Source organism: Pinus tabuliformis, chromosome 8 (assembly GCF_031772625.1).
Source record: "Pinus tabuliformis cultivar Carrire ecotype Pingquan chromosome 8, CPIR1, whole genome shotgun sequence".
Taxonomy (NCBI): Eukaryota; Viridiplantae; Streptophyta; class Pinopsida; order Pinales; family Pinaceae; genus Pinus; species Pinus tabuliformis.
The window spans coordinates 1433338484-1433410572 of record NC_142294.1 but is presented as its reverse complement, the minus strand read 5'-3'; the positions used below and the strand labels follow the sequence as shown (position 1 = coordinate 1433410572).

The following is a 72089-nucleotide window of genomic DNA, read 5'->3' as shown; positions in this document are numbered from 1 at the left end:
GACTCCCAGGATCCAAATACTTTGGGCAGATGACTTGCCCCAACATAAGATCAGACAGTTGTCCTATGACATTGATGGTTGAAGCGTCTCTTTTTCGCCTGCCTGGGTGTCTGAAACACTTTTCCTTAACCAGTTTGTTGTATATCGGTACATCTTTGATGGCTTGGAGAAGTGGTATTCTCACACACAACTGTTTGAGTTCTCCCAGAAGCTCATCCTCCTCTGGGTTGGGTTGTGTGGTGGCCGTTAGTCTCTCAGGAAAGGGTGGAATGGCTTTTGGTTCACTTTCCTGTTTATCTTCCTCGTCCTCTGGGGGAGGAGGTTGGCGATCCGGAAGAGTCTTTCCAGATCGCAGGTTGATCTCCTGGATCTCCACAGCATAGGTAGGGCATGATGTTTCCCCAGTATATACCTGTTGGGCCTGTCGGTTGTTGGGGTTCGGGTTCGGTTGAGCAGGCATTTAGGGTTGCCTTAGAGGAGCAGGAGGTAATGGTTGTGGTTGAGCTGGTGGTGGAGGCAAAATGGCGGGAGGAGTATTGTACTGGGGCCTCCACCCCGGTTGAGGTGCATTCCATTGAGGCTGTGGCTGGGCATGTGAGTGAAACGAATGAGTAGTGGGATGAGTATGGTACTAAGTCGGGTAAGACCATGGAGGAGGCACAGACCAGGAAGGATGAGCAGGGGGACCCCAGGAAGGCATAGGAGCCGATTGGTTGAGGCTATAATAAGCTTGGGGTGCCCCTTGCATCCCCTGTTGGTAAGGTCTAGGTCCATGTGGCCTCCTTTGGTTGAGGAAATAGAGAGGTTTAGTGGCCGCTTCTGTCCCTTGGTACATGGCTTTCAACCCAGGTAAGGTTGGACATTGGTTTGTGGGGTGGTCCTCCTCACAAACAAAACATACCTCAACCGAATGTAATGGGCACTCGTTCTTAGGGTGCTTCCTTGTACACCTAGGGTAGAAGATAGCCAAAGCCCTCTCAGCTTCCTCTTTCTTCTACTGGATTCGGAATGTATCAAGTTGCATGGCAATGGTCTGTCTCACCTCACTCTTGAGGTCCTCTAATTGATTTGCAAACTCATGTTTGGAGAAAGGAATACTAGCTGAGAGGAGGTTTCCTCTACCTCTTTTCCGGGCTGCCCTAGAGTGGTTTCTAAACACAGTCTTTATATCCTCATAAGGTAGTTGGTAAATATCCCCTCCAACTAGCATGTGAAGGGTATCTAAGAGGTCTTCAGGGACTCCTCGGAGCAGGACCAACTTGAGAGATTCAGGGTCAAGAGTGCACCTGGCCCGTTTATAGCTAAGTTGGAACCTTTCCTCGTAATCTTCTAAGGACTCATCATTCCCCATGGTCATCCGAAAGATTTCTCCCTTGGCTTCCTTGGACCTACAGTAGTCCCGGTATTTGGTATTGAAAGCTTGCTGCATCTGGGCCCAAGTGGTGATACTGTTCCCAGGTAAGCCCATGAACCAGCGTAATGCTACATCCTTAAGGGTAGAGGGGAAGAGTTTCAGTTTTTGCTCATCTTCGGTATAGTCATAAGTTCGACAAAGGACGACAAACTCAAACAGGAAGGTATCAGGGTCTTCAGTAGTCAGTCCATGGAAGTGAGGTAAAGCGGAGGGGCTTATGTTCTTCATTTTCATGTCTCCATTGGTCTCTCGGAGGGGGAAGACACCTTCAATTCTCTCATCTTCTCCCCTATTGTCAGCCATAGCTTCAGATGGAGTGTTCTCTAACTCTTCTTCTGTTATAGGATCTTTGTATATCTCAGGAGGTTCGCCTATAGGTTCTTCTGGATCACTGTCACCAAAGAAGAGAGAAGGGTGACTTAGTGACGTGGTGGGGGTGTTGGGTAAGAATTTGCCTGTTTTATCTCGATTTCTACGAGGCATGAAATGGAAAGACTTTTAATTGCTTTTGTTCTTTTTCTGGTACCTGCAAAACTAAAACAGATTGAACTACAACTAACTATTTTGTTGAAATGGAAATGCGGAATTGAAATGAAAACATGAAAGAACTAATCTATTTTGCTCAAATGAAATTGCAGGAATGAAATGCTAGGCTACGCTTGCGGAATTGAAATGCTAATCTACGCTTGCAGAAATGAAATTGCGGAATTGAAATGTTAATCTATGAAAGCAGGAAATGTCTATGCTACTTTTGCGGAATGGAAATGAAATAAACTACTTAGCAGAAGGCGAGAGTAGGAAAATAGAAGAAAAGCAACAATCACCAATACTCTGACGCTTCCCCGGCAACGGCGCCAAAAAGATGGTGGGCTCCAGTATTGTAGCAATAATGCTACAACTCCTGGAGCTTCCTTCTTTAATTTTATCAACCCGGTTGTTCGTAACAAACTTGGAAGCGACGGTGCTGTATGCACAAGTACTAGCTCTTGCCGCAGCTGTCACTTGGTCAGCTGGCACAAGTCCGCTAGGGGCTCAAGCCAACTTCTATGAGCTCTTAGAAGAAGCTTTTTAACTGATGGATGAAAGCTAACTCAAAGGAAGCTAATCTACTTGCAGAAAGGAACTGAAAGCCAACAAGAAACGCAAACCCTAGCAAACCCTAATTCTACCAGCTAGTCCTACTGATGCAAAGATGGGAATGCAAACTACTGAAAGAGATGCCATTACTTCTATGAAGGTAAGATGCATGTGTCTAGACTACTTCTACCTGAAGAAAACATCTTTTTGTATTTTTGAATAAGTTATTTAGAATTATCATGCATGTGCTTGTAACTGGATTTTTACTGTGCAGAGGCAGATCATGGAGGAGAAATGCTTGGAAGAGGTCGGGAAGGTTCAGAGACGGTTTAAGGAGAGTTTCCAGGAAGTCTGCAGGGGTTCTATAGGATGTTTCAGAATTTCTACAGGATGTTCAGCAATTCCTACAGGATGTTCTACGATCGGATTTTGGATGATGGGTGAGTGGAAGAGGCTGCATGGATGGATAGGGAGGTAGGAGAGGGGTTTGTAATGACTTAGTGACAGAGAGATGAGGTGATGAGAGGGTGTGTAAAGCTAGTTTGTCTCAAGGAGGGCAGAGGAAATGGAAGGCCAAAAAGATAGGATGACGTGGGCAGTAGAGTAGTTGTGAGACGAGGGGTCTAATTGGGAGATGTGCAGTTGGCCTGGACGAAGCTTAGATGGACGAGAGAAGGATGGAGATGCACTACACAACATAAACTGAACCAAATCATCCACGTCCTGCACATAATCAAAATATTACTAATCTATCCTAACTGTTTAATGAAACCAATGAACAACAACGTTATTTCTAAAGAGAACCATGTATAGTACTGAAGCAAAGAAACATTCCAAGAGGTTTGAGCGCATGGATAACTTCTACAAATGAAAATATTGCACCAAAGATTGCATGAGTTCGTAAACTAATGTTTTTGGTGGGTAGCACTGTCTGCAATTCCAGCCCCTAGAAAGAGGTGAAAATGAGAGTGCAGGCAACCCTTTTCTGGAACTTTTATCAATTCTAATCTCTTCACTCTATTCTAAACGTCTGAAGCAATTCTATCTACTAACAATGACCTACTTGACCACACCACGAAATCTAACTCAACAAACTGCGTTTCAAATGCATGTAAAGAAAACCATATTGCTGAAAGAAAAGATATCAATACAAAAGGAGGCCCTAGGCTCTCAGGTTGGGCCCAACCCTGAGAGCTATGGCTCCTTTAGAAACTCAGAGCTGAGATCAAATCTGACTGCTTCCCATTAAAAAATAATAATCATAAGTCAAAAGGAATGCCAATGATGGCTACAAAAGAGCAAAAACAGAGCTAGCAGATCGTAGTGCAGAATGTGCAACAGTTTTCCAAAAGTCCTTTTCGAAGGCTGAAGCCTTATCATTTATACATCACGAGGCCCCAAGCTGGCCTCCTAAATCTATGGGACTTGGCTGACCAAACTGGGAGAGAACAGCTGCTTCCTCAAAATCCGTTTGGCTGTCTTCTAGATCCGGTTGTGGTGGCTGTTGGAGCTTGGAGTTGCGGGTGAAGATCTCGAGGAAGGCCATTTAATGCCGTGGACAACCCTCCTACGAATCCTCAACCCCATCTTGGCTGTCTCCTAGCCCTTATCTGCTCGGTTTTGCTCCAACATGTGTCAAAAAACCTGAAATGAGCACGTGTTAGCCACCTAGGAATAGTGACTGCCCTTATTCGTACAAATGACATAAACATACTAAAAAAATGATGGATAAGTTATGAAAAATGAAGGATTGAGCAAGGGTAGTTAGGCCAAATGAGCCCAAAATGTTACCAAATTTGGGGCTCATCAGTATCGACAGTGCCTTCGATTGCATTCTGGAAAGTTTCATGTAATTCTGCGTAGTGGTCTGGAAGCTAGCCTGAAAAGGTAGCATAAATCCTAGGATCGCATGCTCACAACTGGAGATTTTAGGCCATAACCGCATTGAGGCAAACCTGCGAGTACAATTATAGCCTCGTAACCACACATAAGCGGTTTCAAGGGTGCAGTTGTGGGTCTAGGTAAGTGAAACAAGGTTCCAACTCAAGGATTGACCACTTGGGGTGTTCTTCAGATCCTGGGTAATTTGTAGTCTGTGTAGAATGTCATTTTGTGGTCAGTTGGTAGGCCCTGCTTCCTTAACCAGAACTGGGAGGTCAGGTCATGACATAGTGACACTCGTCTCATGTTTACCTAGAGAGATTGTGAATCTGGGTAAATGTGGGAGGGGTGGTTACAATCTTATTCTTTGGATATGTTATATGTGATAACATATTTCAAATATAAGGTTAATAAGGTTAATAACAAGTGGTATAAAAGCTCTTTCTAGGGCCAAAAATAAGTGTTTTCCCTTATTTTGTAGCTTTTCAAAGGAAAAAAAGGGCCACAACACTTAAAACAATTCTTGTATATTTCTAAGTAGAATTTGAAAAACCCAATTGTAGATTTGAGATCCTCTCACAAAAACAATCGATTAAAAAAAAAAAACTAGGGTTCAAGAAGTGAAGATATCACTAATTTAAAAATCAATTATTTTAGGGTTTTTCCATGACAGCCATGTGAACTATAGAGCTAGTATCTTTGGCAGGGTGCTCAAATTTCCTCTAAACTAATGCCACTCGATATAGGATTTTTGGTTGTCTGATTTGACATATTGTATGTTCTGTTTCCAATCAATATCAAGTGCCTTATGATCCTTGCAAATTCCAGTCTTAAACCTTAATGAACATGAAGAATGACACTCAGATGGAACATTTCATGGCGGGCATGAATTTTGTTGGAAAAAGTTATCTAATATATTTCTAAGGAATACCAAGGGATAAAAGATATCAAAGTTATACTTGCTAAATCTAAGAAGACCTATATTATGGAGATCACATACCATTGCATTAAGGGAGAGTATAATTGAGAAAGATATGCCTTGTAGGATTTAGAGGATGATTGTATTGATTAGTATATGGATAGTTGTCACTTATGTGATGACAAATACTTTCGTATTCTATATCATGAATTATACTCCGCCTTATGTAGAAAATATCATTGAGGACAGTCAAGAGGTACATAAAATAATTGCACATATTCTTTTTGAAGGTGGCAAAACCTATAATATCTTAGTTGTTAATTGGCAATAATTAACTCGTTACAATTATTGTACCGAGAGGCGCTCTATAGCCTAATATGAGGGAGATATAGTTGTGAGATAAATGAAAACAACAACAATAATAAAACATAAATGTTGGCTCAATTAAAAAGTAATAAAAAATAAAAATAATAATCGATTCAATTCAAGTTGTTATATTGTAATTATGTTTTTATTAATAAAATTACAAAGAATTTATATGATAGAAAATTCATCATATAGCCTATGGGGTAGCTTAATTGGCAACCGCCATGTTATGAAGTATTATGTAAACCATAAAATCAAGGTTCAAATACCCCGTGGGTCAAACCAACAAAAAAAATTGTCATATGCATATCACATTAAAATAAATTTAAATACTAATGTTTCATATTCGCAACCATAATATTTTAGGACATATAATCAATAAACTTATAAAAATATATAATTAATTAATAAACATATAAATATATATATATAATGTGAAATATAGCTCCTTGGGGGAGCTCATTTGGCAAGCTCGTGAAAATGTAAATTAAATGTGAGTGCAAAGGTCCCATATTCAAATCCCTAATTGCTTACCTATGTGGCAGAGGTGACACAATTCACCTAGGAGTTATTCTTACCCATATCATGCAAATACAAGACCGTCCCACAATTCTTTGGGCGCCATATATGTTATAGCATTTTCTATCCAAACCTTCCTTTTATGGGCCATATTCATACCCTTACAACATATTTTGTAACTATTATATTACCAATTTTCACTAAATGCATTTATTTTGCCTTGTGGCTAATTATTAATGAGTTCTTGTATTTTTAATGATTAAATTAGCTTTTAATATGGTTTTATCAATGGCGGTTTACTAATGTGGTTATGTGGCAAAGGATCATGTTCCACTATGAATATTTCTATCTCTGTATCAGTTTAGCAGTTCGACACTTCATTTTGCACTTGCATGAATGGAGGAAAAAAAGTCAAAATTATCAAATATATTTTTCTTTCTCAAAGAGTGACATATTAGGTGCCACATGGGCTTAATATGATGGTACAAGACTTGGAATATACCTATCTCACACATGTGGGATCCTAGCACATGATTTAAGCTAGAGCCAAAAATAGGTAACAATTTTGAAACTGCCATGTTCTTCCTCAATTTTCGTGCATATGGTGGCGCATCTCAAGAATCCATAAAATGGGTTTTTGAAAAACATAGCAATTTACTTAGATCTCAAACCGTTTCCAAAATTCCATATGGTTTAAAAGTTATAGTTGGTTCTTCGAAGCAGATTTGTACAAAATTTATGAAAAACCCAAACTGCAAAAGTATCTAAACAACCAACTTCAGGCTTGATTTACGAGGCCATGAAATCGAATATGGAAATTACAAGAGCGGTTTTTGTTGATAATATAATAAATTAGGCTCCACAAAGACAACTCCCAAAAATACATCATGGTCGAGAAGATATGGTTGGTTCTTTAACACCAATTTGTATAAAATTACACAAAAATAAGATTTTTGAGATTTTCCTCTAAAGTTGTAAATTCGTTTTCTGAGTTTAGGGGATTGGATCTTATCCTTTCTCAATGGATTTTATGTATAAATAAAGCCTCAAAGGGTAGAGGAAGGAGGTTGTTCATTATTGTAATAGAGGAGATCAATGATTAGTTTTTGAGAGATTTAAAGAGCTGATTTGTAACAGAGTTTTTGATGTGAATAAATAATTGATGGTTGTTGAATTGTGGTACATATTCTTAGCTTGATTCGATCTTTCCTAGCAACACTGGCCACCTAAGAAAGGCCCCTTCGTGTGGGTAAGTGTTGCTATATTTTATTTATTCAATGGTTAGTATTATATTGTGGATTTTAATTTGATTTCCTCTCTCCTTCATTTGTGTGGTTGTATAGTTTTACATTTGCTAGTGTTTATATGTGTGATAAGATACATAATTTATATGACTGATATTGTTTTGTCTCTCATTGTTTCCATTTATTATACATAGGTCTGTTTGTGTTCACACACAATAAACCTAAGATTTTCATTGTGGTTTGAGATCTAATTCCATTCAACCTCTTCATCATAACTCTATTGTTGTTAGTAATTTCAATCTTGAATTTGTGTTTACTTGAAAATTGAAATATTTCGTTTTGGGTTTGATACAAAGCTGGTTTGAGCAAATTATCTACGTTGCCATACTCAACATTTTATACTTTGAATATGATATGGTCTTTCAGGACCATACAAGAATAATGTTGCTATCGTTGACAACATATTAAAGCTTATAACAAGACCTTGATTTGACCTTTGATAATACATACTTGTGAACAAGCCTTAGATCTCATTTGTGAAGGTCTTTTTCTTTTGAACAAAGATTTGATATCTTGGTATGATAGTACAAGGGGTGAGTTACTAATTGAAGATATTACTTTGAATCCTGTGATATATCTTAAATATAATATGAATGGATAATGATACTTGGAATGTTATGGCTATGTAATGATTTGTTTGCAAGCATTTTAATATCACTAATTGGTGTGAATCTCATTTGGTTGCATATATGTAAAGAAGTTATGGATTAAAAACAATGTTTAGACTTAGGCTAGTTTCCTTGCTCGAGCATTTAGCAATTAGTCTCTATCAATCTGTACTTAATTGCTTAGTATAGTTTTTGAATGAAATTTCCTTTTAAGCATTTACTTTACATCCTTGTTTTTCCTTTCAACATTTGGTTTTAACAAGTTTTGGGACTAGAACTAGAACCTCTTTACTAGTTGATCCAACCTACATTGAACACTTGAACACCTTCCATGAACAATGAAAGATGGTAGTTTCGGAGCCAAACCAGGGGATCAAGGGTAGAGGCTAGATTAACCAGGCCTAAAACTCATGCACAATTCCTTTCAAGCTTTCAAAGTTTGTTGTGTATTCTCAACAAGATTAACTTAGGCTCTAATCCTGAATTTCCTGTGGTTGCATCTCTAAGTCTTACGATCCCAAATTTGCTAATTAAATGTTGGAATTAGAATACATGTAATTCCACCAACATTTTTGGCATTGTTGCCGGGGAGGTGCTAAAGGGATTAGAGCATAGTTTCTTTCACAAGTTTTCTACATGATTTTAGTTACAGGGACAACTTGGGGGCAGAGATAAAACAGTAAGATGAGAAGTAAGAACCTGGGCATCCACTTTGGTGGGGTTGCTCCAAAGCCTCATCGTTTCCTTTTTTCCTTGCAATTGTGTTTTTCTTTATATTAATTCATGAAAATAAGAGAAGCCTAACTTGTGTGAATAGAAAACTTGGTGACAGCAGGGTCTTAGTAGCATGGTGGCGCTTTGAGTACATGACTGGGTTGCTTTTATTTGTTTTCAACGTGTTTCCTTTTTATTTCTTTAGGCTTTTAATTTTTTTTTTGGTACTTTAAGAACTCCATACACTAATCCATGTGCAGGACAGGGATTAACAACCAGCAAAGTAGTATTCAAGGATGATCAAGAGTTTGGAAGAACTCTCTCAAATCCTAGCAGTAGCTGGGATCTCTATATCTCAGGAAGAACAAATCTTGATAATAGCCAAGAAATTATCTTCCTTCCCAAAAGCGATAGAAGAACAACAACTCCATGAATCACATCCACATGAAGATCTTTACTCTTGCAAACTTGTTGAGGAAACTGAAGAATCATGGACTGCATTCGATGGAGAGAAAACATTAGAACCTGAGATTAAAGAATTTTTGACATGTCTATCTACAAATCCTCTAAGCACACAAGAGGATAATCATCTAATAATAGAAGATCTGCATGACACGATAAAGGAGGATATGCTAAATGAGCCAAATAACGAGGTAAACCAAGAACATTTTGATTTTGTTGAAAGTTGGTTTCAAGCAATTGTAAGGCCATACCACTCCTTCATTCTTCCTTACTTCTTGACATCATCATTAAAACAACCGGTTCTTCATACTCAGGTATGCATTGAATATTATATTTTAAACTTGAGTATGAATGCATTTTTACACCTATTACACACATGGTTACATTGGAAATACTCCTATACTTGAGGAGAGGAATTTCTTTTTCTCAAGTAGAGTAGGATAATAAATAAATAAATAAATGTTGCATATAGTAGTTACTTTAGTGATAAAATATAGTGCAACATCTTTCTCATTTGTTTTGAATAAGTGGGGATTTAACAGCTAAAAAGCAACTAGTTGAAAATGAGAGGTTTATTTTCCCATAGCAAATTTTTGTTGGGGTCTCTTTCAGTTGCATATTGTTTTAATGAAGATTTCCACCCATTCTTATTTCCAACATCAACATGGTTCAACTATTACTTTGCTTTCCCACTTATTATTTCTTTTTGATAGTTAGGTTTGTTTCTAGTTTTTTTTTTCTTTTCAATAAAGTAGGCTATGACCATTATGTTTGGAACCTTATGTGAATTTGGAAATGATTACATTGCAACATCATCTAGTATTGCATACCAATTGTCTAGTACCTTGTTTCAACTAATCGGTACCCATAATTTTGGTACCAATTTGCTATTTTGCAAGACAAAGCAAGATTCAAGGATATTGTTCATTTGGGATGTTTAAATACTGGAAGAATATTTTCAAAAGTGGAAAATACATCTTCATCATGGAATATTTTCAAATAATGGAATATTTGATGATATCTTTATTTTTCTTTTAAGTTGTTAAAAATGTTGCATTCGTGCTTTATCATTAATACCACTATTTCATGAAGATGATCGAATAATCAGTCGTTTCCATAAAAGTTGAATTGAATGATAATTCCAAACTATTCATAACTATCATTTCTATTTTAGAATTTTCATTTTCTTATACATATAGATTTTTGATTATCAATACGAAACAATTGCTCAAAATATAGTTACCAAAGCATATTAAGGGGGTTAAAACAAAATTAAAAGGTCCATACAGTGATACCAATGAGAAAAGAAACTTGAATACTATAACCAAAACACCAAAGCATGATATCCGAGCATCTTTATTAAGACTTGCAAAAGAGTTGATGAAGTCTCTACTCATAGTGGACCACTACTTTAAAAATAAAAAACATACATGAAAACTATGATTGGTAGGAATTTAGGTGTCTTTTGGTTATTCTTTGGCAGCCTCATCCATCTCACATTAAAAATGGCTCATTCATGCTATGTACTTTGAGTACCTATAAGTACCTTATGCGTCCAAGACATTATGCAGGTAATCTAAGTCACTCTGAAAGGTGTCATCCTATGCCTTTAAGGGGCTTTCTAAAGCCGCTCCCCCATCTACCAATTGCAAAAGCAATATCCATAATATAAAACTAAAATGGTAGGAAACATGGGACTAGAGCCTTCAATGTAAAATAAGTTTAAGAGGTTAACATGTCGAGGCTATGGACACCTGCTGGCAGTGGGTATTGACCTGTGATATCACTAGGCAAACCCATCGGGGCTATGGATGCTCACGGGCAATGGGGCATTCTGCCTAAAGAAGTGTCAACCAAACCAAGGCTTTTGTCTACACGTATGATGGTTACTCTATAGTGTTACAATCAAAAGGAAGCATGTGTGGATGAAGTCAAGGGAAAAATGAACTCCATAAATTTGTTGCTAAAGAATGGCCTTAAGGTAACCTTGAGACCTCTATCATTGGTTTTTCATACTATATCTAAGATTTAATTATCTTAGAAGTGGGACCTATGATCATAGAGAATTAATAAAACTCAACTGCAAAGCTTATCTGTAATACTTGGATAACTATAAGACTTTGGGATTTGGTTAGTAATAACTAATTTTTCATTGGTTCATCATTTGTTGTGATCATAAAAATCCACCTTTTCTACTAAGAAGGAAAGCCCCTTTAATTTATAAATGGTTTCTTTTTCTTGAGTATAAAAATGTTAAGGATTGATGAAATTATATTTAATGAGTGATTTGGAATTTATTTTATGCTTGGTGTTAGTTTAGCATCATTTTAATAAACCTGCGATGACTTATTTTTGTTCAGTATTCATCTCATTAACTCCATTTTTTTTTGTTTTTCATGTTCCTTTGTACTAGAGCCATCTCAGCAGTCCTCCTCACTTCTTCAGTACCTCCCCATGCTTGCGTGAGGACATGCAAAACCTTAGGCATGGGGGAGTGGTTGTTGGGAACTTTTCAACATCTTCAATTCATTCTCTTTAGTAGATCAAATCGACATTCATCATTTCATACTCTCAGCCTTACTTTGCCTCATCTTCAGCTCCATACAACTTCCATTGCAGCCTGTAGTACATATCAAAATTCAAAAGGTATACTTGAGGTAAAACATGTTTAAAGGCTCTTTAACTCATTAAAATTTAAGGAATATTGATGATTAACCACTTCCATATATCTTCACCTTTCTTAAACCACCATTAAACCCCCATTTCCAAATCCATTAATGCATATTCTAGTAAGACCATAAGAATGATTGTGGTACATGAATATATATAGTGTCTTCTCCTTGTACATCATAAATCATTCACAAAATCATCATATGAATCTCCCAATAAGAGGGTGAAGTCATTGTTTCTTATATGAGAAAAGAAGCACAAAATAAGTAATGGTCTTACAAGTTTCCAAGTCCACATTTATTTAGCCATTATCTTCATTATCACCTTATATCATCCACCATCCTTTCCTAGTCCATATTTTGTTTACAAGAGGGCATGAAAAATCTTAGGCATGGGGGAATGTTGGGCCCCATATATGTTATAACATTTTCTATCCAAACCTTCCATTTATAAGCCATATTCATACACTTACAACTTATTCCATAGCTATTATATTACCAATTTTCACTAAATGCATTCATTTTACCTTGTGGTTAATTATTAATGATTTTTTGTATTTTTAATGATTAAATGCAGTTCTAATATGGTTTTATCAATAGCGATTTACTAATGTTATGTGGCCAAGGAGCATGTTCCACTATGAAAATTTGTATCTCGGTATAAGTTCAACAATTTGGTACTTAATTTTGCACTTACATGAATGGAGGAAAAAAAGTCAAAATTATAAAATATGTTTTTTTCTCAAAACATGAAATATTAGGTGCCACATGGGCTTAATATGTTGGTACATGACTTGGAATATACCCATATCACATGTGTGGGATCCTAGCACATGATTTAAGCTAGAGCCAAAAATAGGTAACAATTTTGAAACTGCCATGTTCTTCCTCGATTTCTGTGCATATGGTGGCGAATCTCAAGAATCTGGAAAATGGGTTTTTGAAATAGAAATTTACTTATATATCAAACCATTTCCAAAAATTCCATACAATTTAAAAGTTACAGCTAGTTCTTTGAAGCAGATTTGTACAAAATTTCTGAAAAACCCAGATTGGCAAAAGTATCTAAACAACCAACTTCAGGCACGATTTCTGAGGCCATGGAATTGAATCAGGAAATTCCAAGAGAGGTTTTTGTTGATAATATAATAAATTACGCTCCATAGAAATAGATCTCCAAAATACATCATGGTCGAGAAGATATGGTTAGTTATTTAACACTAATTTATATAAAATTACACAAACATTAGATTTATGAGATTTTCCTCTAAAGTTGTAAATTCATTTTCTGAGTTTAGGGGATTGGATCTTATTCTTCCTCAATGGATTTTATGTATAAATAAATCCTCAAAGGGAAGAGGAAGGAGGTTGTTCATTATTGTAATAGAGGAGATCAATGATTAGTTTTTGAGAGATTTAGAGAGCTTATTTGTAACAGAGTTTTTGATGTGAATTAAGAATTGATGGTTGCTGAATTGTGGTACATCTTCTTAACTTGATCTGATCTTTCCTGGCAACACTGGCCACTTGAGAAGGGCCCCTTATTGTGGGTAAGTGTTTCTATATTTCATTTGTTCAATGGTTAGTATTGTATTGTGGATTTTAATTTGATTTCCTCTCTCCTTCATTTGTGTGGTTGTATAGTTTCAGATTTGCTATTGTTTATATGTGTGATAAGATACATCATTTATATGACTGATAGTGTTTTGTCTCTCATTGTTTCCATTTGTTATACATAGGTATGTTTATGTTCACACACAATAAACCTAAGATTTGCATTGGGGTTTGGGGTCTAATTCCATTCAACCTCTTCATCATAACCCTATTGTTGTTAGTAATTTCAATCTTGAATTTGTGTTTACTTGAAAATTGAAATATTTCGTTTTGGGTTTGATATAGAGCATGTTTGAGACAAATTATCTACTCTTCCATTCTCAACCTTTTATACTTTGAATCTGATATGGTCTTTTAGGACCATACAAGAATAATGTTGCTATCATTGACAACGTATTAAAGCTTATAACAATACCTTCATTTGACCTTTAATAATACGTAATTATGAACAAGCCTCAGATCTCATTTGTGAAAGTATTTTTCTTTTGAACAAAACTTTGATATATTGGTATGATAGTACAAGATGCGAGTTACTCATTGAAGATATTGCTTTGAATCCTATGATATATCTTGAATATAATATGAATGGATAATGATACTTGGAATGTTATGGCTATGCAATGATTTGTTTTCATGTATTTTGATCTCACTAATTGGTGTGAATATCATTTGGTTGCATATATGTAAAGAAGTCATGGATTAAAAACAATGTTTAGACTCAGGCTAGTTTCCTTGCTCGAGCATTTAGCAATTAGTCGCTAGCAATATGTACTTAATTGCTTAGTATACTTTTTGAACGAAATTTCCTTTCAAGCATTTACTTTACATGCCTTGTTTTTCCTTTCAACATTTGGTTTTAACAAGTTTTGGGACTAGAACTAGAACCTCTTTACTAGTTGATCCAACCTGCATTGATCACTTGAACACCTACCATGAACAATGAAATATAGTAGTTCCAGAGCCAAACCAGAGGATCAACAGTAGAGGCTAGATTAGATTGGCCTAAAACTCATTCACAATTCCTTTCAATCTTTCAAAATTTGTTTTGTATTCTCAACTAGATTAACTTAGGCTTTAATCCTGCATTTCTTGTGCTTGCATCTCTAAGTCCTACGATCGCAAATTTGATAATTAAATGTTGGAATTAGAATACATATAATTCCACCAATAGATTAACCTAGGAGTATTCTGACTCATGTCACGTGAATACAAGATCGACCCACCCATGCGGCGGGGACGATACGATTCACCTAAGAGTTATTTTGACTCGTGCCATGCAAATACAAGGTCGACTCACCCATGTGATGGGGGTGGCACGATTCACCTGGGAGTTATTTTGACTTGTGTCAAGCAAATACAAGACTAGCCTTGTTGTTGATTCCACTAAACATAAAAGATATGATATGATATATATATATATATATATAGATAGGTAAAATTTGTATTGCATTCTAAATAAGAGTGTACATGAAAATTCTAAGTATCTTAGGTTGATCATTCACTAGGAAGACCAGACCATAACCAAAGGTTTACTCTTTGTAGAGATGCATATGATATCAAAGTACTTACAAAACAAAAAGTAACCATGCAAGGAATGAAAGCGGGTATGTACAGCCTTGAAGCTTTCAGAGTACCATTTTTCATTGAGAAGCCTCTATTTGTTGTTGCAGTTGAGGCCTCTAATATTCCATGAGATGATTTTCATGTTAGGGGAATGTTGGATCTAGGGAAGACATCTGTGATCACCCTGATACATCCTGAGTTAATCAACATACCCCCAAATTCGTCCAAGATTTACTGGTTGCTTTTCCTACCTTTTTTCTTTGCCTCCCTATGAGGCTTTACTGTATCCTTTAATGATTGGGATTGAACTCTAAGAGGCCCTATGTTGGATAGTCCTGATGTCGATTTTAAGGCGTAGTAAAATTTAAAATATGCATAACCTAACACTTTAACTTGATGTTTTGGAAGAGAAAATGGACCTTTTCCCTTCCGGGATTTAGCCAACTCTAGAAAATCGAGTGAGTCTAGCTCTATATCCTCATTTTGGTTTAAGGATTGATTTGGGTCTTCTTGCGGGGAAGATAAGAGCACTGGTAGGGGAGCGGGGGAACAAAAGAGGATGGTGGAAACACGATTGAGGATGATGTGAAATATGACTAAGGAGGATGGAGGTAGAATGGGGTCATGCATGCCAATTTCAAGAGATGGTGAAGTCAAGGGGGTTGGGAGATTATAGGGGGGGAGTGGTTTAAAATGATTCATGGAAGAGGATTTCTCCCTCGAGGGATTGGGTTGTGAGGTAGGGGTTTTAGGGTTCTTACGATTGCCTCCAACTTTTGTAAAACCCTCATCATCCTGAGTGGATTACTGCTTAGGGTTGGCATTTTCAACCAACAAAGGGCAATTACGATAAAGATGGCCATATTCGTGGCATCTTTGACATCGAAATGGGTGTGCTCAGAATCCAGGGGTTGCTTTTAAAGCTCATCTTGATAATAAATACCAATGGATTCTAGAAAGCAACTAAGAAATATTCATGTATACATAAAAGATGGCATAAGAAATGTACCTCGCTTGCTTGGTTTCATAGCTTTAATGAAATGGATGAGGGCATTTCCTATGTCGGCTAGAGATTCCTCATCCCATAATTCTTGCGGTGGTGAATATGTTATGATCCAAACTGGTGTTGTAGTAAAATCTTTCTTATCATGCACAATTTGCTTTGTCCATAAGCAAATAAACAACCTTCCCGAGTTAAAAAATTATGAGCCGTTTTTAAATACCCAAGTTTTGTCTTCAATGTTGGCGAATACTATGGTAAAAGGTCAGATGCTAAGAAGTAAAAGGCCATATGACAAGAAATGTTGTGGTTAGTGCATGATCCCACATGTATTGGATATATTCCCCGATGTGGCTAGATTGAACTACAAAATTAAGGTCTATTGCAACTTTAGGAAGACAAATTCACGCCCTTCATTTTCTTGATTGGATGATGGGTTGTTGGGGATTATGCTCATCCCCAATAGGGTTTTGCCCATATATCTTGGGGCTAGAAGCAGAAGGTTACCTCCAATAATTGAGTCCTGCTGCAATCCTACTATAGGAAGGAAATCTACTCCCTCCACTAGCATTCACCATAGGAAAAGTGGTTAACGAGCCTTTAGAAACATGACTATGGTTTGGTTGCAGGACCAAAATTTTGTGGAGTCCTCAATAGTTCAATGGAAGGGAACATATTCAAAAGTAAAGAATATATATATATATATATATATATATATATATATATATTCACTACTATGTATATCACATTAAAATATTAAATTAACAAAATATAAAACATGTCAAAGAAAAATGTCTAAGGGCATATATATGAGCTTAGTTTAACTAATAAACAAAATGACCATTTTTCCGAGCATCTTTTTTAGTCAATTTTGCCAAAATTCAGTACATATTTTTAAGAATATTTTTTTTTAAGCTGTTAGATTTGCTAAGATCAAGTGGCCCAAGGGTTTTTCATAGTGTTGAATCGATTTATGCATTGAAAAACACATTTTAAACAAGAAGAAATCACAATCTAGTTTGAAATTGTATTGTTGATTTCAAGGGGAAAACCCATTTTGTCTACGCTCACATATACGTGTGAAAGAAAAGCTTTAATAAAATTAAAAATAAGATTTTTTCTATATAAAAAAATATGATCTCTCTCTCTCTCTCTCTCTCTATATATATATATATATATATATATATATATATATATATATATATATATATATATATATATATATATATATCACATTAAAAAATTAAATTTAAAATATAAAACATGACAAAGAAAAATCACTTAGTAACTAATAGACAAAATGACCATTTTTTCCGAGCATCTTTTCTAGTTAATTTTGACAAAACCTGGTACATATTTTTAAGAATAATAAATTTAAGCTCTTAAATTTGCAAAGCTCAAGTGCCCCAGGGGTTTTTTAGAGTGTCGAATTGATTTATGCATTCAAAAACACATTTTAAACAACAAGAAATCACAACAATCTCGTTCAAAATTGTAGTGTCCATTTCGAGGGAAAAACCCATTTTGTTTGTGCCCATATATGTGTGAAGGGAGGGTTTTAATAAAGTTCAAAATAATATTTTTTCTATATATAAAATTATGAAATTTATATAAATATAAATGGTGTTGTCTAACTATTATATGTTTTGGAGTTTTTGGCTAGAATTCGATGAAGTAAATTTTACTAAGATCTTGGCTTTTCAATGTTTAAAATCAATGTCCTTAAAAACCTCAAGAGCACTTTAATTATATAGAATACACAAATCAAACTGATGATTTCAATAAATTCCTACCAGATTTTGGGCAAATCTCATCCAAAAAAACCTAAAAAACATATAATGGTTAGACTACAACAATATAAATAATCAAATCTTAACTTTAGATTTACGAAGAGTTAAAAATAATTAGATCTTTTGAAATATAAACATTTTCTCAAATTTTACACTTAAAAAAAATTTACGTATTAAAAAATTTAATCCATCTTAACACTTGATAAATTCAAAATTCAAATAAATATAATCATTAAAAAAACATACTAATTAATTATCACAACAAATAAAATAATAATTATATTTTTAATCTTTTATTTCATAAATTTAATATCTTTGTGATGAAAATAATTCATCTATCTATGGAAAATATTTATTGTGAGATCAACTTCAATCTACTCCACACTTCTTTGTATCAAGGAGATGATTAATGTTCCACCAAACCCCTGCGAAACAACATCATTAAACAAGAATAAATCGTATAGCTTTTATTTTAATATAATTGCCCACTCGTTGATTTCAAGAACGTTAAAGCGTTAAGGTGTTGACCATCATCATATTCAAAACCTACAAAGAATCATGAAAGTTACATCTACCCGTCATTAAAGCGCTACACTACAACCATTCAATGACCTCATATTGGAGTATGTATTCAATGATTGCTTGAGATTATGACACTACATTTTATATAAAAAAATTTAAATATATAAATTTACTAAATAGTATATAATAAATAGCATATAAATAAGGGTTACATAGTAGTTAGTTTTTGTTATTTAATTTAATTATAACTAAATTAAAGTAAAAACCAATAAAAATATAAAATGTTATAATTAGATTAATTTTAAATGGTAATTATTATTTCTATTGTAATATAGAAATAATTATTAATAGTTTACATTTGGCTCTTTATAGGTTGTGGATATCATTTATGAAATCTTTAATTAGATCTGGTATAGATGTCTTATCATAAATTTTCATTATACTCGGTTTGTGAATATGAGAAATTTTATATTTATTCATATTACAAACATCTTATTATTTTGAATATCATTCATTTATTCATTAATAGTGTAAAATCTATCATATGTGGTTAAGTTTGCACAAAAATCTAAGTGATCTCTACCCCTTAAAAATATAATGTAAAAATAAAAATATATCTCTCACATACCATTAATAAATATTTTTAAATTACGTATGTGATTTTAAATAATCATTTTAAATTATATATGTAATTTTAAATAATATATTTTTTATTAGATTATATTAATCATTGAACATTTTTTAAATATGAATATAAAATGATTATACTCATTAGCAATAATTTTATCACCTTCTCAAAACAAATTGTATCATAAATGCCCATACTACACCTTGATGTGATCTATGTACTTTTGGTTAATTAATAGAAGTCACTGTTACATTAATAGAGAAAAAGGGCGATAACATGTTCAATTTGATAGCCAATCAAATTGAACATAAATAAATTTAACTATTTTTGAAAAATCATATATTTCAATATGTAATGTTATATTATACATTTTTTTGCAATTTTTTTTTGGTCAAACCCAAATGGGTTTGACCAAAAACTCATTGCATTATCCATGCCTTGCGGCAGAGATAATAAATAAGAATTCAAATATTAAAAAAGTTCACTCTCCTCCATGGTAGAAACACGGAGGAAACAAGAAATAGCAAACAAAAGGAAAATTAGAAACAATAAAAGAGCACAATAATAAGAAGCTCGAAGGCTCGGTCTTTAGATTAAAGTAGGGAGAGAAATATATATTTATTAGGTTGTTTAATTATTTTATGTTTTATAGTTTTCGATATGTTTTTTTTGTTTGTTTTAAATTTGTTTTTAATGTGTTAATGATTAAGCATTAGAATTGTGTAGAGTTCACAAATAAAACTTATGATTTCAACAAATTTTTACCAGATTTTAGGTCAATTTGATTCCAAAATATGCCCAAAAAACCTTTAAAACTTAGAACAATTAAATTACTACTATTTTATATCCTCTTTATATGCTAATTGTCATAACCATTACTCATTGCTTCCATTATATATATATATATAGAGAGAGAGAGAGAGAGAGAGAGAGAGAGAGAGAGAATTATTTAACGAGGCTAAAGATAGCCTATGGGACAAATTGTTTCTTCCTTTGGTTGATGTATTCGACTCTTTTCCTGTGAAGCCTCATAATAAACACTCCCAGTTCTTGACAAACCCCTGGCTAAATAGATTATCTCAAGAGCTAGCTGCTAGAATATCTGCAAAACTTTAGCTATTGTCTTTGAAGACCTCACATTCTAAAATGAAATGCTTTTCTGTTTCCACTTTTCCTGAAGAACAAAAAATACATACTCTTTCCTCCCACACTTCTTTTGGTCTTTTCCAGTGCCATGTTTCACAACGAAGTTGATGAGAATTAGTCCTTAATTGAGCAATAAGAATTTTGAATCTCAAAGAAATATTGACCTCTATGTACACTTTCTGTTGATGATTATGAGTGGGATTAAACACTTCAATATAATACCTTTTCTTTCTCCCTAACTCCTTATCCCAAGCACGCTTGTGGAACTTATCCATAACAAAAGCTTTTATCTTTTTACTGTTTATAGGACACACGTTGAAGCGAATACATAATTTACTAAACCATTTGTTATTTTGCTGCATCAAAGTCTTTTTTTTTTGCACAATATGTCATTAAAGACAACCTTAGGCCATTTACCCTCTTCCATTTGCTCATTTTTTTAAAATACCTTATGACTCACACCATAACAATTGCTTCAAGAGGAGCAACCCCTGTTTCACTTAACAATATAGCATAAGGAACTGCACTTTTAATTTTTGAATCTGTTTGTAATCAAACACTTCTGAATTTTCTCAATTTGTTTCCACTACATGTCGGATGTACTGCTGGCCCATAGTTCACAAACATAGAGAACCACTGGAATCACTAGAAGCCCAAAAAGAGTTTGAGTGGTTTTGAAAAGCATAAAATGCTTTCCAACCCCCAAAGTTCTTTTCTTTCTACAACCATCCTAGCTTAGATTTTTGTTGAAATCAATTCCGAGGTATTTGTAATCTACAACTTCTTCGAGAATGCTACATTCAAAGAACTTATGCTGGCTATGTTTTCTTTTTTTAGAGAAAACCACTACTTTCGTTCTGCTAATATTGACTTGCATCCACACCCTTCTACAAAAGTGCTCTAGGGATAGTAAGTGCTCTTGCAAACCAAGAGTAGATTTAGCAATCAGAATAAGGTCATCTGCATATAAAAGAAGCCTTATAATAAACTTGCCCAAATATATACCATCACCCCCTTACGAATCTAACCACTCCTCAAGTTGTCTATATATATATATATGCTTACTCTAACTTATACGTGAAATGACCTTTTCATATATATATATATATATATATATATAGGCGTAGTCGAACTTATATACAAAATGACTTTTTCATTTGAATCTAGCAATACAATCTCAAGCAATATTGTGATTTTTTGTTATTTTAAAATACATTTTTGAGTGGATAAATAAATTCTACACCTTGAAAAACTAGGACACTCAAATTCTACCGATTAGACAATTTAAACTCTAGTTTTAAAAATTTCTATAGATTTTTTATTAAAATTAATTTAAAAAATACTTAAAAAAACCATTTCATGATGATGATGATGATGATGGTTAACGTCCGCTGAGACCAAATAATGGTCTATCGGACCTAAAGAAACAAATTATCTATTTTGATTTAAGATTTTATTCCTATGCTAAAAAAGGTTGGAGTGAAGCCTTCCGAGCTCACTATAATTTTGACATTGTAAAAGGCTAGGAAGGTCAGTATTGTAACAAAGATTGTGAAACTGAGATCTAATGTGGTTATACGCGGGGCACTCTAAGAGGAAGTGGTTTTCATTCTCGATGTTCCTATTCTCACATATATGGCAGATCCTTTCCATCCATGGCGTTTTAGGAACTGCCCAACGACCTGTTTCACTATGGAGCTCATGAGAATTCTAATATTTGCTATATTAATTTTCTTCTTTGAGCTAGTTAAAATAGAGATATACTTTTGATCTTCTAGGGTGGGGTTGATGACCTTCTTATAATAACTTAATTTTCTTTTAGCCGCTAAGTCTTTCTCACACCACATTTTTTCTTTGAACTTAGAAGTAACAATATCTTTAATGTTATTTATGTTTTGCAATTCATCATTTTCGTTGATCTCCCAATAGTTTAACCAGGCCCTTGTGTCTTTATGCCACCCTCGATTGAGCCTTAGGTGGTTTTGGCTAGAATTTAAAGCTAGCTTAGGAAGTCTATGATCGTCTATGTTACTGATTTTGTGCTTGTACAATAGAAACCTAAGCATAGCTAGGCTCTCAATAGGGGAAAGACCTGCTTCTATAAGGAGAATAGGATAGGGTGTATTACTTTTAATTTTCAGGTTATAAGTTATAAAACGCTTCTGGATTTGCTCAATCTTTCTCCATGATTCTCTGGAGATGTTGCAACCCCAAACCTCACAGCCATATAAGATAACAGGAGTGACTAAAGTTTCAAAGAGGAACTTCTTTTTATCCCATATTACAAGGTTTGCTATTTTACAATTATTTTCAAGACCAAAGTAAGCTTTCCACCCCCCATTAATCCTTTTCTCAATGCTATGGTTCCAGTTGAGCTTGTGAGGAATATCAATTCCTAGGTACTTGTAAGAATACACTTCCTCCAAGTTATTATTGTCATACATAAAATTAGCGTAAGTGTCCTTCTTGGATTTGATAATCATAACTTTTGTTTTGTCAGTGTTAACAGTCATACCCATGGTAGAGCAGAAATCCTTAAGAAGCCTGAGTTGCTTATTAAGATCAGATGGGCACCTTGCCAAAAGAACAATATCGTCAGCATAAAAAAGAAGGATGACAACTATCCCAGCTAAGATCGTGCCATCACATCCTGCTTCCTCTAAATAGCCTTCGAGCTTATCGATGTAAATGCCAAATAAGGTAGGGGAGAGGGGGCAACCATGTTTAACTCCGATGTTACACTTAATATCTTTCGACCACCCTTCATTGCTCTTTAGCTTGGCAATTACATTCTCGTATAACCTTATAGCGGCAGCTCTCAACTCGAGAGGAACCTTTAGCTCTTCTAATCTATTCCAAAGGTTGTATCTAGGAACCGTATCGAAAGCCTTTCTAAAGTCCACAAAGCAACAAAATAAATTGGATTTATCATTACGACATTCCTCCGCAATGATCCTAAGCGTAACAAGGTGGTCTGTTGTTGAGTGATGCCTTCTGAAACCTGCTTGGCCTTTAGCCCGCTTACCTTCACTTTCAAGCCATATGCTTAACTTCTTTTCCAAAATACTACCATATAACTTGGCTAAGAGAGCGCTGATCATACTATGCCTATAAACTTTTGAATATTACCTTTTTTTTTTTTTTGAATACTATCTCACATTCTTTAATAATATCTAATGTAATTTGATGTTAATTATAATTTTTAACGTTGACCTAAACATTGAGTAATACACCTAATAAAGACAATCAACTTAGAAAACCTATGCATAAAATAAATAAACGCTAAAACATTTAAAGTAGACTATCTCACCTTAATCTGTTAAAAATAGATAAATCTTCTTCACCTAATAGCCACGAATACTGTCCCCATACAGCAATGAATATGGACCATTGCTTTTTCTATTCATATCTAACATTTAATTAAGAGTACATTAAATAAACTTTAATAGAATACTTTATTTTTTTATTAAAAATAAATCACAAAAATACTTTAAATAAATTTTAATAAAATACTTAATTTTTAACTACTAAAGTAAATCACAAAATTTTCCTATTCCAAGATCTCTTGCGGTTTTCCGCAGCTTATAAATAAATTTGTACTATTTTCGATATCCGATTTCGTCGAAGATTTGACTCACCAAATTCCATGGATAGTTCGTCGGAAAAATAAGTGTCGTACTCCCGGCTTATTTAAATCTTCAATACAACCGCCGAAAGTTTATAAACCTTCTACTAAAGTTGGCAAAAAGAATCCACTAAAATAAAGAGGGAAAAGGGTTGGCATGAACTCATCTTTCGGCGGAAAACATATAATATTCCACAAGTAAAGAATATATAATGGCTCCAAAATGAGCCGCCAAACTTGAGCTCGTTGACTAAATATAGCGAGTGATTGTTTTGTTCTAAACATTTTATATGTTTAAATATGTGGGAGAGTTCTCATTTTGGTATTTGTGCTGCGGAGAATCTGACGTGGAGGGATTTTGAATTAGACCCTTGTTTTGAGGGTTGTATGAATGGGACGAGGCCACACGGAGTCTGACGTGGACTGATTTTAAATGAAACACTTGTTTTGCGGGTTTCACGAATTGGAAATCGCCGCGTCATCATACATTAGGAGGAGAGAGAGGCCCGGAAAGGAAGCCGAAGAAAATTGCTTTTTTTGGGACCACGATAACAGTATGGAGCTCTATGGATTTACATCACACCAGTAGCTATAGCAGAAAAGGTTTTGTGGATATATTTTTACATTTGTTGACGGGCTTGCTGATACGGATCGGCTGCAACGTTTTCTGCCCCCTGATTTCTCGATTCCCAAGTGGCCGTCTTTCGAGGGGAATCGGCGGCTCCTTCTGGGCTTTAGGTGGAGCTGAGGGGGTTTGGTGGTGTGTGAAATTCCATGGTGGGTTTTGCCGAAATTGGCGAGGAGGGTTTGTTAGTACTGGTTTTTTAGTGAAGACGGCAGCGGATATTTGCAATCAAACGTGATGTTGAGCCCACAGAGGACGGGATGGCGTTCGCCGGTTTCTCCGTCGACAGATGGGAAGGAGAAGAACAAGGGTATTGTTGTTGCTGCGGCGTCACCGGAAGTTAGGAGCCCGGTTAGTGCTAATAGGGGAAGCCCTGTGAATGAGAATGAGATGTGGAGGCGGCTCAGAGAAGTTGGGTTGGATGAAGAGACTCTCCAGAAGAAAGACAAAGCCTTCTTAGTTGCCTACATTACGAAATTGGAATCTGAGGTGAGACTTACTACACAGCATTTTTTTTTTTCGCATAGTTTTCTAGCTGATTTTTGCATGGATCTCTGTTGTTTTGGGTAATTTAGCTCATTTTTGACGTTGATGTTTTCATTTCGGTAACATGAACTGAATTTCTGTATACCCAGAAGGCCTTTACTGAGCCTATTTATGTTTTTTCACATACTTGAATGTACTGCAAAACCCTCCGTAAGTATCAGTCAGCCCATTAAAACAGAATTACCATATACCCGCTAGTCATATTGTGAGCGATTAGACCATGATCAACATATAATCTTTTTTGAGGCTATGTATGTTTTCTTTCACACACTTATGCATGTATTCGAAAATCCTCTTTAAATATCCGTCAGCCCATTAAACAGTATCAACATATATCCTCTAGTCATATTATGGATCATGATGATCAAAATTTGGTAAGCACCTATAACGACATGTTGAGGAAGTGGGTGCCCATAAGCATGGAGTTATGCTTAAGCTCTGACCCTCACCAGCTCAAAATAAAAAATCTGGTCAAAGTGGATAGACCCTTGATGATCAAAATTTGGTAAGCACCTATAACGACATGTTGAGGAAGTGGGTGCCCATAAGCATGGAGTTATGCTTAATCTCGGACCCTCACCAGCTCAAAATAAAAAATCTGGTCAAAGTGGATAGACCCTGATGATCAAAATTTGGTAAGCACCTATAACGACATGTTGAGGAAGTGGGTGCCCATAAGCATGGAGTTATGCTTAAGCTCTGACCCTCACCAGCTCAAAATAAAAAATCTGGTCAAAGTGGATAGACCCTGATGATCAAAATTTGGTAAGCACCTATAACGACATGTTGAGGAAGTGGGTGCCCATAAGCATGGAGTTATGCTTAAGCTCTGACCCTCACCAGCTCAAAATAAAAAATCTGGTCAAAGTGGATAGACCCTGATGATCAAATTTCGTTAATGACTTGTGCAGTTCTCCCAAGCCACAGTGAGAATGTGGCTTCTAATCATGGAGTTATTATGTTTGAGTTTCACCAGCTGAAACTAAAAAATCTGCTCATATTTAAAAATGCTATTTGTCAAACGTATGGTATTCCTTGGTGCTTTTGGAGAGAACAACTAATGCAAGCTCCATTTCCCATGTCTAGTTGAATTGTGTCCCAAGTCACTGAACAAAGAAAACTATTCATGTTCAAGATAATTTTTCCAAGGAAATGGAATTTGAAATCAAGATCTAGGGAGCTTTGGGAAGGAATTGATAACAAAACAGTTATTGTATTCTGGAATCTGGTGTAGACATGCGAATGCCCCGTATGTAATAATCTTACACATTAGAGGAGGTGCAGGTAGTCCGTGTTTTGTCAACACATGTGATGTATAGTTTGTGGATGAAAGATATTTAAGTTCTTAGCTCAAAATATCGTAGAATTTAAGACCGACATATGATAAATTCTTTGGCTCTTGGAGATGGAACTGTCACTAACATTTATAGCAACATTGCAGTGTTTCATATCAAGGGAAGAGAAATGCTAGGATTTGGGGGTTGTCGAATTGTGGATATTGCAGAGAGGAATATGCAAAGATGAAAATACTCAAATGCAAACATAAGAAAACTCAACTGCAAAGTAAAGGAAAAGAAGAATTGAACGAGTGAGGATGTAGCAGATCCTAATCTGTGAAAAGAAATTTAAGAATTTGAAAAAGCAACTTATTAAAATGGGCAGCATGCAGAATACAACTGTGTTTTTTTCTTGAAAACGATTCGTATATTTCCTCAAAGAAGAACTAAGTACAACAGAATGCAACATAGGCACATCATACAGACAACTTGGGAACCGGAACACCCATGTCAACAAAAGCTAACAAGGTCATCATATGAGCCTCAGCCCACAATGGGAGGGACAAAATATCATGGCAGAATTTGTGTCAGTGAATTTGTAGGAGTAGAGCCAACTCCTACTTAAAACTCTACAAATCCGAAATAGAAAGGGGATGAGGAACCTCATTGAAAGTAACTTTACAATGGTATTGACACAACCAATTGCAACTAAATGATCTGAAAACCAAATAAATTTGCAGTTGTTCCTGACCATCTATGTGCCCTGCAGGAGGAGTCCCTTCTGATGGAGCAGAGCTACAATCAGGAACCGAAATTCAGCCTGAAACCATGAACAAAAAACTTTGGCAGACTGACATTTAAAAATATATGCTGCACTGTCTACTCGTACCACACACTTCACAGGCTGAACTAGTAATGCCAACTTTGTTTTTGATGGTTTCTTTATATTAAGTTCTTGGGGTGTCAATGCTTTGCAGGTTCTGAAATGTTTCCAGAGCTTAAAAATTATTGCAAGTGGCTTATGAAATACATACTGATGTTTTGGCATTTCTAATTGACAAATGAATATTTTATTGGTTTAATTGTCCATGAGCTCAACAATCAAGGTAAGCATCAGGCCTGACTAAGGGTAGGGGGATAATCTATTGAAAGGTTGGTTCTTTCTTTTAGGTCAATCCTTTTGAAATTTTTATATTGGTCCTGAGATAGGTCATGTCTCAAACTGATATTTTTCAGAACAGATTAGTAAGGTCCTGGAGGATTCATATAATCCTGGTATGGGCCATGTCTCAAACTGAGATCTTTAAGAACAGAATCGCTACCTCCATATGAAATAGTTGATAACTGTTTGGCAAAAAAATCCAAAATAGCACATCACAGAAGTTTTTGAGCTTGTATAGGGATCCAGTAGCTGCATATCATTCATCTGAGATGGAAGCAAATCAAGTTCTCTAAATTAGCCAAATATGGTTTAACATGCTTCTCACAGATTTGTCCGTAATGGGAAATTCTGCAAAAGTACACGAAAACAAATAAAGGGGAAAATGTCTTGAAACTTATTGAATTTAGTAATAATTTTTTATCATATGGAATTGATATGTTGAAACATAATTAATAATTGCTACTACAAAAAAATGCTGAAAAACAATTATGATGGTAACTTGTAACATCATGGTGGGGTTCAGATAAGATAAAATAAGATAATTTTATTGATGTTCTTAAATGACAAAAGAATAGTTCAATGGGACTATAAGATGTAGCCAATTAACACTATGTGGGAGTGTCATCATCACTTTAAATGCTAAAATTTGAAAAGATACAAATGAAAGTGCAATAAGCGGATAAAAATACTTGAGAAAGGTTGAACTGAAAAGGTAAACCCTAGAAAGAGAGGGGAACACTTCTGAACATCGGAGATAGAGATAGAGGTAGAAGTAGAGGGGTAGTACAAATATCCCTGTTGTCATCATCATTGTGAAGAAGCCATTGCAAAGCCTGCTAATATTCTCTATGGAAAGCCCAAATGATGGGGGGGTTTGGCTGAGCCTGCGTAAAGCCTGGAAGCGATCCTTTGAAGCTTTCCTAAAATTTGAGGCCCAAGAAAAAAATCTGGTTATGGGTTCCTGGCTGCCCAATCTTGGGGGGCTGGGAGGCCAGCACCATGCAAAGAGCATGTATGGTCCTGTGGCATTGCGGAGGTTACTCGTGAGATGTCCACTAACTGAGCTTGGAGGATATGCACTCGCTCGCAGATCTGAAGTCATCTGCATCTACACAGAAGTTTTACAATGGGGCTTACAACCCAGTTTTCCTTTAGATGGTTCTCAAGAAGTTCCTAAACAAATATTTAGCTTAATTTCTCCTGGAAAATTAGCATGGGTTCTAATACTTGTATACCCACTCATACTCTATGAAGTGAGAATCAGAAACTAACAACTGCCGGAATGCTTGTAACAGCTGTATTCTGAAAGGAGAGATGGATTTCTGTTTAAATAAGAAATATGACTGTGATTAGATTATGCAAACATAATCATCAAAATACTATCAATTTTTGCTACATAAAAGCATAGGATTAAGGCATTATTGTAGAAAATTATGAAATAAATGATCATATCATTGCTTTAGAATACTTTCAATGAGTTAGTTGATCCATATAGAGGACAATAACTGTGACTGCCTATGTGATATAAGATGAAAATCTAGGAGGGACCAGTATGCAAGTTTTAATCAAAGATTGGAAGAAGCAGCTTTTTCTGTAATTCAGTTGTGTTATAAGTCTGATCATATTAGATGAACTTTTCACTTGATTAACAAGGGGTTATAGAGTCTCATAAAAGGTTAAGTTCACATAGCTACAACCAAAATTTTGCTGCATGTTCAGGCATGTTTCAATTAGCTGAGAAGCATATGGGGTGCTAGCAGAAGAACCAATTACTAATTGCAAATACAATTGCCTAATGTGACTGTCATCAACTTCCCTGATAGGTACCCACTCTTTGTGCTGTGAATCCGGCATATAGGACATGTTGGCATGTCCTTCCTGTGAGTTGGAGACACAGGGACAAGGGCCTTGCAGAGGACACATCTTGTGCATGCCCAACTCGCTAGAAGGATGTGTTCCGATGTGCCAGACCTGCAGGATGGTGGGCCCAGGTCACTAAAACAGCAAAATAAAGAGGCATATTTCAGAGTGAAACACTATTTCTTCATGGAAAGCCTAGTAGACACTGTGCAGAGAAGGAGAATGGAGGTTTCTTACAATGGTCCTTCTACAGGCTGCCATTATTTTGCTGAGTTTATCATTTCTCAATCAGCAGTGGTTTTTGTCTATATACTTATATTTTATTTCCGTAAATTTTAAAAATTAGGATACTTTTTTCCTTTATCCTTTATATGTGTATGTGTGTGTAGTGTTTAGTATTTGCGTGTCCCTTCATGTCCCATTTTGGTTGTCTACAAGTACCCTATCAGATACTTGAATCCATGTGCCCCCTTATCTCCATGTCAGGTGACATAGGGCTGGCGGCATTTTAACTGGTTGAAAGCACCACCCAGAGTTTGACAGTTTTGCCAGTTGCTATTGGATACACTCTGAATAGGCATCAAAGAAAGCTCAAACATGGGGTCACTCCAAAGTTCAGACACCTGTGCTGGGCTCCAGGCTTTGTGGAAACTGCAAAATTCTTGAATTACACTTTCATAGCTTACATGCTTTTCAAAGTAAACGGGTGCTTTTAGAAATTCATCTGGTCCATTAGCCAAGATACAATATGGTTGGATTGGCTTAGTTGGAAGGCATGGATAGCCTGTTGATGGAATTAGTGGGGCACGGGAGCTTCAAAGAGACAGGACCTCCCAGGACCTGCAATAAATAGGTGGTTACAGTGATAATGTGTTGAATTTTACTGGAAATGTTTCCATTATAGTGGAATTCATGGTTTCATGTGCTGGATGCTCAAAAACACCGTTCATGCAATGAATGCATGGATAGAATCCCTGGGACCCCAGGACACACCTTGCATCTTAGTCATACAAGCAGGAGAATATCCCTGAGAATGCTGACTGTATATATGAATCTGCCCCTCTCCCAATTAAACAAAAAATCAATGTTACATTTATCATTATCAGGAATTTATTGCCGGGGGTACGCAATATCATGGAAAATATCGGAAAATTGTTGGGAAACTTAAAATATACATATGTTTTTCAAATTTCTAAACTTCCAAAGCAAAATCAACATCAGACAAAAAGTTAAAAACATTGCTACATAAATATGAAAATAAAACTGATATATAAGATGTATAAGGTGTCAACCAGTGTTTTAAAACCATGCCGGTTATAAAAGAAATGAACATTGAAGAGTTGTTTTTTTTCTTTCTTTTTTATTTTCAGATTTTTGTCCTTTCATTTCCAAGCCCAAATATCAGAAAATGTTTCACAGAATGAAAGATGTTGCTTGGGCATATGCTGATATGATTGATAATCAAATGCATTGCAATTTTTGTCATAAAAAAATTAAGGGAGGTGGAGGGGGCATCCATAGGTTGAAACAACACTTGGCTGATATTAGAGGCCAAATTGTTCCATGTGCAGCACCAGCAAAACAAATTGGGGATATAGGAAGGAGTTGTTAGTAAAATTTGAGTTTGAGGAAGAAAAAGCTAGGCAAAAAGAAATAGAGGCTGAAATAGGGAGGAAGAGGAGTATTAAACTCATGATGGCTGCCAACCACAATTTTGATTATGAGGGCTCTTCATCTATCCCTTGCACTGATGCATCCAACCCCTTTCGCTATGTTCCTCCCTCTTTGGAGTCTATTCAAGAAAAGGGTAAGGGTAAAATTAAAAAGAAGGGTGATATCAAAAGTTATTTCACAGTCACAACCTTCTCTCCCTCTGATAGTGCACATGGTCCTCAAGCTAATAGAGGTCAAATGCAGCCTATTTTAGATGACCATTGGAAGAAAGAATTGAGAGAAACTGCCTGTGATTACATAGCTAGATGATGGTAATAGGTATGATGCTGATATCCCCTTCAGTGCTTCTCATTCACCATATTATGAAACTATGTTTGATGACATATTTGCTGTTGGAAAGGGCTTCAAAGGCCCTACTATGCATGAGTTAAGGGGATCTCATTTGTAAAAAGAGGTTATGTCCATTGATGAATATTTGAAAGATTTCAAAAGCTCATGGGCGAAAACAAGATGTACTATCATGTCAAATGGATGGACTGATCAAGGTACCGTACCATCATAAATTTTCTTATCTTTTGCCTGCAGGGAACCCTGTTTCTAAAATCAATTGATGCATCTAATAGGGTGAAAGATGCACACTTGTTGTTTCAGCTTTTAGATGAGGTTTTTGAAGAGGGTGGGGGTGGCTAATGTTGTTCAGATAATCATAGATAATGCCTCTAACTATGTTCTTGCTGGTAAAATATTAGAGGAAAAGCACAAAACCATCTTTTGCACCCCATGTGTTGCACATTGCATAGACCTCATGCTTGAGGTTATTGGTAAAATAGATTGGGTCAAGAACACTATAGAGCATGCCAAAAGCATAACAAAATATATCTACAATCACTCATGGATTTTGAACCTGATGAGGAAAAACACAGGGGGCAAGGATCTTGTTAGGCCTGCCATCACTAGATTTGCAACTCATTTTTTGACATTGCAATCTATGCTTTCCCAACATAGAAACTTGCAGAGGATGTTTTCCAGTGATGAATGGAATGAATGTCAATGGGCTTGCAAACAGGATGGCAAAGATGTGAGAAAGAAAGTTAATGAAGAAATATTTTGGAAAAAGGTAGTAGAGATTGTGAAGGTTGTTGAGCCACTAGTTAGGGTGTTGTGGTTGGTGGATGGGGAAAGATTGGCTATGGGCTTCATTTACGAGGCTATGGATCAAGCAAAGGAGCAAATAAAGGCAACATACAAAGATAGAGTGGCTAAGTATGGACCCATTTGGGAAATCATTGGTCAAATATGGAACATTCAACTCCATCGCCTTATACATGCAACTGGTTTTTATTTATTTATTTTTTATTTTTATTTTTATTTCTTTGAATTCAAGGTATCATTATAAAGCTCTGGAGGCAGAAGATTTGACTGGGGAGGTTAAAGATGGATTAATTGAGTGCCTTGAGCGCATGGTCGCTAAGGAGAGTGACCAATTGGAGATACACCAACATATCACTTGTTTCAGTAGAGCCACAGGTACCTTTGCGAAGAACCTAGCAAGGATTGCAAGAGAAGCAAATGAGCCAAGTGAACAAGTTCAATTTTCAAATTCTTATTTTGTTAAATTGTTTATAATTTGAAAGTTGGATATAATTTGTTGAGCTAACTCATTACACAACTATGTTTTTTGCAGCACAATGGTGGGAGGCATTTGGTAGCCATTGTTCTCAATTGCAAAAGTTTGCCATCCGTATTTTGAGTCAAACTTGCAGTGCTTCTGGGTGTGAGCGCAATTAGTTTGTCTTTGAGAGGATTCACACAAAGAAAAGAAACTGTTTGGAACAAAAACATTTAAATGATCTAGTCTACGTCCAATACAAACTCTGGCTAAGACGCAACCAATTGCTAAACAAAAGACTTGATATAGATCCCATTGTGTCGGAAGACATTGATCCAACATCAGATTGGGTAGTTGAGAGTCAACCAGCAGAGTTTGACCCCGATGAGGATATTGGTCTTGATTTTGATTTAGAGATGGAGGCATTATTTGAACATAATGTTCAGTTGAATGCAGATCCACTAGTACTAGGCCCAATCCCGAGTCCTCAAGTTGCAAGTACCTCCTCTACTCAGCCACGATGCAAGCGCATATCTTGTCTATCTCAGCGTGCAGTTGCTGCACCTGTTAGTGCTACTACTACAATTGCAGTTGGAGATCTTGATGAGGAGGAGGAGCCATGGATTTCCTCGTCTGGTTCTAATTCAGAGTCTGAGCCAGATGATGTTGGCTTCTCTAGCAGTAGTGACTAGTGACTAGTGATGTTTTGTTGTAGAGGCCATTTAGAGCCTCCTTGGTTATGTGTTTTTGTTCTGATCTCTATATATTACATGTGTTGGGTGCCATTTTGATATAATAGATAATTCATGAGCATACTTTGATCATATGTTGTCTTCTCTCTATTTTCTAATGCTTTGAGTTTGGAAACATGAATGAAAATCTTTAAAATTATGTTTTTTCATAAAAAAATAAATATTTAATGTATTTTTTTACAAAGACCGAGTCATTGAAATCAACTAGGCTGAGTCGATACTGAGTCGGACTCGGAGTCGACCCTCGACCGGTTCAGAGTCGAAGTCGACCTTCGGCTGGTTCGGAGTCAGACTCAGAGTTTTAAAACTATGGTGTCAAGTAGTACATCGGACATCAATACTGAAATATGATATCTGTCTTGAGTCATAACTCCTGACAGGATGAAACAAAATCACATCAAAACAAAAGAAATATCTCATGAAATGAATCATGGCAATGAAAACAATGGATTTCCCCTCGTTTGCTTGATGGAAAATGGTCACAGCATCCTCAGAAGTCAGTCTTCTCACTCACTTTTGCAGAAAGAGGGTTAAAAAACCAAGAATTTGGTTATAAGGTGATATTGAAGAATGCAAAGCGATAATTTTAAATTATCGCAATAATTTCAAAACCTCATTATCACGATATATACATGTGATAATATCTCCATGTCAGATTTTGGCGATATTACAGTGATAAGTGTAACACTGCAAAAAATATTAATAAAGATTATAAACCAAGCCTAATGACTAACTAGGCCCACCTTACACTAAAACCCAATTTATTTGACCTAAAAACAAAATAGTAGCATGTTTTGCATCCGAGAGGGATCCATTTCTATTGTTTTTTTTTACAGGAACGGTTATAGGATTGTATTAGATACTTGGCCTAAAGCCACAACACAAATTACAGATATTGGAGGTGATTTCTGAGCACCTCTCCAACAAGAGGATCAAGGCGCATACGCTTATGATTTGTCTCTTACATTTTACAATGAACTCTATTTCTGTTATTTGCCCTAGCTTGTGAATGCATACAAATTGCTTCAATAAAATGCAGTAAAACATGGAAGATAGGGGATTAAGGAATTGGATCCCACGATGTTTCTTTGTCTCTGAGAATAGCCTCAGCAGGTAGCTGAGCTGCCTTGTTTGCTTCAATATCTGCCTCTTTGTTGTTTATTCTCAGCACATGGAAAAATTCCATTTTCAAGGACTTTGCCATTGCTTTGAGTCTTGTGATCGTCCTTGCAAGACGCAAATCTGTTGGAATAGAGTTTGTCACCATTGTTTTGATGATGACCTACGAATCACCAAAGACATTAACCTCCCTGAATCCCAATTCTTTGAGCAGCTTGATCCCTTGGAAAAGAGCCAACGCTTCAGCTTGCATGCTAGAGGAGTGACGCAGTCCCCAAGCAAATCTGTGGATAGGAGTTCCTTCTATCTTTATTATGAGCCCTCCCGCACCAATGATTCCTGGATTTCCCTTGGCTGCCCCATCAAAGAAGAGAGGGGATTGTTTGCTTGGAAATCCAAGACTGAAAGTCTTCTTCATTTTTTTTGATTTGCCATTCTTTGGGAGGAATGGGGTTGATAATTGATTTTTGGAATTGGAGATTGAGTGCAACCCCCAACTCGATGTCTTGTTGGCATAAGCTTGAATCATCCATTCTATCTCTCAGGCATTCATTTAGCTGACATTTGACTGTGATTGCAACGAGACTGAAATATTGCTCTTTGTTTTTGAATATCCTTCTATTCCTCTCTAACCAAATCTGCCAACTGATAATTTTGGGAAGAGCAGTCCAAGCTGCTATGATTAATTTGTTTTTTGGGGTTGGACCTGGGTATCTGGACAACCAACCAACAAACAGATCCGGGATAATGCAGGGGAGAGTGAAGCTAGATTTCCATGCTCCTAAGAGCTCTTGCCAGATTTGGACGGCATATCTACACTCCAACATGAGGTGAAGGGCAGATTCTGGCTTATCTTTACATAGCATGCATCTAGAAGGGCCAAAAAATCCCCTCTTCTGCAACCTATCATCCGTTAATTTTTTTTTATGGCAGAGCAACCAACAGAAATGATCAATTTTCGGGATGGAGGGGAACTTCCATATCCCATTCCAGGGAGCAGGATCTGGCTGTACGTATGGCCTTTCCAAGCATTTAACATACCCCTGTGCCACCGAGTAGCCTTCGCGCTGCAGACCCCATCCACGGGCATCTTTTCTCCGAACGTGAATGGGAGCCAACCCGTGCAGAAGATTGTAGAGCTCTGCGCAGTCGCTTTGGAGAGCAGGAGGGACCGGGAGCTGCTTCCAGCCTGCCCAGCGATGTCTGATCCAACATGACATATCCCACAACGATTTAATGTGTGTGTCCATCATCCACGTCCGCAACGAATGCAAGGAGCGAGTTTCAGCCAGCGGGGGCCTGCTCATAATTCGGTCTTCCCATAGATTAATGGATTGACCGTTCCCAGGGATCCAATAAGCCTGCATATTCACCAAAGGAGCTGCTTTGCTACTTAGAATGCTGAAGGGAGATCTGAATTGGGATTTGGGCTTATGCGAGCAGTGAAGACGCCTTCCTCTGAAGTATTTTTTCCATAATGCTAAATGCACCCAACTTGGATTGGGAGCTATAATTCTCCAAATCAGTTTTGCTCCCATGGCTAAATTTTGAGTGCAGAGGTTTTTAAAATTCAGTCCTCCTTCCTATAAAGGCTTGGAAACAATTTCCCAGTTGACAAGTGGGATTTTCTTTTCATTTTGCTTGCCTCCCTTCCAGAAAAACTTCCTAATAAGGTCCTCCATCTTCTTGAGAATACCCACAGGTGCTAAGAGAACAAAAAATTGGAATAATGGAAGACTACTGAGAACTGCTTTGATGAGCACTTCTTTGCCTGCAATATTGAGCCAGGAGGAGCCCCAGGCCTGCATTTTAGTTTTGAATTTCTCTAGCTGAGGGTTCCAATCTTTGCTCAAGGCCCTCTTGAGGAAGATAGGAAGGCCAAGATATTTGAAAGAGGTCTAATTTGAAGAGGCTGCAAAGCCTAGGCATCTAGCAATGGAATTTAGGGAAGATGGAGAAATATTCCAGCAATAAATATGACATTTCCCATTGTTTAATTTGCTGCCCGAGACTTCACAGAATTCATCCAGCACTTCTTTAAATCTGGCAGCTGAGGGCGGAGTTGCAGCCCCAACAACAAGGTGTCATCGACAAAGAGGGCATGATTGATGTTTTTTACCCCTCTTGCTATGCTTAGCCCAACTATCTCTTGGTCTTGTTGCTTCTTGTCTAGATAAAAGTTGAGGACAGAAGCTTGCGGCACAAAGAGGAGGGGTGAGAGGGGGCACCCCTACCTCAGCCTTCTAGAGGCTTTGAAGAAATCTGTAGCCCTACCATTTACCAGGGAAGCAATCCAGGGCTCCGATATACAAGCCCGAGTCCAGTTTATAAATCTTAATCCAAATCCCATCTTGTGCAGAACATCCAGCAAAAAACTATGTCTAACTCAATCAAAAGCATTTGCTAGGTCGAGCTTGACCACCATACCTTTTTCTTTTCGATGCATGCTAGAGTGGATCGCCTCTTGAACCAAAATGAAATTATCCACGATCTGTCTGCCATGAATGAATCCTCCTTGGTTCTCTGGGATGATTTTGGGGAGGATGTTCCTCAATTTGTTCGCTATTACTTTGGTTATCACTTTGTATCCAATATTGCACAAGGAGATCGGGCGGAATCTGTTGAAGGAGTTTGCTCCTTTTTCCTTGGGGATAAGGGCGAGGAATGTTGAATTTGTGCAGCCTCCAATTTTCTGGCAATCTTGGGATTTTAGGATCATTTTGAGGAATTCCTTCTCCACAATCTGCCAACAGGACTGAAGGAATCTGGCTGTGAATCCGTCCGGTCCCGGGGCTTTGTCGGGGTCCATATCAAAGAGGGCATCCTTTACTTCATTTTTGTTGACTTTAGCTTCTAACAGATGGTTCATCCTAGCAGTGATCAGGTGGGGAACTACATCCAGGAGTTTAGAACTATGTCCAACCTCCATTCCCTCACTGTACAGATTCTTAAAATGGTCGGAAGCTGCCTTTTTGATGCTGGCTATATCCTTTAGGATGTAGTTCTCTTCTTTAATTTTAGAGATGGAGTTAGAGCATTTCCTGGCTTGGGCTTGCTTATGAAAGGAGGAGTTTCTATCCCCTGCTTTGAGCCAAAGGCTCCTGGATTAAGCCTCCAGTATTCTTCCTCGGCCAAGCAAGCCTTGTGGAATTTCTGTTGAAGTTGCGTCTCCTGGTCCAGGTCTTCTTTTGTGATTTCAGTTTCTTCCAGTTGAAGATGATGCAGTTCTAAGGAACTTTGAATTTTTTTCCTTTCAGTTGCAAGGTTGGGAAAATTCTTGGCCCAGCTTTCAGCATCGCTTTTACTCTTCTGAGTTTTTCTTCCTAAACAAAAAAGGGGGAACCCTTGACTGGTTCCTTCCAGCAATCCCTAACCTTTTGCATGAAATCTGTCTCTTTGATCCATAGAGGACCGAATCTGAAAGGAATAGGGCCCAGATCCTTGAGAGCCAGCAACTCAAGTCTAATGGGCTTGTGATCCAAAACACTGCTGTGGAGGATGTGCATTCTAGCCTCTAGACCGAGAAGAAGAAAGGAACTTTGAACAAGAAATCTATCTAGTCTTGTAGCTATATGACCAGGACCGACTCTTTTATTTGACCAAGTGTACTTACCGGAAGAAGGCTTGATGTCTAGTAGGTCCCAGTCCTGCATGAGATCCTCCGCCCATTCCCTTGCCGGATCCCTTACTATGCAACCTCCTCTTTTTTCTGACGAAAGAAGGGTGAGATTGAGATCTCCAGCGATGATGATGTTTTCCAGGTTCTCTAGATCTGCCAGATTTTTTATGGAGTCCCAACAAATCTTCTTCTCCCCGGCATTGTTAGGGACATACACATTGAAAAGACATATGATCTCTTTGGTATCAAGATGCTGCATCTTTAAGAAGATCCAGTGGGTGTTCAAAGTCTCAGAGATTATTGAGAACTTGTTGGCATTCCAGAGGGAGCCAAGCCCTCCCGAGGCTCCACGAGCAGAGATAGCTTGCGCTCTGCTTTTATTCCAAAATTTTTTACTTGCTTGGAGGAAAGCTGTATCCTCCATTTTGGTCTCCTGGATGAGGAGGATATCGGGGTTTCCAATATTGTTAAGCTTTTCATTGCTTCTTCCTTGGCTCTAGTGCCCATACCCCTGCAGTTCCAGGATACAATCTTCATCATTTACTTTTGTTATGGTGGGCTCCCTTGGAACCCTGAGTTTGATTCCTCGTCGTCTTCGGAGTTTTTGCCAATAGCTTCTCAAGGGTTGGCTGGCTGCCTTGAAGCTTGTCTTGGTAGGTTTCCTGCTCTCTTTTTTCCCTAGCAGACTTGCGTCCTCTTGTGGATCTTCTGGGAGAGGATTGAGAGTCTCCTATTTCTCCTTCTTATTTTGTCTCGTCAGATTCTTGGACTTCCTCCTCCTCTTTTGAGAGCTTTCCTTTGGATCTCTCTGCGACACTTCCACCTTTGGTCGAGATGGAGGGGGAAGCTTTGGCGGGAGAAATTTTCTTTGGGATCTCAACCTCTTGGGAGGCCACGGTTTCAGATCTTAGGAGCTCGAATTTGTTCTCTTGGCCTTCCATGGTTGATTGCTGAACAGGGGCCGTCTGAGGGCCTTTATCATTTGCAGTTGTAGTCTTCTTGTGAGAGGCCTTGGTGTGCTTGACCTGGTTCCAACCTTCTTCTTTCCCTTTCTCTTCTGCCCCATTGGACGGACAACCTTTGGAAAAATGGCTGTAAACGTGGCATTTCCGACATTTGAAGGGCAATTGCTCGTAGTCGAGTTTTTGCACATGAGTCCAGGGACCTGTGATGATTTTGATGGCTTCCAGGAGCCCCACCTCTAGATCTACCTCCACGTAGATTTTGGCGCAATCGTACTGGTCTTTGTTATTAGCCCGATCTATAAATTTACCTAGGGTGTGGCCTATGTGCTTTAGTGAATCCCAATTCCAACAATGCACTGGGAGATTAGGGAGTCTCACCCACAACGGGACCACTGTGGGAACATCCACTGTCGAATCGAAGTCTGGCGTCCATTTATTCAGATACAATCCTTGAGGGCCCATGAAGTAAGGTCCATTTTGGAAAATTAGGTCCTTGTCCTCTTTTGCAGTGAACTTGGAACAAAAAGTAGCTTCTCCTGAGAAAGTATGAGGTTACTCCGATTTTGATCAAGGGTGCCCAGCTCTTGGCGACCCAGATCTCTGTGGATTTAGGGGATGGCCAAAGCCCTGTGAACTGGCCAACGAGGGCACGATCTGCTAGAGACAGAGCGACTTGGATCGGCCCATCTGGCGGGAGAGAAATCTCGGGGATGTCCTCTAGTTTCTTCACAAAATTTGCAGCTTCGCCTTTCTTCTTCTCTGGCAAGGATGCGAGCAGAGAGTTGAAAGCTTCAGAGGTAGAAGGCGGAGGAGGAGAGATGGGAGGCCCCTGAGGAGAGCCCAACACCTCCATGGAGGCGGGCGACCTCGAGTAAGGCCCAGCCAAGCCGATCTGCGGCAGGCGGCCGCGTCCTTCAACGCTGCCCAAACTCCTCACAGGAGCGCTCATGCTGTTGCAGAGCTAAGTCATGCTGGTAGCAAAAATTGGTCGGATCCATTTCTATTGTTATGCAGGCAGCAGACACATTTTTAGCAGTGTTCTGTCTTCTGCTTCTGCATCCACACCCATCAACTTTGATAACCTTGGTTTCTTTCTAATTTTTGTTATACCAACCTATGTTATTATATTTTACACTGTTTTCTAAATGGGTGACCTTTTCGAAAATTTCCGAACATTACAAGTCATCCAATCTTGCTAGGGTTGATTGATAAGTATACTAACCCTGTTAGGTGGATATCAGATGAACAGTTTTTTTATGTGATTTCATTGCAACTATTTGGTGCCTTCCACCCTTAATTTTGTATGTAATGAATATAGTTATTTGTTTGTTTGTTTTGTAAGATTGCACATTCATTCATGTAGTTGACGAGGAATTTGGTAACAAGAATATTGACTCTTGAGTATATTCAGGCATTTTCTTTGCAATGAGAATTGAATGAATAGAAGTGCTGGATTCTGATTTATAGTGCTTTGTGCTCCCAATTTTGAGCTGTTCGTGTTACAAATGTTTTTGGATTATCTTCCTTACAGAAACAGAATAAACTTGATGTTGGAGGGTTGCAAAATAAATTTTTACCCTTTGACTTTTGTTTGAATATCTTTACCCATCTCAAATAATCTCGCACATTCATTCATGTAGTTGACGAGGAATTTGGTAACAAGAATATTGACTCTTGAGTATATTCAGGCATTTTCTTTGCAATGAGAATTGAATGAATAGAAGTGCTGGATTCTGATTTATAGTGCTTTGTGCTCCCAATTTTGAGCATGTTCGTGTTACAAATGTTTTTGGATTATCTTCCTTACAGAAACAGAATAAACTTGATGTTGGAGGGTTGCAAAATAAATTTTTACCCTTTGACTTTTGTTTGAATATCTTTACCCATCTCAAATAATCTCTTAAATTGGATGCTTGTTAAAGCATCTTCATCTTCATGTACAAAAACTGACATAATACTGTTTTGACTATGTAAAGCACTGGAACCACAAGATTCTTCCCAGAGAGATACCACTGCCCCCCCAGTCAAATCTAGTCTAGATCTATAGTATGTTTAGTTATATACCTGAGCAGATTATCAGAAACGATATGTTTCATAATGTCGGGGGATTTTTTTAGTAGCTTCATAGCACCTCCCAATTCTTTTCCAAGAGTGAAATGTTTTATAGAATATAAATAATAAAACTTTTGTTAAAAGACTAGCTCAACAGAAGTACTTGTTTATCACAATTGGTTATTCTAAATTGCGTAACTTATCTGAAAGTTATGAATTAATATTTCAGTATGCTTTTCCTAGTGAACCACACTCAGCCAATTGAATGTGAGACAACAATCGGGATTTAGGAAGTGGTTTTCCCTCGAGGAATGACTTGAATAGAATGAGAGCTCTTCCGGGTTGCGAAAAGGGTACTTCGTGCGATGCTCCTCGAACTGTTGCGAATGTCAGCAGATTTCCATAATTCTGGGTCCATCCTCCTACCTGAAACAACACCAACCCCAGAGCTTTAAGAATGTGTTGAAAATCATGTATATCAACTTTGTAGCAAGCATTCTTAAGTGCACACATTTTTTTATAACCAAAATTTTGAAGCTTATAAACTTGTGCAATTCTGGATTTAAGTTTATGTCTGGTTTGGAGGCTATCTATGGGATAGGGTTCGTTGTGTTCATATTTCCCTTGCTTTCACTGTAGTTTGCTTCTGCATTCAATTTTGATTTGGTTAAATCCCTTTTTGGTTCTCTTTTACACCCTCAAACTGTGGACATGAATCCGTCAAAGCCATTTCGTATGTTTATATCATTCGTTTCACCTTTATGAATCTAAGCCAAGAACCTATGTTTTATGCTTTTGAACAATTAGTTTGTGATGAGAGGGCTAATAGATTATATTACTTGTATTTCTTTGACCTTATGTTAAGCTATATTAGATTAGCATGTTGCATGTGCTTCATATCCTACTTTCAGTTTAAATAAATAAATCAAGGGTCTCTTTCATTATTAATCAGTTAATTATTTTGACCTTGTTTTGATTTGTTCCACAAAAAGGAAAACAAATTAATCTGCAAGGAAAATATGAGAAGATAATTTTATTAATGTCCAAACAAATGACCACAAAAGTAGGTCAGTTGGACTAAAAGATTACATCTGGAAGTGATTTGTTCAATGGGACTGGATACTACATTTGATGAGATACGATTCATCATGGGATTACCTAAAGCAATCCTCATCTAAATAAGATTCAAAAGCATGCACAAAAACAGTGATATGGGATTACAGCAGATGGCATAAGTCTAAATGTGTGGAGTCTGGATTGATAAGTTTTTTTATTTGGCAGAGGAGGGTGGGGTTGGCAGGGGAGCGGAGAGGGAAGGGCGATTTTAAGAAGTAAATTATGCTTTAATTTAACTATGCTACAATGCAAAACATTGAATTTCTTAATATTTCACTTGGTTGCATAACTTCTGTTGACGTTGTTATGTTTTAGATTGTAACAATTTACTTTTACGACAAGTCTCTGGCTACGCTCCTAAGTTCTAACCTGTATATGTTATAGTGGAAAAATAACATTCTGATTTTTAATGCTACATTTGATTTTATATTTGGGTTTGCAATAAGTTGGATAAATTCATATTCTTCTTGGTTTTGTGTTGAGTGCGCAGCTTTATGATTATCAGTGTAATATGGGACTTCTTTTAATAGAGCGCAAGGAATGGACATCCAAGTATGAACAAATGAAGCTTTCTGCAAGTGATGCTGAAGAGAAATTTAAGCGTGAACGAGCTGCACTTTCAACTGCTATAGCTGAAGCAGAGAAGCAAGAAGAAAGCCTGAGGAAGGCTTTAGGTGTTGAGAAGCAATGCGTAGCTGATGTAAGGCCCCAATTCACCATTTTTTGGCACCTAGCCATCATTCCATTTTATCTAAAGCACTGGCATCCTTTTTGTTTTCCTTAAAATGCTAGCCTTTCCAAGGTTTTATTTAGTTTGGTTGAGCTGGTGTGTTTTTCTTAGTTTTTTTGCTGCTGTGTGTCTTTTATTTTTTTCAGAGTGTAGTGTTTCTAAAATCCTTTTTCATAGCCACTGCATACCAAGTTACCAACTTTATGCTGTCGCTAATAGTCCTTGCATTATTCATTTGATATATGGGAATTCTGAGTAGCTGGGTGTTTGATGTTAACCTCTGTGCTTTCTGAAACATAGATATATTTTCTTGCTTGAATTTTAGCTTAGTAAGTGTTTATAACTATATTATATTGGCTCTGTCTGTGATCATTTTATGATGTAATCATTACCATTCCTCTGATTGCATGTGTGTATATCGTGAATCCTGGAATGGCAATTGACTGCATGCCATATCGCTGTCTCAGAAACGCTGGGTATTTGTTTTATTTCTCTGCTGATAAGCAACAAAATCCAGGTTGATTTTTTTTAAAGCCCTCCAGTTTTCCTTGAATTTTCTCCTTATCACTTGTGTGTAACTCCCTGCAGAAAATCATGATGTCAGACTCTAATTCACTGAGGAAAGGAAGGATTTATCTTTTTGAAATTTAACACTTTTTCCATTGGATTAAATTATTTGATTTACAGAGAAAGGAATACATTACCTTCCTATGCATAATGATGAAAACAAATTTACTATTTTAGGTTATGATGTTGCATCGTGAAATGGTAAGCAATTGCTGTTATTACTTTCATGACTCCTAACGACTTTTGTTTTTATTATCAGGTATATTTTAAACACAGCAGTTGACTTCCACAGTTAGTAACATCTGCATTGCCTTTCTTGCAAACTAAAATAAGCTTGTGTTTTAAGTGTTCCATATTTATCATGGTATTTTCCCGTGGCAGTTATCATAATCTTTTCCATAATTGACAACTGGTGACTTTGACATACTGCTTTGGCCTTTCATGACTGAAACATGTCTTTTAAAAGGCCAATTACATTGACTGGTTGAGTGCTGTCAAATGAAAGAGAATATCCCTAGTGGTTAGACTACTGTTATCATCAACATAAATGGCATTGTTAATTGTTTGCGATTCCTGTCACACAGTAACTGGAAACATAGATTGTGCACATGTTTCTTGGTGCAACAGTCTGATTTCTTTGTATAAAACATCCAATTGCATTATTGCATGCAATGAAAATGTGTTGTGCAATTGTCAGAGGAAGAGATATGATTGAAGCTGTTGCTAGAATACAATTTGAAATTGTAGTGATCAGAATGTTGTCAGCTTGTGCTATTTTTCTTCATTGGATGTTCACGCTGTTTCACCATTTTTTATGTGCAATTGGCGCAGCTTGAGAAGGCTTTACATGAGATGCGTGCTGAATGTGCTGAATTAAAGTTTATATCTGACAATAAACTGGCACAAGCTCGTGAGATGGTGGCCGCTACTGAAGAAAAGTTTCTTGCAGCTGAATCAAAGTTGCATGCCGGAGAAGCCCTGCAAGCAGAAGCCAACCGTAAAAAGGCTGATGCAGAAAGAAAATTACAGGAAGTTGAAGCTCGTGAAGATGCACTTCGAAGAGAGCGGCAGGCTTTCAAGTCTGAGTAAGTAGGAAAATATTGCCACAGGGTTTGTCTTTGACTCTTTGGCAGCTAATCTAATAATTGAATTACTAGTATTCAGTAAGGGATGAGGGACTTGTTTGCCACTTTAGCTTAATTCAGTGATGCATTTAACGTTGCTGTTTACATCTCAGGTGCTAGCTTTCATTTGCAGCTATGCCCTCAATATTCTTTCCTCGGAATTGTTTTTGTGTTTGGATTTGTGAGCTCTGCTAGGGTCTAGGGTCCACTTACATGTTTTGAAGGCAGATCTATTGGTCTGATAATAAGTGCTGATTGTATGGATTAGCTGCTATAGTTCTCAAGGACAGTCTTGATTATACTTACGGTCCCTACATTGTTGAAGTTGAATCAATTGGTTTGCCTTTTATATTGTCTGTCCTATTGGGAGCATGCTTTTAAATTTTAATATGTTATTGAATATGATTTCTTGTATTTGTTTAGATGTGAATCCCGTGAGAAGGAGCTTGTTCTTGAGAGGCAAAATCTGCGAGGATGGGATAAAAAACTTCATGAAGGCCAAGAAAGGTTGCTGGAAGGCCAGAAATTCTTAAATCAAAGAGAAGCGCATCTCATGGAAAGGGACGAGGCTTTAAAACAAATTGAAAAAGAGTTGCAGGATTTGAAAATGAATGTTGAGAAAGAACATTTAACCTTGAAGGAGAAGGAAGCGGAATTGAGAACAAGCTTGGCTGCTCTAATGACTCGAGAGGAGGTGCATATTTTATTAGCATGATTTTTATCCATGTTATGCTCATATGTTCATGGATATTTGTTTGCTTTATTAGCATTTATTTTTATTCAAGATATTGCTAATAGAGTTATGGACTTTTTTGTTTACTTGATATTGCCATTTTCATGTTATCTTAACTATTGTCATATGCAGGCTGTTGTTAAACAAGAAGTTATTGTGGACAGGAAAGAGCAAGAGCTACTTGTTCTTCAGGAAAAGCTTGCAAGTAGAGAACGTGTAAGTTCTCTTCCTGCAAAATAATCTTTTCATTGTACATCAGTATATTATACCCTCCTTTTGAGTGCCAAGCACTCTATTGGAGAAATGATGCTTATCCAGATGGAAAGTATAATGGAAGAAGGAATTGTAATTTTCACTTAAACTAGTTTTTTCTGTATTTATCCTATTGCTTATTACCATTTAATCTTGTATGTTGCAAATAATATTTTACTGTCTTACATTGTGGAGTTTGAAGGAACTTATATGTTTTCTTGTGTTAATTCCAGGAAGAGATTCAAAGGCTCACTGATGAACACAAGGCCACACTTGAAGCAATCAGAATTGAGTTTGAAGCAGAATTGGAGCACAAACGCAGGTTAGTTGAAGATGAATTAGAAAACAAGGAAAATGCAGCTGATTTGAGGGTGCTTGAAATTGACCGTAAAGAGGAGAAACTAAGTAAAAGAGAACTTCACTTGGAGAAGAAAGCTGAAAAGTTAAAAGAGAAGGAAAATGAACTAGAGTTAAGGTCAAGGACTTTGAAAGAAACAGAAAAATCTTATAAGACTGAGGAAAAGGAAATGGAAAACGAGAAGAAAAACCTGGAGATGGAAAGAAAAGAAATAAACAACGCAAAGCAAGAACTCCAAAAGTTTAAGGCTTCCCTGGAGGACGAGAGATGCCAAATTCTTAAGGAACAACAGAGATTAGAGCTCACAAAAAATGAAAGGGACGAGTTGCTGGATTTACAAACCAAACTGAAAGAAGAGATTGATGACTTAAGAGCTCAGAAGCAGGAATTATTGAAGGAAGCTGATGAGTTAAATGTAGAAAAGGAAAAATTTGAGAGGGAGTGGGAAATTCTGGATGAGAAAAGAGAGCAACTTAGGAAGGAACTAGAATGGGTTGATGATGAGAGGAAGAAAGTACCAAAATGGCTGAAGGATGAAGAAGAAAGATTAAAGCAAGAGAAGATTGTGTTGAGGGAAGAAATAAAGCGTGATGCAGAAGGTCTCCGTCTTGAGAAAGAGGCTTTGGAAAGCAGTATGCAGCATCAACGAGCTGTGTTGTTTGCCGAAGTTCAGAGGGAGAGGGCAGATCTTGTCCGAGATATTGAGTTGCGAACCAGTGAATTGGAAAACAGTATTGAAAGTAGACGGGAAGAGTTAGAGAGGCATTACCAGGAAAAAGAGTCATCATTCTTAAAAGAAAAAGAGAAAGAAATCCTGTATATTAGTGCACAAAGGGAACTGTTACATAAGGAAACAGAAGACTTGAAATCAGAAAGACAGAGACTGGAGAAAGAAAGGAAGGAAATTACCACAAATCAGGAGCATACAGAGAAAGAGTGGTCTGAAATGAAGAAAGATATTGAAGAACTCCAGATCCAAAGAGAAAAGCTAAAGGAACAGCGAGAGTCACTGCACAGTGAAAGAGAAGAACTACGAGCACAGCTTGAAGAACTAAAAAAATTAAAAGATGAGTTAAAAATGACAGAAGAGAGCTTAAAGGTTTCTGAGCAGCAACTTTCACAGGTCAATATAAATGAATGTGAAGTTATTTCTCCTGAGCATGGTATTTCTCAAGCGGCACCTAAACAGTATGTTTTTGCTGTGCCAGAGAATGCAAACATTGAGTTTAATTCGGGAATATCTTCTGTGAGAACACCTCCAAGTGCTTCAACTCCTAGTCCTTTGACATGGTTGCAGAAATGTGCTTCAAGGATTTTTAAACCATCCCCTGGGAAAGAGGTTGAATCTATTTTTCAGAAACAAGAAACTGAAAGAGCAGAAAATTTGGTTTCTGCAAGAGTACCAGGGGCATGGATTGATCCTGCGCCCTCTGCTGGGAGACAGAATAACAATTTGGTTGAAAATGCAAAGAATGCTAGTGAGCAAGTAGATGGTACACTTTATTCCAGGCCTGTTATGAACATCAACCAGTCTGAAACATCTTTTCTGGGTGGCAACAAAGGTAAGGCAAATGCTAAAGGTAACCTTAGAGTTTTCAGAAGAACACGTTCCATAAATGCTGTTGCACAGGAAGCTAAAGAGATCCTTGAAGTGCCTTCTGAAAGAGATAATAATGAGTCAGACCATGTAAAGGAACCTGTGCATGAAACTCTTTTAAACTCAACTGGTAATGGTGATACTACATTGAATGCAGAAGAGGCAATGAGGCACAAAGAAAATTCTGCTACAGAAATTGATGAGGAAAGAGAGGACTCAATTGATAATGGTAAAAAGAATTTACATTCTGGACGGAAGAGACGCCACAGGTATTCCTCTCGAGATACAAGTGAACACAATACTGAAGTTGTTGAAATTGAATGTGAGCTTACTAGTGGTGGGCATAGAAAGAGACATCAGCGAGAGACCACGAATAGCCCAGGACTGGAAACTCCAAATGGAAAACGCTATAATTTAAGAGATTCCACCATGTAAGTTTTGTTCATTGAGTTCATGTCAGTCTTCCCAATTTCTTAATTTTGTTGCTTGTAACTATTCTATACAAAGTCTTGATATGCATTTTCATTTTTTCTGAATGCAGTGGTAATATGATTGCCCCACGCATGGCATCTGCTGAGTGCAAAGATAAGGATGCTTCCCATGGGGAAGAACAAGATCCAAAGAATCCCGTTGAAAATAATTTGGACGAAGTTAGTCAGGAGCCCCAGGAAGTTCTTCATTACAAACTTACAAAATCCAGTGTGGCTGAAGTAAAGTTCAAAGTGCTTCCCCATGGAAAGAAGCAAATTTCAAAGAGACCTCGTCAGAAAACTTTAGAAGAGTTTGGAGGGGAACTTCTGGAAGGTTATGCACGTGAGCTTACAAGAGTACCTGATTCCAGAGGTGACGAGGAGGATCAGGAAGCTTATTCACATGAACTGACAATGGTACGTTACTACATTGAATATTCCGTAATGTAGTTAGTGTGAATGCTATCAGAAATGGTCCATTTTGTAAGGGCGGTGAAAGCAACACTAATCGTGTTGAATAAGAAGGGGAGTTTAGTTTCAGTCCAATTTTGTTTCTAGGTTTCCAGTTTGCTGAGATTCAAGATCAAAGTTTTTTTTGTCTTGATACATTGTGAAAACAATTCCCTGTAGAATATGTTTACTTGTTTGCATGGATTATTATATGCCAGGTGAAAATCATTGTGTAAGCCATGTGAGTGATATGTCATGCTGGTGAAGTTTACTGCAATATGTCATTTTGTGGGGAGTGGTTTTACTTGGTCAGGAAATACTCACATCTATTCGCCTTTTGAATTTTGGAAGGCAACTTTTGTTGGATTATAGATGTACACATGTTTGGGGTGAAGCATTTGACCCATCTATCAAAAAGCTTTGCGCAAAGTTAAGTAAAGAGCTTCATACATCCTTTTTATTAGGACCAAATGATGTGTTTAATATCAACTCTCAGCGTTCAATATGATTAGGTGTTTGCGAACCATATTGAGTGTTGCATCTCTCCCCAACTGGTCAACACACAAGTGTTAGGTCTTTATTTTCATCTAACGAAATTTCCCCATGAGTTATTGAAACAGGTGGCTAATATTAGATATATGATTTTGACTATCAAAGAGGTTAGAGATGTCCATTATATTTTTGGATTTGAGCTGTTTTAGGTTATAGCAAGAGAACCCATGCTTTGAGTGATCCTGTGATGGGTAATAGAACCATCCGAATTGTTGATTCTCTTACTACAATATAACAGAGCTCAAATCCAAAAATATGTTGGACATTGCTTCAAGCTCTGAAAGCCCACATATCTCAGTCATAGTTCCTGCTTACTGCAGCTGTTTTTGACATGTAAGCATTTCCTACCTTGTTTGAATAAATCTTTCAGAAGGTGTCTCAAAATCATAGCCTCTAGGCATATTTCATGGTCATTAATGCCCTCTAATGACTCCATTCTGGCAATCAACTGCCTATGTAGAATATGTGGTATGAAATGCCTGGAAGCAAGCATACTTAGACAATTCATTATTATTTCATGCAGTGTTTAGGCATATTTATGTGGTTTGAAGATCTCTATGCTTAGCTTAGGTGTACCTGTAACCATGCCTCTTTGGTAGCGTTATTTAGCTAGATGTTTTAGCTGTTATTTATGAACTTAGATCTTACAATTGAGGCATTGTTCTAGGGGTTCGTTTGAACCTTCACATTGTATTTTAAGCTCCGGATGTACTTTTTAGTCCCACTGACATACTTCTGTGTTCATTTATTGGATTTATCTTATCTATGGATTGTTCTATGAGAGTAGCAGGATGGTGTATATCATACTCAGCTATCAACCTCCAGTTTGATTAGGTAATTGTAGACCATATTGAGTGTTAAGTGTCTCTTCTATACCTCATTAGACAAGTTTTAGGTCTCCCTTTTCTTCAGAAAAAGCAACACCATGAGGCGTTTCAGTGCCATGTTGACTATTGGCACATGGAAGAGGTTAGAGGTCCTCGTTTATACCAAAAACTATTCTGTGTTGTACTACCAATCATATTCAAATAAATATGTCTGAAGGTGCCCAAATGACTGAGTCCTTCGGTATACTTTGTGGTAGTCAGTGCAATCTAATGATTCCATTTCTGTACTTATATGATCCAGGAAATATATATATATATATATATATATATATTTCTATATATATTTAGGCATCTCATACTTCTAACAATTTACATAGATTTTTATATTACTTTACAGAAGGGCACAAAGAGGGGACTGCAGCTATATCTGGTGCCCACATATTTTCTGATTTTGCGTACCTTCTTAATCTGAAAATCAAAATTTTCCCACATGACAAAACCATCATGAAATCAAAACAGTGCATAAATTGCAGATAATCATTTAGTATACTAAATTAGTCTGCATTACAATGGCCTGTTGTGCTGTACAACAACCCCCCCATTTCTAAATTTTTATCAAAAACTTCAAATAGAAATGGGTCCCTTTTTTAAGACTTAGTTAAATTCAATGATTCAATAATAATCGCATGCCTGGATTTAATTATATAACACATAGAAATCCTTTCAAAAGGTCCGACCCGATACAACTAATATCCGAAACCTTTTGTTAAAATGTAATATAATATGATATATCCTTCTTTGAGAAGCCCTCATAAGCAAATCTCCGATGCGATAATGCGATTGGAGATCGCATATCGCAAAATTAAACAAGGATGCATCCCAAATGGTCTATACTAAACCTCCGATCCGATAACGTAATCGCAATCGGTGATCGCACATATCACATGACACATAGTGAAAGCCCTTTCGAATTCCCCGATTGCGATATCATAAAGTAAGGTGCGCGTCAAAAGGTATTATTAGCAGGCGTAAATCTTAAAAGGAATAATAAACGAAAAAGCAATAAATCAAACTGTCTGATAATTATCCCTCCGCCTTATTATATTCCTTACCTTTATCACAATCGGGGCTATCAGCCCAAAATGTTAAGCCTGACTGATGAACCTCACAATTGCGATTTGCGATTTATCGCTGATCGCTGATCGGGAAGATCAAAAGATACGTTTTAAAGGACCATCAAGCATATGTGCGATGCGATGGATAATTATTACATTTATTAACTACGATTGGCGGTTATGGAGGTCATTAATTTTGCAGTTAAGGGTGAATCCTTCGAGGATTTCACCCGTGGTAATACTTAATTACATTTGGTTTATCATGCGTGAATTACCATAACTCTTTTCATTTCATATTAGCTTTGAGTGGGTATATTTCTCTGTTACGTTTTTCATTGTCTGTGCAGAGCTACTTTGAGCTGATGAATCCAGAGAAAATGGGAAAGAAGGTGAAGAAACCCAAGGCCCCTGTCGTAGCCAAAGATGAACCAAATAAGAAAGGATTGATATCTGATACTACCTGCCTCGGTTTAGGCAAAGCATCTTGGGAGAGTATCTACAATTTGCTAGAAGCAGAAGAGCCTGAAGAACTCAAAGAAGAAGCAACAACAAATTCCACGAGCAAATCAGAGAATACCCTTAAGGAATTGGCCTGCTCATATCTACATAGAATAGCAGCGCGTGCCAAGGTTTTGCCCTATAATGATGTGGTCAGGTGGATTGTTGAAAGCATTGCGACCACAGACAGGACATTCTCTACAGCTGATGGAAAAGTGTTCGGGTCGTTTAGAGCAGAGGATCTTAGACAAATGTACCATTTACCTCAGCCGGAGAAGCGATATAACAAAGCATTTTTGGAGGCTTTTGCCAAGGAGAACGACATTGAATCTGACCCTATCAGACAATGGAGACATTTTCCAACCAAACACAAGCACGAGACATCGGGTATGTACTCTGTAGATTCATTGGCTTCTCCTTATTGTTATGCTGGTGCAATGATGTGCAGACTCTTCGGAGTCCATGATTCTGCTAAATTCTCTATAGATATGGTCCCATTAATGGAGGCTGCAATTAATGGCTATATCATGGACTGGGAAAACATTTTGTTTGATAAAATGGCCACCGAGATACTTGAATATAGAAAAAATAGGTTTGTGTCTACCCGGGTGATACCTCCCTTTTACATGAGTGCCTATATCATGGACACTATCTGTTTTAATTCTAAATACCCTATTCTTGGATGGAAATGGACTCCGTAGGATCCCAATCCCATTCACATCTATCATAAGGAGCTATGGAAAGCCCATTATAAGAACCATCTGTATAGAATTTGTCATGGTTTTATTCTTCCCATGTATTATGCCATATTCAATAAGCCTGCTCCTAGGTTATTCGAGGAAGCATCAGTCGACCTAACTGCAATTGGCAGTTGGTTTGGAGAAGAAAGATTCACCTATATAAGAATTTTCGGCAGCCTTGCCAACCCTCATGTTCTTCCTCTGTACATCCCTGATAAACTACTGGCCAGGGAACTAGCACATCAAATAATAGTTGAAGGGATGTCAAGGACCCTTAGGGATTCTAAAAAGCACATGTGGCTGACATTTCCCCTTCAATGTGGTGCTTTTACCTTGCATGATTTTAAACATGCAGAGAAGGAGGCCGAGAAAATAAAGTTGTTAAAACTTGCAACTATCCCAAAAAGGCAGTACGATCCTAGAAAGGTTGCCTACAATGTTACCTCTCAGGCTAAAATCGCCAGATTTGATCATGAGGAGGATAGCTACGACGACTTGTTTGTTTCAGCAGAAATATTTTCTCGGGTCAAACATATGGCCAAGATCAAATTGGGAGCAGAAGGACTAGAGGAATTCTATAGGCTCAGGGTGCAGAGATTGGAAACCCTACCTCTAGACTTGTTAAATACGACCTCTATGGTACAACCTCAAGGCTACATTGAGGAGAAAATTACTGAGAATGCTCCCGAAATTGAAAAGATTCCTGAGAAGGAGAAAACAATAGAAAAGGAGTAGAAGCAGGTAACAGCTAGTGAACCCCTTGATACAGATATTAATATTGATCCCAAGTTAATCAAGGAATGGGAACAATTTGATTCAATCATTAGTAATCCCGAGAAAACCTAAGGGTTCACTACACCAGAAGTGTCTACAGCGCAGAAATCAGTAGTTGACATAGTTTCGATTGTAGGAACAAGCGGCCCACCCAAGCTTCAGAAAGACAAAGATTATCCTTGAAAATCCCACTGAGGAGATTGTACTGCAAATAGAAGAAATACCACCACTGGATGTCTTCTACAGTCTTAAGCATAGGGTTAAAGTCAAAAGACAGAGGAAGAAGAGGAAAATTGATCATAGTCCTCTTTTGACTCCTCGGATTGAAATGATGAACGTGGTATGGAGAGGAGGTAAATCCCTCCGAAGATTTAACAACACTGTCTCAGTATGATGGAGCATATACAGTAGCGACAATAGATGAGGCTTCAGAGGTTAGTCATCTGTTGAAGGAAAAAGACCAGGCAATCATTCAGCTAGAGGCACAATCGACGGAACGACAACAAAAAATATAGAAGCTTGAACAACAATTGATAGAACAAAGGTAGCTTAAAGAACAATTAAATGAGCAGATAAAGCATGAAAAGCAGAGGATTGATAAACAGGCCATCCATAAATAGCAAGAGTTGTCTCAAGCATTAAGCAAACTGCAGCTATTGAGCGAGCAAGAGAAGAAATCAAAAGAAGAGCAAATCGCTCAAATGAAAGATCAGATAGAGTGTTTCAAAGGATACTCCTAGATAAATGAATTCAGAACTGAAGCCCTGGAAATGACCAAGGCTTTGTCCCGACAATTGGATATTCTATGTCATAATGTATCATTGGCCGTCCCCTTACGTGATATTTCAGCATCTATGATTGAAAAATCATTGGATGCAAGGCTTGAATTAGAGAAGGCAGATGAAAGATTAACTAATTTTCTATCATGGTAAGATTTGAAAGAGGGAAAAGCTGCCAATCTGCCAAGGATACAGGAGTCACATAAGGAAATCTTGTTTTCCGAATGGGAGTCTCAATTAATGAAAGCTGAGAGAGCTACATCCAGATGCAGAGCAACAACAAATAATTTGATTGAATTAATCAACAACAGTCTGCATTTATCTAATCTAATTACAGATTGTCCTCTAGGAAAACTCCCAAAGGTAAAATTGTTGGAACAACATTGGAAACAAGAGCTGATGCAAAGAGAAAAATTGATCGGAGGAATTCAAAGCCTAACATGGGAAACGTTCTGGTTTTTCCTTGTTAAACCACACAGTCAGCAAATGGCAATGAAGTGTCTCACGGATGCGATCAACTGCATGATCCCCGAACTTGCCGATGCCACATATACAGCTTAGTTACACTCCCGGATGAGTCAGCCACCAGAGGTCCAGCCAATGCTCGCCATTTGTCAACTGCGATCACAAGAAGATAAGCCGATATAGTGAATCCATTCGATCGCCGCACCACTGCTATTTTCAAGATAAATCCCAGATTTGTGTTTTCGTTATACTAGCGCATAGCAACTTTCTTTCATAGTTTGTTGTTATTTGTAGTATTTAAAGACCCTCTCATGTTTTTAGCAGTGTTGAAAATATCGGTATCAGCAAAATATCGGCAAGGGTCCAGAAAATATCTTATCGGCAATATCGGCAAAAATATCGGCAAAATATCGGCAAATATCGGCAAGCATAAAAAATAATTTTTTCAAATTTTAAAATATAGTCGATATTTTGCCGATATTTTCAAAATATCGCGATATTTTGCCGATATTTTCCGATATTTGCCGATATTTTGAAAATATCGCGATATTTTCAAAACAGAAAATATCACGATATTTTCTCGGCGATATATCGTTTTGCCGAAAATATCGCGATATTTTCGAATATCGCCGATATATCGCCGATATTATCAACAGTGGTTTTTAGAGAGGCCCGCAATTTTGTATTAAGACTGAAATCGGAGCTTGCACTACTGTACTTCCGAAGTATATTTTTTATAAAAGACTGGACTAGAATTCTGAATTTTGACAAAGAAGGCTTTTATGAGATTTGCACTTTTGCATACTATGAAAGTATTTCCAAATTAGAAGGCAGAATTTGAATGTGATTTACATCAGAGGAGATCCAAATGCATACGGTATTATTATCTATGTTTTTGCTTTATTTCTCTATGTGAATTAACATTTATCAACTTTGCTATTATTGATATATATATGTTTATAAAACAATTCTTTAACTTGTCACTTTTGAATGTTTCAGAATTGTCATCTTTTAAATATATATGTCAGTGATATATTATGATCAATGCGATAATGTTTTAATTATTACTTTGTTTAATTAATTAAACAAAGTAATCATCATATGAAAGCATATTTCTATGTTATGAATAAGTCATCTTTATGTTTATTTGTTAATAGAAACAATAAAGAATCACATTGTTGGAAGAATACCCAGGATAGATTAGTTATCTTTGTATATATTTGCACTTTAGAATAGAGCACTTATCACTTTTGCTATACATTACAAACCAATCACCCATCAACTCATATATCACTGGGAAACTGGTCCCATTACATCGAGTCGGAGGCACGACACCAAACGAAAAAGGAGGTGTACTAAGGTCCGGACTGGGTGGTTTTCTCCGATGTTGATGCAGCGATTTTAGAGGCATCAACATGCCCCCATGAAGAGATTAATAAAATGCCCAAGCATCTGGGGCCTGGGCTGACTGACTGGTTTCAAAAACAGTCTTCATTTTGAAAATGACAAATAAGGAGAGGTAGCAAGTTGAGCAAAATGAAGTAGAAAGCAGAGGGAGTAGGTCCAAGTAAAGCTGAAATATGGTTTAACTTCATTCTTCATTGCTTCCACTCCCCTGGTGCTGGCAGGAGCAACCTTCATCTTCATCATCTCGAGCTCGCTCCTAATGGTCACTCAGAATTGAGCTCCTGTAGGTAATGCAAACCATGTAATACCCCGTCTTTTTCTTTGTCCTCTCTGCTTTCAAAGCTAGACTCATGATGAACCACGTGCTCCTACAGATTCTGCAACATAAATTCCAAATTGCACATTTGGAGGCTCTGTAAACATACCTCCATTTTCAGTTTTTTGTTTGTGCTTAGGTCTTTGACCTTCTCCCTAAAGTCCTTGCAAAGTTTAGTTTGCCCAGAAATTCTTTCCTCGAGTACATAAATTGTTTCCTTTAAAACTTAGATGTGCGACAGAGCTAACATCTGAGTCTTCCTCATCCTTGGAGCCATATCTCTCTGAGCATTTAGCTGATAATACCACACAAAGTGCAGATCCAGATTTTTTCTCTTTCTTCCATGGGGCAAGCCAAATTTGACAGTGCTTCAGTCTGGGTTTAGCCATATAGCTTTAAGGATGGTAATCAAAGCAGGTTTGATTGTCCTTGTGTGCGTGCAATGAAATCATGATAGGATGAGGCACTAGATTCTTGTGAGACAAATCTTCTTTTAACATGATTAAAGCACTGCTCAACACCCTCATTTGTACACGGCACCCGATAATTAAGTGCCCACTGAATGTGTGTGAATTTGATCAAACCAGAAAGCTTAAGCTTCACTTTCTAATATTAGTTTTCCAAGGTTTAACAATTGACTTTCGTTGTACTTAGAGATATGCATAGTTAGGCAATTTGTGATTATTCATTCTTGTACACTTCTTTAGTAGACCTTAAAGTTCTCTCCTTTTTTTCAAAATTTTCATTGGGCTGGCCTTGTTGTTGAAGGTTCAAGAATTGCCATGCTTCGATATTTGTAGCTAAAAAGGTCACATGTTCTATTCTCGTTATACTTTTGTCCTCTGAATTGTAATCTTGCTTCATGCTTCTTTTATCAATATCTGATTTATCTTGTGATTTGTTGATATTTAGATTCAAACATATTTGTCTTTTATGGTTTCAGACCTTTCACATTTTAAATATCCTACCTAAATGGCATGTGGCAATGCCCTAGTTCTCTACAAGTAGGCTTTGCTGCAAGGAGACAAAGAAAATGATTTTGTAGTACTTTCACCCTGCAGTTACTCTAAAACATAGTTGCCATACTCCTGAGCTCCGAGTATTTGGGGTATGGCCATAGGATGAGTACTCAGCTCATTTTTCTTCTGACTCCCATTGACCAGTCGATACTTATCATCCTCCCAAGTTTTGGTAAGTGCTACTAATTATGCTAAGTGTCCTGAGTGAATACTTGCTATGCTTATCAATAGTTAGCTAGCAACAAAACGTTTTTTCTTGCAATTTGTATACTGTTGAGCATGCTGAGTAGGTACAGTCACCTGCCTTGGCAACTACAGGTTGAATAACTGTGCTAAAAAAACTGCCCATTGGGCTGTGGTCTGGTGGTTGAGATGGGGACTTGCCACACTAATGACCGAGGTTCAAACTCTTGTGGCAGAGAGTGCCCGAGTATGAGTTGGCTGAGTTTGATGGGATTCATATGAAGATTAATTCAAAAAAACTATGCTCTAAAAGCATACAATACCTTTGTGACACCAGTTACAACACAATTTTTGGGCATTTGGTACAAGCTTAAGAGGATGATTAACTTTTACTATTATAAAATATTTCAGAGGCAGGCGATTATGGAGGTGGGTGGAGCTAGGGTTTAAGGCTCCAGCCGTAGGAAGCTAGGGTTTCTAAAGACAAACAAAACAAGGATTCTGCAGGTAGCTAGGGTTTCAATGTTTATGTATGGAAAATACCTAATTTACCAGATCTGGCACAAGGGTTCCGAGATCCGCAGATCCAATTCAGATTTGCTTGGATCCGTGCAGGAAATGGCCATGTCGCGGATCACGATTTGTTGGAAACAGATCCTACATGGTGGAAATGGATATTGTGTTGAGGAAAAGAATCCCGCAAAAGGAAAACAAATACTACAAGGAAATCCAACACTGCCATGGATTTCAATCTAATTGCAATGCGATTTTTAGATTTTAGGTTTTGTTTGGTGGTTAATACGATGAAATGATCCCTGCTTTGCATTATTCCACGAGTTTGTCGACTACACCCTGCTCAATTTTAGACAACAACAGAGATGCTTTAAACAATCCCAAAAAGCACATCGACCGGATTAATAAGTGGGAAATTTCAGGTGCATAGATTTTTCACACATTTAATTGTGCGAATGTTGGAAAATGGAAAGTGGCAGCGTTCTAAATCTTATTTTCCTCAACCTTAATATTTGCTTGTGAACTTAGTTATTCTTCTTGTGTTCTTTAGTTAGACCTTTTCATCAAACAAATATTAAGAACGAAACAACAACAAAGGACACAAAAATTAGGCTCCAAGCCAAGGGCAAAACTCCTGGGCCTTCTAAGGGGAAAACTCAAAAACTCTTATCTTCTTATAGAATCTGCTTCAAATGAGACCACAAAGACCCAAACCCTAGACCAAGTCCTTCTCCAAGTACCAAGTCAGTCCTCCAACAAGTCTTTCCCTGATTCTGCACCAACCAACTTCAATATTGCAACTCGTACTGCTACTTCAATCCTGCAATTTTGGCCTTGTAGTGTTTATGGAAACCCTAATTCTACCCTCCCTTGAGACCTTCCTAGATCAAGACAACTCTTCCAAAGGTCAACGAGGTCAAGGTATGGTATTTTTCCTTCCAACTACATGATTCTGCCCTTCGTCCTCTTGCAACTTGGATCTGCAACTTTGGCCTCCTTTTCCAGCACCAGAAACCCTAGAACTTCGCACATGCGAGAGATGTAGAGTCCAAAAACAAGATTTTTGATCCTTGTTACGTCTTCTAGATCTTCACCCTTTTTCTTTCTGCTTCCCAGCTAAAGATCGAACTCTTTCTTGATAGATCGAACTTCTTGAGTGAGTGTATGTTAAATGAGGTTGAGCTGCTTCTTTATATAGCCTTTTTAAGGGGCCGAATTCCCTCCTTTAGGCCAACTTCTAACTGTTAGGGCCGACTTGTACTTTTGGAGTTTCTAGGAGTTTCTAGACTCAAAAATATTTCTTTTTACAATTACATTTTGCCCAAAAGGGTCTTAAAAACATCATGTTGACTCCTTTGACTCATGACAACAAAAATTAAGACCTAACAAACCCTAGAAGAATGAAGAACATGCTTTTACCTAGAAGACCATCAATAATGAGCATGAAACCCATGCTTTATAATAATAACTTTTTCTTTTCTTCTCTTGTTTGTTACATAGGATACATATTGAAATGAGTACAACAACAATTATGAAGGCCAAAACTAGTTACATTTTCAACACAGAAAGCATGCAAACAATTCTACCGAACTCATCGTCTGCAAAATCTTCCACATTTGAAGTTTTCTATGCCCCATATTGGTAGAAGGTCATTTATGCATATGTTTGTGTCATGGATTGGGTGAGTTTTTCCCCACAAGCTGGACAACCATATTGCTTGGACCATTGGTTAACGTCTTGTGGTCCATTGGTTAGAAGGAGCTAGGGTTTGAGGGATGGAGGAATATTTTCATCTTATGGACTATTCTGAAGACTCCTTACTTGTAAATGAAATTTTTGCTAATTACCCCAATATTGCTATGTTAGTGGAAAGGCTCTCTAGGGCCTTGAGGGTAGAGAGGGACATTATGGTGTAGAATCCAAATTTAGGGTAAGTGGTTCAATTGGCAATCTTGTAGGTGTTACTATGGTTCTAGAGGGTGATGCCTTTTTGCAAGTTTGCTTTTAGGAGTTAGATGGTCCTTTGGAGGACAATTAACAAAGTTCTTTGGAAGGAGAGGACAATTCTACTGTGTGAAGATTATAGACATCTAACTTTGAGGTATAGGAACGAGCAATCCCTAAATCTACGAAGCATTCTCTATACTGGGAGTTTTTGTTTCTTTAGTTGGATGATGAAAATAATAGGGGGTCTTAGAGGTGAGAGATGGTGGTTTTATAGGTGGGTAGTTGGAATTACATTCGCAAGGACATACATGGATGAAGGAGGTGAAGGGGAGGAAGTGGTGGAAGGTGGTGAGAGTCGAGGGGTGTCTGTCAAAGATATGGGTGTAAACAAGATGCTTGATTTGCCAGGAAAATTCATGGGTTGAAGGGTGACATTTGAACATCTTCGAATTTGGATTCAACAACGATGGGTTCCTATTCTTGGTTACAATTTGTCCTTTCATGTTTTATTGGTTGGTTGGTTGGGATTCTTATTCATTTCCAAGGTAGAAACTCTGTTCATTCTTAAAAGAACATGGTTCATGGATAGTTCTTTCCTATCCATAAAGCCATGGCATCCTTTATATGTTGATAAAGATGAGTTTACGGAGAAAACTACATTTTGGGTGAAGTTGCCTTCCTTACACATGGAGCTTTGGATAGTTCAAGTCCTTACAGTTATTAAGAATCTGCTTGGTAAGACACCCTAATTGATGATAACATTTTGACTAGCAAGGTTAGGTTTGTGGCAAGATTGCTAGTTGAGATAGATGTCAATGTTGGTCTTTATGAGTTGGTGGATTTTGAAATGGGTGGTAAAAATATTCCTAGATTATTGATTATAAAAATATCCCATTTAGATGGGCAAGGTGCGATGCCTATGACCATGTGAACAAGGACTTTTGCAAGGTTTTCTTCAAAAAGATTTGGTGGAAGAAGGAGATCTCAGTCAATGATTGTGGTAGGGAGAGTAAACCTATGGATCTAATGTAAAGGGATGATGTTGAGGATCAAGGTTCAAAAGTTCATGTCTCAATTGGTATACTGAAGGATATTGTTCAAGAGATGGGGGACATGGTGGAGGTCGACTTATAGGTTGAGGACCTTTTTATGCCCTTGATTATGCGATCATGATTAGTGTTGGGGCAAGAGGAAGCATTGGCTTAGGAGCTCAACTTGGATTGCTATGCTCCATCCTTGGAAAAGAAAAATGGTTGTAGGAAATATCTAGTGATGGAGGATCTGGAGCTTTTGGGTAAGTCTAATACATTGCCTCTTAATCCGTTTGTGGATTTATTTGCTTTCAAAAGTTGAAGAAAGTGATAAATTTGTTGTGAAATCAAAGAAGGTTATATTTAGTGGTGATTTGATTTTTTTTGGAGTGTTCGTCAGTAGGGATTCCCTTGATGTCTAGTCATGTGAATTTGTTCATTTTGAAAAATCCTATTGGTTTAGGGAGTAGTCAGGTCACCTTGGACACCTTTGTGTGTTCTTTTTGATAGGTTCGGGGGGAGCATTACATCCTAAGTCCAAAGATGGGGCCAACACCACCAATTTTTCCAGCTTTTAGGGGTCTAGGTTTAGGAGGCAACTGGCTTTGAAACTTGCTTAGGAAAGAAATTAAAGAAGTTAATCAAGGTAAACAAAAGTTGATAATGGGGGTCCTTAGAGCAGGGTTAAACACTTTCTCAATGTCTCCTTGAAAACTTTTAGTTAATATGAGAGGCCTAGTGGGGGTATGCCAAGAGATCGACCCTCAAGCGATTCATGGAGTTAGACAGACCATATATAGTTTTGATACAAGAGACAATGGGAAAGGGAGACCAATTAATTTTGGAACTCAAAAAGTCTTTGGGGGGATGGGACTTTCTTGCTCTAGATTCAAAAGGGTTTTTAGAGGGTTTGATTACTAGTTGGAATCTCAATATATGATTTATTAATTCCTTATTTGTTCATTCAAGGCTTTGCATAGAGGTATATAATAAAATATTTGGTTTGACTTTGACTTTACTGAATGTGTATGGGCCTTACGAGGGTAAGCAAATTTACTAGGAAAATTTGTTTATTTTTGAGTATTTTAATGTTGATAGCCTCGTTATTGGGGGAGGGGTGGGGCACTTACATTTTAGTTTGAACTAAAGGGAGATATGGGGGTCTATTCCTAAATTGGATATATTAGTTGGATTCTTTCATAACTTGTTTAATTAGTCAAGTGTTGTGGACTTTCAACTCAAGCCAACTTGGAGCAATAATAGATTAGTGGCAAATTTTGTTTCAAAGAGGCTTGATTGGTTTTTGATCCATGGGGACTATTACTGTAAAATATAACACCTTAGTGCAAAGGCTCACTAAGCACTCTAGATTAAGAGAAACAACGGGATCAATGATCACTGTCAACCTTGCAACTTTTACACTACTATTTCGTAGACAAAGACTATCTCCACAAGGGAGGATTCCCCAACAAATCTTAGGGATTAGATTACCCAAGTGCTTAGAGTTTAAATAACCCATAAGGCTTCTACTATAAACTACACCCAAGGATAAATGTTCAATAATTAAGGTGCTAGGTGAGATAAGATGTAATTCCAAAACGAGTTCAAAGGATCCTATGGATAAATCTAAAGGGCTTATCAAGTCTTGGAGAGGCTCAAATAGGTTCCAAAAACATGCTAGCTATAAATTACAAATTGCTGTTGTAAACTAGGGTTTTAATCAGCTGAACTACAATGTGCAAATGTTTATAACAACAACACAAAAATGTCCCAAAAATTATATTAGAAAGGTGAAAAATGAAGACTATTTAATGAGTGAACTAGGGAATAGATTACAACAATTTTCAATTGCTGAAGACACATGAAACAACAAGAAAAACCCCAGATATCAGCCCTAATTAATGGCCGAAAAATGCATGAAAAACAATGTTTATACTTTTCCAATTTAATGCATGCAAAGTCTAACTCTAAGACCATAAGGTCTAAGGTAAATAAAATTGAAAAATGCAGATTTTACCATAACGTAAAACTAATTTACCCTCAAAAACATAAAAAAGGAATTTAGGGTTTTATATTTATGGGATTGATACAAGAATGGATTAATGCGTGCCTCAATCAATGTTATTAGAAGTGAACCGATCATTGAATTGGTCAACCCCAAAATTGAGAATTGGACTGGAATCAAAAGAAATCCGGACCACAAATCTAGCAAAAAATACATAAAATATTCAGAATTTAAAGAAAAACATATATATTCATGTCCATCATATGAATCCAAATCATTTATACACAAAACAAGCAAAAGTTCTCATTTATATAGAAAGGAAGAGTGGATATAATCAAAATAACACTTAGTTCAATACATCTTCAAACCAAAATACAACATGAAATAGGGTTGGCTTTAAATGGCCTCTAGAGTCCAAAAATAAGCATAATAATGCAATACTACAACTACTAGTGGTAATAGCTTTCATCAAAATCATCTTCCTCCTCATCCTCGGCCTCAGTGTGAGTAATAGCTATAGTTGGATTTGGACTTGATTCCCTTGGCCCTAAAGGTTGTGATATCTCTTCTTGAGGTGGGTCCAAGTCCATCCAAGAAAAGTCTTGATGCTTGTCTCTCCACAACTAGTTTTAATGATGGATCAAACTCACCCAGAACTATGTTGCTTGATTCAGGAGTCTTGTTCAACAATTGGTTATGCCTCAACTTAAGGTTGTACTAAACATAAACCATATCGATGAATCGTTTTTTCTCCTAGGCTTGCTTTAGAGGTGGACCATGTAATTTCCCCTATGGATCAATTGTCCAAGAGAGGGCGAAGTAGCCTATTCAACCCCATAGGCTATAGTCCTTGATAAAGGAGGAAACCCATTATCTAATGTTTTGGGGCAACATTAGGTAAATTTTGGGGTAGTTGGGGCAAAAATCCCAAATTGGGGGTTGCACTTGTAACCCCTCACATTAAATTAAGGAAGAAAGACTCCCACGATGTATCTATAAATAAAGGAGAGAGAATCATTTGATCATTATAGAATTGGATTGAATTGTCTCTATTTTTTTTTGAGCCCGAGGCTCTGAGGATTTTAAGACCCCTACTTGATTAATTTTGATGGAGGTGATCCTACCCTAGCTAATCCCTTGTCTACTTACGGTGGAGGTGATCCCACCCTACCTAGTCACTTCTTTGTTTTGGCACAACATATTCTCTTGGGGACTCTGAGAGCAACTTGAATATGATTTGGATTGCAAGAAAAAAGGATTTGAAGCAACTTTGGTTTGGTTGGCACATAAAGACGTGGTCTCTTTGTGGTTATATGTCAATCAAAGAACAACACAGGTATTTATGGGGTATACTTGGCCACCAGGGATTCGACTTGAATTGTAGACAAACCTTTTTGAGGTACCAAGGTTGACTCTGGACAACAGGAAGATGATAGGAAGTTTGATACTTGAGGCAGAAAGTTCCAACCCCCTAAAAAGTAAATATCAACAGTGCAATTTTGTGATTTGGTCAAATTGCGTAAGCCGCGTGGGAAGACTGGAATAGAAGGCTCAGCTTCACATTCGGGGCAATCTTCTAACCCAACGCACTACTTGGCGGCAAGGATTGGTAGGTCTATAGCAGACAAACAGGGCACGACTAGTGCAAGATTGGCAATGAAACCCTAACCAACCTTAGAAGTGCTCTTGTAACATAAATCTCAATCAAGGTGCATCTCTATGTAATTCAGTTGGGCAAGCATTAAGGAGGCAACTCCCTTAGATCTGAAGCAGCAAGGCATTAGTGGTATAACCATAGTTTTAAAAATCGGTCGGCTTGAATTGGAAAACATCCAACTGACCGATTCATTGGGTGACCGGGTTGAATTGGCCAAAAAACCCAGTTGAAGGGTCCATTCCGCCCAAATTTCACAAAAAACGGACCAAACCAGCCGGTTTATGATAGAACCGGTCGCTTTATGGTCAAACCGGTCGGTTCCATCATAAATTGACCGGTTTATTACCAGTGTAGCTATGGACCCCACATACTGTAGTTTTATGAGTTTTGTAGCTGTTTTGAGTGAAATTTGGGGCTGTTTTCCTCCAAAAATAGTCCCTCCAAGAAAATCATACCTACCCTCTCATTTGCCTCACACATCTTAACCCTAGCATGTTGGCAATTAATGGTAATGTTCAATTCTTAAAGTAAAAGGATGAAAATGAAATGACTCAGGATTAACATTACCATGAAATGACTCAGGATGTTTGAGAGTGGTTTCGACCTCATTAGATTTCATATGGAGAAACTAGAATTTTAGATTTCACTCAAAATTCAGCAGACTTAATGGTTTTCAGGATTTCAAGGTTTGGGGGTTTGCAATGTTTCCATTTGAGTCTATCATGCGTTAGGGTATGAGATTGGCATTTGATCAAGAGCATGAAGTCCTTTAAGAACCTTGAAGTTGGTGGCATTGATTGTTGAACTTTATTGTTGTTGGTGGTATTGATTGTTGAACTCCTCTACCATGGCCTTAACAAGAGTGTACCCTTCAATCAAAGGAAAACAACTGGTTAGGCATGCTAATCTTTTTCTACCACATTATAAGGTTGAGGAGACGAACCATTCACTCAAACCAAAATCATTGGTTAGGCATGTTAAAGTTGAGTTAAACCTTCTCAATTTCTATCATGTTATAAGGTTGAGCAATCCAAGTCTGAAGATTTTGAGCTAGATGATGTTTATATATCTCTTGTTGATAATCTCATTTCTAGTAGTGTTGAATCAATGATGAGTTTCATTAGTGACCATGTTGATCAGTGATTTGTAGTTTTGATGTCTATTTTTGTTACTACTACTAAAGTTGTAGAGGAGTTTTAGGAGTCCTCAAACTCTGAGCCATATTATTTATGTAGCTCATGTTGATGATCTCTTGTCTAGTAGTGGTGATGAGTTTGATCATGATGAGGAGTGATCATGTTGTTGATCACTGATATGTAGACTTGTAGTAGGTCAGTGGCCCCATAGCTTAGAGCATTGTTTTCAGACTCTAGAGGCCATTTAGAGCCTCATTGATTATGTATTTTGTTGCTGATATGTATTGCACTCGGTGCCATTTTGATATATTCACCTTTACATGGTATATAGATGAGCAAACCTTGCATATTTTGTCTCTATTGGTTTGGAATCATGATTTTAAATCTTAAAAATTATATTCTTTTATTAAAAACTAATTATTTCATGTATTCTTTTAAAGATTGGTTCATTGAGATCTGACCAGTCCCGGTTTGAAACTCAGTTTATTAGATGGACTGGTCCGATCACCGGTTTTGGTTTTAAAAACTATGGGTATAATAGAGCATTCTAAGAAGTGGATTACAGTACTCCTAAGGTATTGTAGCGGCCACAAATTATCAGTGGGTGCACAGGAACTGGAGACATCCTTGGACTGGCAACAAAAGACAATTGGACAAGCATCAAGCTTATTCAATAATCCACAGGGTTCAAAATCATCTGTCAGGTCAGAACTGGAGTAGGGAAATAGACAATGTTTGGTGCAATAATTTTTGATAGGAGCAGATAATGGGACTTGTGAATGAGTTTATAACTTTATTGTGAAGTACCTGTGTGCATACCATACTGTCCTAATAGTATAGGAGTCGCTGTATAACATAATTGGATAGTACTGGTGGAAATTGTTAGAGTATTACAGTTGGAATATTGTCCTATTAGTTATTGACATCTCAGTTGGAACCTGTATTGGTGAAATATTGGACAGTTAGCTTTATTTTTACAGTAGTTTACATGGTTGTTGAATATCTTTTATACTGTTGAGGTTATCTACTGTTATGGATGAATGTGCTCTGTTGCTATGATAAATAACCCTTTGTGATTTGTTGAAAACCCTAGTTAAGAATAAAACCCTAAGGGCAAAAAAATTACCTTGGGACACCACAGACCATCACATAAAATTTAATTAAATTAAAAAAATGGTTTTGAGGTGTTTGGATTTGTGCCGTATGGATTGTTATGAGACTGGCCAATTTGGTACCGAATCGGCCTTTTCTGGTCGCAAGCCACCAGTCAGATCGGTTTGGAGGTAAAAATGGTCAGATTGGCTGGTTCCACCGGTTTCGATAAAACTAATGTTCAGGTTCCAAGCCACCAATCCAACCGGTTTGGGGGTAAAAATGGTCGGATTGGCTGGTTCCACCGGTTTTTATAACACTAATTTCAATCAAGAGCTAATGGAGGCCAAGGAAGCGATTCAAGGGAGGGAGAGAAGATACAATTAGGTTTGTCAACTCCTGAAATCGTAACATATTTAAACAAATTGGAGGTGATATGGGAGGAAGATACACCTAGGTTCCTCGTTAGAAATTTGATGATAATATTGTCAAGGAGATGTTAGAACCATAAAAGCTTCAACAATATTTGGTGGAAATTTCATTGAAACCCTAATTATACAACAAACACAAGATGAAAGAAGATACTTACAATAAATTTGCACTTAGTCACCATAGAATCACCATTTATTATCCAAGAGAAAGAAACATCCATTCACAGTGTCCTTCACAAAACAATTTGCTAGTTTAATGCTCTATAGTGACCAAGAGAAAAGAGAAAATAGTGTGCACCCTCTATTTATATGAAGGAAACCAAGTTGCTTATACCTTAAATTAGACTAAAAGCCCTAAAAATAATATAAAATATGATCACAAATTGTATATGTCACAAATCGACCCCCAAAGATAGCTAACTCAATGAAAAGGCATAAAACAAGCCTTTTTAACCCACATGTGTGAGCTACAAGGCATCCAAAGGTGACGCCATCCTTGAAAAAGTGCCTTCCTTATCAAAAGGTGCCATGAATTCCTCAAGAAGGTGCTCTTCACTCCAAAATCGACACCTCCTCATCAAAGGTGTCCAATCATCAAGCAAAGGCTCCTTCAAACTAGAACGTAATCATCAAAATTGGCCCACATCATCGATGGAAGCCACATGATGTAGACGTCATGGAGCTAGGGCATGGTGTCATCATGCAGAGCAGTGTACCATCCCCATCAAGGGGCCTCAAGTCATCATTATCATCAAACCACCCTAGAAACAAGGCAACATTCATCAAGAAGGTGCAATACTAGCCCGAGGGTGTCCTATCAAATTTGGGGTATATCATCTCTCTAGGCCATGCCCTGGCCCAGATGTGCAACATTTTAGGTCTTGGAGGAAGAGGAGAGTGTCATCAACTGTTCTAGATACATCCCAATGTCAACGCTCCTCAAAAGGTGGTCAACGTCCTGGCTTTGGTGCCCAATGGAGTCACCAAATGGGGTTGGACATCCTCTTTGAAGTGCTGGAGAAGCATCATACAATCCTTCAAGGGATGGTGGCTGTACCTGTGAGCAAAAATCTAAAACAACTTGTGGAATCAAGTGATATCAATATCATATGTGCAAGAACCATAAAAGTATCAGTGTGGGCCATACTGAATGTAAAAGGCATTAAAGAATTTCACACAAGCATCATCTTCAAATGTCTTCCTAGCTTATAGTCTGTAAACAAGTTACCATTCCTAGGTATGGGAGGGTTATCACAAGGTCCTATTAGGTGCTTCCAACACTAAGGGTAGGAACAATTCCTAGGTTGACCCATCAATCAGCAGGTGCAAGTGGTCAATGACATGGTAGCGGTTTACTTCATGGAGGATGTCATAGTGTTTGTACCAGTTATGAAATTCCAACATCCTTGAGTGTTATGATGTGAAGAGGGAGAAATCATGAGACTTGGGCTACCCCATTTCTTGGCCTATTTTCCCCATCCGTTTCGTGCTTCTTTTTCTTTGCAGATATAGCTTGGGTTACAAGCTTTTGTTGATTCATCATTGACCCCTTGAAGCATTTCATTGCTCATTGGGGTTGGGGTGATCAAAGTTCTTTTTATTAGATAGATTATGCATTAACTAGGAATTAGGTGAGGGCTAATGGAAGGGGTAGAGCTTAGGCTAGGCTTTTGTCCATGCAGTTTCACATATCCCTACCAATCTTTTGCATTTTAATATTATGGCTTATGCTCTTTCTTTTATTTCTGTTGCATCAACCTCTTCGGGCGATTTCTAGTTCCTTACTCAAGAATGAGGAAAGCGGGGAACCAATATTGATGACAAATAACAATCAACCCGAAGGTGGGACGTGGACACAAGGGAGATACGGAAAGTGTTAAGCGTAGATAACCATGGACACACAACATTATTCAGAGCCTCCTATTTGTGCCCCTCCAAGACAGTGAAAGAAAGGCCTCAAGGAAGGTTACACTGGACTAGGGGCAAGAGAGAACCATCAACGTGGAACATGCAAAAAAGAGTACAATAAAAAGTGGTCCATCATCCAATTCAACCTGTGATCCATACTAGAATGCCCTTAAACATTAAATGAAAGCACTTGAATTAAAAAATGGTCATTAATTGCATGAAAGGAAGTCCCCAAGTACAAAATAATTCTCTCCTTCCACTATCATGGCAATTAAATGCATTATTTAATCAGTTTCTTTGGATAAGTTAGACTCTTTTATAGAGAGCGCAACAGGATTGCAGATCAGCTCTCTGTATGGACTTCATCTACCTGAGCTTTATGGTTCTTTGAGAGAAGTGCAAAATGGCCATACAGTGGTTGTACAACAATTTTCAATTAATGCTTTCTGAACTACTTTTGAACTTGTAATTTGTCAGTACATGGAACTCTGAAGTTCACCGCTTGTTTTCAATTAGTTGATAACTTAATTTATAGTTTACTTTATATTATCTGTGGATCTTTCTGGATCTATAGTGAAAGATTCTGAAGAGATTTATCTTTGGATGATTTTTTGGACTGTGCCTAGAGGACCTGAGTATTATATTTTGTTTAATCTGAAATAAAAATATGCTGTATTTTTTATACGGGAAAAATGCTTAAGATAGATTTGAAGTTGGTAAGCGTTTCTAAGATTTGGATGTTGCAGAATGTTTGAAAATTAACGTCACATGTTCATCTCTTCAGCATGTGCACATAACGGGGTTATTTGGGCATTTCCAGTGGAGGACATGAAATGCATTACTTGGTTGAAGCAGCATCTGTCCACTGAACATTAAAGTACATGGAAACAACTATTAGCACTAGAAGATCACTTTATTATCATATTTTTCATATTTGGAAACATTGGGATTTTGTCAATAAACAAATTCATATATGGAAAAACCAGGAATTATTTCGAGACCACATGCTTGATTTTGCAGTATCAGCACTGTTGAGAACATTGTATGTTTTTAACTTTAGGCTTGAGTACATTCTAACAGCTTATGATAAGAGGAAATCCTTGGTCTGTGCACTGAAGAAATTTGGCACTCCTGTTGTAGGAAATTTCGACCTTGTGTGGGTAGAGTTACTGAAACTCTGGCACCCTGTCTTGAGTTTATAATTCCTAGGAACTATTATTTCTAGAGAATTTTTGAAGGACTGGTTTTCTCAACGTTTTTTGTTTGTGGGGGGCCCTTCTGGTTAAGTGTTAACTGCTGGACCACCTACTTATTTGCAGTTTTATTCCTTTTGTGGTAAATTGAGGATTTTGGTCAAATTTTTAAGGGGATCCACCTAATATGGTAACTGTAAATCTCCCCCCTCCCTTTTTTGTGTGTTTCTGGAACATTTGTAATAGTCCAACAAGGTTATTTCGTCAATGAGCATATGCTTTGCATTCATTTGTTTACCTTCAGTAGTTTTTTTTAATGTGTTCTTTATTTTATATGGAACTGAATATTTATTGTATTTGTTTTTGCTTTTTAATAAAAGCAGTCTCTAGAGCAACCTTACATAGTAGGCTATGTATGGCATTCCTGCTCAAGGCCCCATTGATCTGTAGATTTTCAGTGTGTGCTAGATATCTATTTTACATTATTAGATTTTTTAATTAATCGTCTTAGGTTTTTTGTTTGTACCTATTCTAATGTTTGTTATTAGATTTTTTAATTAATTGTGTTGGGTTTTTTTTTTTTTTTTTAAATTTGTACCTATTTAATGTGTGTGTTTTTTCAGTCTGAGACAGGAGAACTCTTTGATGAAAGCAATGAGAATGAGGACAACAATGATGATGATGCTGAAACATTTGCTGGGACTGAACAAGATGATGAAGATGATGACGAGGAGCAGAAATCCCTAAAAGCGAAGTTATGGAATTTCTTAACCACATAATGAGTGAAAAATATCCTCTATGAAAGGGTGTTGAATTTCTCCCTAGAGGTGAGAGTAGTCGATATACATTTGTGTGTTGTCAAAGTGTTACAGTAGTAAATCCTTTCCTTGTCCTGGAAATTTTTAGCGCTTTTGCAAATGCACAACCCATCTTTGTTGCTGCTTTTGAATTTCAGAGTTTTGCGCTAGCCTTCTCATGTAAACATGTAATATGTCGGTCTGTATAATTGTTTGTTATTGATTTTGAGCTCCCATCCAGTTGCAAGTGTTAATATGTTTTTGGCATATGCAATCATTACATTGGTCATTGTGTCTATCCGCTCTCTAACTGCACAAAGTTCAAATTTCAAGCGATTTGCAGCTTCACAGTTGAGTTCAATGTATTATTTTTCACTTGAGTTCAATGTATTATCATGTGGTTTGTTGTTTTCATTTGCAGTTTAATGTTAACAATGTTGGTTAACCAACTAGTATTTTTGTTATTCTTTTCTACTCTTTTGACTTTATACCTATTACATGATCAATTGTTGTAAGGCCTTAATACAGTGGATTTTATTTGTTACGAGCTTCTTAAAATGGATGATAGTTTATTGTACAATTGCAAGGGAGGCAATTAAGAAATTGCGGTTCATATGATATTTTAACCTTGTCATTTCAGCTTATTGTTCACAATACTAATATAATTTTCGTTTCAAGGCATCAAAGAGCTTTGCGTGTTAGTCGAGATGTATGAATATCATTTTTTAATTTCTTCAATTCCCTTATATGTACAGCTGGAGTGGGTTACTGTTTAAGAAAATATATTTCCTTCTTAAAGTTCATAGGTTTGACTTTGGACTGGAGGTATGTACCCCTCTGTAAACTAGACATTCAAATCACTGCATGTACAGGGTTAAGGACAGACATTTAGATTTCTAAGAGAAATTGGAATCACAAGTTGGAGCGTCATATTATGATTAATTTGCTGTTCAAATGAATGATTATTTTTCAGTGCTAGTACCATCACAACCTGTTAGTATAAACAATTATTAGGTATTTCCATTTGTGGTATTACAATCTATTATTTTTCCTTGAAATTTTCCTTTGTTTCAAGTTGGTGAAGTCAAGAGTTCAAACATAACTCGTATTATTTGTCACGAAAAAAAATATTACTAAATGGTGAATTGTTATATACAATTTTAGAAATAAGTGAACAAATTTGAAATAATCTTTTTGTTTTTATGAAAGTAAATTGTGTATTATTC

The 72089-nt window shown here is 37.2% G+C and overlaps 1 protein-coding gene across 1 annotated transcript; it reads left to right on the top strand.

Moving 5' to 3' along the window:
- The first annotated feature begins 24315 nt into the window (after positions 1-24315).
- On the top strand, positions 24316-71283 carry LOC149241056 (uncharacterized). The gene is made up of 8 exons (XM_089373857.1): positions 24316-24935; positions 42688-42897; positions 44326-44579; positions 45042-45312; positions 45484-45567; positions 45837-47989; positions 48100-48445; positions 70690-71283. Exons 1-8 carry the CDS (start codon positions 24684-24686, stop codon positions 70843-70845), a joined length of 3726 nt encoding a protein of 1241 aa, XP_089229983.1. The 5' UTR covers positions 24316-24683; the 3' UTR covers positions 70846-71283.
- Positions 71284-72089: the final 806 nt, after the last annotated feature.

What these genes read in the sequence shown, in the direction of transcription:
- LOC149241056 (XM_089373857.1), top strand. Translation starts at nt 24,684, where the DNA reads ATGTTGAGCCCACAGAGGACGGGATGGCGTTCGCCGGTTTCTCCGTCG. An exon ending in AGCTTGCAAGTAGAGAACGT is followed by an intron (nt 45,568 to 45,836) that starts GTAAGTTCTCTT and finishes TGTTAATTCCAG; the next exon opens with GAAGAGATTCAAAGGCTCAC. An exon ending in ATTCACATGAACTGACAATG is followed by an intron (nt 48,446 to 70,689) that starts GTACGTTACTAC and finishes GTGTTTTTTCAG; the next exon opens with TCTGAGACAGGAGAACTCTT.